The following is a 72,089-nucleotide window of genomic DNA, read 5'->3' as shown; positions in this document are numbered from 1 at the left end:
CTTATACCACTTCAGGAACCGGTGAAACGGGAGCTTGATAAGATGGAACAAATGGGCGTAATTCGGCCAGTCAAAGAGCGACCCGAATGGTGTGCTGGCATTGTTCACGTTCAAAAGCCCTCGGGAGACGTAAGGATCTGTGTAGACCTTACGCAGTTGAACAAGTTCGTCTTAAGAGAAAGGTATACGTTGCCCATTGTAGACCAAACACTAGGCTCACTTGCCGGGGCAAAATGGTTTTCCAAACTAGACGCAAATTTCGGCTTTCACCAGGTCGACTTAGCAAGGCCTCAGACCACGTTCATTACGCCGTTCGGGCGGTACTGTTTCACTCGGTTGCCGTTTGGAATTGCTTCATCCCCAGAGTATTTTCAGAGGAGAATGTCGGAAATCCTGGCAGACCTTCCTGGCGTCGTTAACCTGATGGACGATATCCTCATATTTGGCGACAGCAAAGAGCAACATGACTCGAGGCTATCGAATGTCTTAGCTAGGTTGACCTAGTCTAACGTAACGCTAAACAAGGCAAAATGTGTATTTGGGGCACGAAGCATGAGCTTTTTGGGGCACTTTCTAAATGAGGCAGGCATACAGCCGGATCCGACCAAACTCAGAGCCATTAAAGAGCTGAAGCCACCCGCGGATATTTCACAGTTGCGCAGTGTTCTGGGCATGCCCAATCACCTAGGCCGTTTTCTGTCGACCTTAGCGCAAACCACTGCCCCGCTACGGGTGCTTTTGCAGAAAGAGACTGATTGGGTTTGGGGTCCAGCTCAGAACACGGCTTTCAATAGCTTGAAAGCTCTTATATGCTCGGCAAAGAGTATGGCCACGTACGATCCGCTACTTCCCACGATTCTTTCGGTTTAGGTGCCGTCCTTTTTCAAATACAACGTAATGGCGAGCGCCGCCCGATAGCGTTCGCTTCAAGGTCATTGACCAAAACCGAGCAGCGCTATGCGCAAGTCGAAAAGGAGGCGCTAGCGTTAACATGGGCTGCTAAAAGATTCGACGAATACATACGAGGTATCGACGTGCCGTTCGAAACAGACCACAAACCTCTTGTTTCGTTGCTCGGTAAATGCCTATCGATTTGTTGACGCCAAGGGTGCAGCGCTTCAGAATCCGGATGATGCGATATCAGTTCCAAATTGTGTACCTTCCGGGCAAAAGGTTGATAACGGCGGACGCTCTTTCACGAGCGCCGATGGAAGCAGATAAACTCGCCGGTGAACTGACTGTCTTAGAAGTGTCGTCGTTTGTTAAATATTGTGTTCAAGGGATTCAAACGGGCGACAATTTTGTTAACAGAGTACGTGATGCTCAAAACACTGACATTTGTCAAGACTTGCTGAGGTTGTGTCGCCAAGGCTGGCCAGAAAAACCAAAACTTGCTTGCTACCTACTTCCGTACTGGCAGGAACGGGCACTACTTTCCGAATGCAATGGCATGTTGCTAAAGAGGTCTAGATTGGTAGTACCTCAAAGCCTGCGAAAAGAAGTACTATCAAAGCTACATGATGGGCATCAGGGCAAATGAAAGACAAGAGCATTGGCGAAAGAATTAGTCTGGTGGCCAGGCCTCGGCGAACAACTCGCACGGCAAGTAAAATAATGTGTTACGTGTGCGCGCTTCGTCACCCAGAGCTGTCAGCCTCTGATCTCAACCTTAACGCCAAGTTTCGCGTGGGAACGAGTTGGCGTCGACTTCTGTTTCATTAACAACTGTCATTATCTTGTCGTGGTCGACTACCTGTCACGGTATCCGGAAGTAGCCCTCCTTCAAACAACAAAAACTGGAGCGGTAATAGAAAGGCTAAAAAGAGGTCGCGGGTTCGATTCCCGGACGCGACGGCCGCTTTTCTGGTGGAGGCGAAAAGCAAAAACGCCCATGTGTACCAGATTTCGGCTCACGTTAAAGATCCCCAGGTGGTCAAAATTAATCCGGAGCCCTCCACTACGGCGCGCCTCATCACCTGCGTTGCGTCGGCGCGTTAAACTCTACAACCAATCAATCAAGAAAGGCTAAAAAGCATTTTTGCACGTCATGGCATTCCGGAGACCATGGTGACGGATAACGGACCACAGTTTTCTTGTACAGAGTTTGAGAAGTTTGCCCATGATTATGGCTTTGGTCACGTCACTGCAAGCCCTAGGTACCCTCAGGCTAATGCGGAAGTAGAACGCATGGTGCAAACGATTAAGCGCCTGATACTCAAATCCGAGGACCCATACCTGGCTCTGCTTGCCTGCAGGGCAACTCCAGGTATCGTCGGCTCTAGCCCAGCGGAAATTCTCATCGGCCTGACCTCGGCGTGATCCGAACCTGCGGCGTTAGTGCCTCAGACCACAATACAACCCGTGTCACACCCATATCAGGACTTGCAACGCTCGGCACTAGCAGCAATCTCTGGTGCCCTCGATGGACTGTGAGGGCTCCTTCCAAAAATACACGGCGGCTTTATCTTGCAGTTCAGCCTCGTAGGTCGTGGGTCAGGGAATGTCGGGACCTGGATGGGTTTCGGTGAGGAGCCCCTGCTCCAGCTGATCATGGAGCCCTGAGCCCAGGTAGTTACTGATCAGGCTCGCGGATTCCGAAGAGAAGCATGCTTGCATGGTGGCAGTTGCGTCGCACAATGAGGCTGCTACCGTGGACCCAAGTGGGTCGGAGCCTGCCATAGCTCACAACTCGACCCCGGTGTGATCCGAACCTGTGGCGTTGTTGCTGCCTCAGCCCACAACCCGACCCCAGTGTGATCCGAACCTGTGTATCCGAACCTGTTCAGGTTACACTAGGATTAGGGCCTGCCCAAGGGCAGTGGGCGATGCTCCCCAGCAGCAGCAACCTCTGCTGCCCTCGGTGGATTTTGAGGGCTCCTTCTAAATGCACGACGGCTTGATCCTGCAGTTCAGCCTCGTGTGTCGTGGGTCGGAATACTGGGGACCTGGATGGGCTTCGGTGAGGGGCCCTTGCTCTAGGTGGCCATGGAGCCCTGGGCCCAAGCAGTTCCTGATCAGGCTCGCCGAATCCGAAGAGAGGAGGCATCCTTGTGTGACGGTCGGACATCGCCACTGACTGCCGCGTACAACCCATGCGCACGCAGAAACATGTTCCCATGTAGAAGCGGGCGGCAGATACTTCGCGTGGCACGAAGAAAGGCCAAGCACGCGCGGAATGTGCGGAAGCACGCGCGGAAGAATGTTAATCTGCAGAAGAATGTTAATCCCCGAGGGCGTGCGGGGTGACGCGCCCACGCGCAGAGCGATGACCGGCCGGTTCTCCAAGGAGCTCGTCCTTACCCCCCCTGTGCGTAACCCAAGGAGGGTATAAGAAGGGAGCGAACGAGGCCCGAGGGCTCTTTTCCCGACTGGACATCATCTGGCCGGGCCGAACGAGGAAGCCGCCCGTAGGAGTAATCCGATCGCGCGCTCCCATCCCTTCAACCCGGGACCAGCCAGCCAGCGGTCACATCTCGGGTCCGCGTCCAGGATCTGCCAGGAGCACGGACCGCCTACGCCGACCGGCACGAGAATTCCGGCACCCCCCCCGAACGGCCCTGCTCGAGCACGTGCACACTGCAGCGCCGCACCCGAACGACGTCTCGGCTCCACGACCCAGCGCCAGCCGCCCTACAGGGTCCCAGCCTCTCAACGGGTGAGCGCACCGGCACCAGCGCTAACTATTGTTAATTAAATTGTACCTTTGAGCCTGCGTTGTCTCTTTTCCCCTCAACTCTGCGTGGACCCACCTAGTTGGTAGAGTGACGCCATCTCCCCTCCGGGGAGCGTCACACGTGGTGGCAGCGGTGGGATTCACTTAACTTAAATCGCAGAGTATAGGCGTGGGACTCCACCCCCACGCCTGAGGGGAAAAGAGGCACCATGAACGAGGCCACTATGACCCAAGCGAATGTGTTAGGCGCGAGTTTCATGGCGTTAGGGGGGATGGTTCCATCATTTACAGGGGATGGTAACGGGATAACCTTCCAGGACTTCCTACGTGTTCTCGAACAGGTGGGGGGTCTTGGTGGCTGGACAGAGGCGCAGATGACAGGTATTGCACGCTGCAAAATGGTCGGTGCGGCCTATGACTTTGCGTGGCACGAGGAGGCTGTTGCTGCAGCGGCGACTTTCGCCGAGTTTAAAGCTCTAGCCACGAAAAGGTTCGATACAGAGCCAGAGTACGTGAAGCTCCAAAGGTTTTTGTCCGCCGGACAAAAGGACGGGGAAGACGTCCAGTCGTTCGCGACTAGGCTCCGCGCGTTGGGCAACGCGGCCGTTGGGACGCAGGACGGCACCGAGACTGAAGTAAAGCGCGAGCTCCGCAAAGAGCTTCTGAATGAGCAGCTTCGCACTCAGTTCTTGAATGGGCTGCGAGACCCGGTCCGCAGGTTCACACTTTCTCGTGACCCCAAGAATTTCCAAGAGGCCATCGACGCGGCTGTGAGGGAGGAGAGAAATGAGCGAACAGTAAATGGCGGTCGCACGCCGGTCAGAAGCGTGCAGGAAGGCGAGAGGGAAGCTGAAGAGCTCCACGCACGGCTCGAAAGGGTCGAACGCTTGTTGGAATCTAGCATCGCGCTACAAAATGAACAAATGCAGCAAAAAGACAGGCGTCGCGGCAACAAGACGGGACGGCCGACTTGCTCTTTGTGCGGCGATCGTGGACACTTTGCTAGGAACTGTAGGCAGCGCGCGCCCCCCAGGGCCAACCGCGAGGGGACAACCAGGTAAGCGTGGATAATCCCACGGGAAATTCCGCTTCTCGGTCGAACCAGGGAAACTAGTCGAGCCCCCTTTGGGCGCACGCGCGCTGGAGGGAAGCAAAGGGGGCATTCAAGAGTTCACAGTGAACATTTGCGGAGAGGCTAGCCCGATAATAGAGTGTGAAATAGGGGGAGCAGCTATGAAATGCCTGATTGACACGGGATCAAAGGTAAGCCTCCTCAAAGAGAGCGCTCTAAACGACGTTTTGCCCGACTGGCGAACGAGATTCCGGTCGGTAGAGCAGAGAACAAGCCTAGTGGGCATCACGGGCGACCGTTTGGAAATCGTAACATGCTGTGAAGTGCCCTTGAAATTAGGGGAACGCATTGTTACGGCGACGTTCTTCGTCTGCACAGAGAGAGCCAGGCTGCCGGTGGCTGGTCTAATCGGACAGAACATCCTTTCGGAAGAAAAGGTAGACTTGCTCCTAAGCAGAGGCGCCATCAACCTAGGAGGCATCGACATTCCCATTCTAAACTGGGCGGGGGGAAACAAGAAGGCAGGCGGACGCGACGACTGGCATTCTTGCGACGGCGCACCTATCCGCCTCACCAAGGAAAGCTTACTGCCCCCATTGAGCGAGTGCGTGCTGGTGGGGGAGGTAACTTGCGAGCTGGCTAGGGGACAGTTGGGTGTAGCGGAGAGCAGCCCCTTTGAGGTGTCTGGAGTTGCCGGCGCTTACGGTTTAGTTAGAGCTACCGAGACTGGCAAGGTCCCAGTGCGCGTCGTGAACACCACCCTTCAGGAGATTAAGTTGCATCGCAACAAACTCATCGGTGTCCTCAGGCCAGCGGTGGTAGCCGAGAGGCCAGCAGAAGAGACTGTTTGCCGGCATGTAGACGAGGTCGACCTCTTTAGCCGTTTTGATCTCTCACACGTGGCCGAACCAGATAAATCTAGACTTCGGGAATTAATCTCCGAGTTCGGCCCCGCTTTTTCTACCAGCGGCACAGATATCGGCCACTGTGAGGTGATCAAACACAGAGTTTCGACTGGCGATGCGGCTCCGGTCTACCGCCGTGCGTATCGGATCCCCTACTCCAAAAGAGACGAGATGGAACGGCAGGTTAACGAGCTGCTCGACGCAGAGATAATCGAACTTCTCCATGGGGTGCCCCGGCGCTATTGGTCGAAAAGCCAGATGGATCTTACCGCTTCGTCGTTCATTACCGCGACTTGAACCGTGTGACTCGCATCGACCCTTACCCACTCCCGAACATTTTGGAGACATTGTCAGAGCTCGGTTCTGCGAGATTTTTCACGGTAGTGGACATGGCCTCCGGGTATTGGCAGATTGAGATCCATGAGCACGACAAAGAAAAGACGGCGTTCAACACGCCTTCAGGGCATTACCAGTGGCGACGCATGCCTATGGGCCTCGTAAACAGCGCGGCGGTATGGCAGCGTACGGCAGACGTAATCCTCGCCGGTCTTTTGGGGAAAGTGTGTCATGTATATCTGGACGACATAATCGTGTACAGCAGCTCATTCGAGGACCATCTAAACGACCTGCGTAACGTTTTCCAGAGAGTGCGTGCAGCCGGTCTCAAACTGAAACCATCCAAATGTCAATTCCTGCGCCCCGAAGTTAGGTACCTAGGACACGTCGTATCAGCGGAGGGAGTACGACCTGACCCGTCCAAAATACAATGCGTTCAGGAGTTTCCAGAGCCCAGAACAAAGACACAAGTCAGGCAATTTCTGGGCCTTCTGTCCTATTACCGGCGACACATTCCCCAGTTTGCTGAACAGGCGCGCCCTTTAACTCAGCTCACAACCAAGAAACCATTCAGCTGGGGTGAGGAGGAGCAAGCAGCTTTCTCGGCCATGAAGCGCAAACTGACCGAGGCTCCCTTGCTGAAGTTTCCGGATTTCAGCAGGCCGTTCACACTTGCGACAGATGCCTCCAAGGTGGCGGTAGGGGCGGTGTTATCACAGGAGTTCGATGGGAAGGAACACCCCGTGGCGTACGCGAGTCGGCAGCTGAACCCCGCGGAGCAGAAATATGGTGCTACCGAGCAGGAGTGCCTTGCCGTAGTTTGATCTGTGCGCCACTTCCGGTGTTTCCTATACGGACGGCACTTTAAGATTGTCACCGACTGCCAGCCGCTCAAGTGGCTCATGAACGCTCGTGACCCCAGCTCGAGGCTGGCAAGGTGGAACCTCCTTCTACAGGAGTACGACTATGAAGTCATCCACAGGGCGGGGAAAACGAATCAGAACGCTGACGCTCTGAGCAGGATGCCAGTCCGGGCACTCGACATTTTCGTGCCATCGGTGGAGGAGGCCCGCATTAAACGGGAGCAGTTCGACGACCCCGGCGTTCAGAAAATTGTCAAATCACTTAAAGCAGGCGACGGTGAGGGACAATATTATGTGGACGACGGGGGTCTGCTGAGGTTCAGGGAAAAGGCGGGGGGAGGTACGGGGCGTTTAGTAGTGCCTGCCTCAATGAAAGGCGAACTCCTACGTGCACATCACGATGCTCCGTACGCTGGCCACTCAGGGGCACGTAAAACCCGCCAGAGGATAGGCATGACGTACTTCTGGCCGGGGATGCGGAGGGACGTGCTGGATTATTGTCGGAAGTGCCCCTCTTGCGCTCTCCATAAAACGCCTAAGAACCGAAAGCGTGCTCCTTTGCAGGTGTTCGAGGAACTTAGCGCGCCTTTCCAGCGCACCGCGATGGATATAGTAGGGCCCCTACCAACTACGACTGCCGGAAACAAGTACATACTTGTTTTTGTAGACCATCTGAGCCGTTACGCCGAAGCCTTCCCGCTGGCTGACCAGAAGGCGGAAACCGTAGCACGCGTTTTCGTCGAAGGGGTGGTACTGAGACACGGCGTACCCGAGCAACTTCTAACCGATCAGGGCACCAACTTCGTCTCTCGGGTGATGAAAGAGGTGTACGACCTCTTGGGGATAAAGAAATTACAAACGACCGCGTATCACCCGGAGTGTAACGGTGCAGTAGAAAGGCTGAATCAAACCCTGGTGACCATGTTATCCCATTACGTAGCACACGACCAACGAGATTGGGATAGGTGGCTACCTTTCGCTGTGCATGCCTACAACACCGCTGTCCACGAGGGCACAAATGAAACCCCTTTCTTCCTCCTTCACGGACGCGATGCGGCAATCCCAAGCATTGTCGGTGAGACCCCCAGAATGCACTATAACACCATGGAGGACTACCGCGCGGAGCTGGCTCAACGCCTTTCAGTCTCGCACAAGCTAGCGTATGAAGCACTGAACAAAGCGGCGGAGAAGAGAAAGTCGCGTCTTGATAAAAGGAGCCAGGACGCCGGCTTTCAGATAGGCGACAGGGTCTACGTCAAAGTCGAAAGCCAGGCCCGCGGCCTGGCTAAAAAGCTCGCGCCGAAGTGGAAAGGTCCTTTCCGAGTTGTCGAAAAACTGTCCGACGTCACGTGCCGAATCAGAGGGATTCGAATGAAAGACGAGAAAATTGTAAACGTCAACAAGCTGAAAATTGCTTTGGGTGAGGTAGAGGACGAGCTGAGACTCCCCAGGGTGAGTGTTGGTACAGGCAGGCCCCGTCCTTCGTCCCCGGAACGTAGTAGCCCAGCTACGAGCCCATTCACGGACGCTTTACATGGAGCCATGCTCAATGAAATCATTCAGAATTCCCAACCCCCCGCGGTGAACAGCCTCCCTCAGCCGACACACAGCTATGCACTGCGAAGTCGTGGGGCAGCACCGTATCATATTTGACGGGCGTTCGTCCTGTGTATCTGAGGGGCAAAATTCCCAATTTCAGTGTTCATGTTTTGCACCCGTAAACCTGTATGTTGACATTCGCTTGGCTCATGTATATAGAAATTGATAGGATGTTTATGACTAATGTTTACTGGTGCCGACGCGTCTCGCCGTGTGACCTTGCTGGCTGCATTCAGTGTGGTGTCGTGATAAGACGGTGCGGTGTGTTTTGCATCGAGCCTTGTGGCCCCACCATAAACCTTTTGTGCTTTTGTGAACAAGACTTTTGCAGTGACAAAAGTCTCCTCTGTGGACGGGCGGGTGTGACGGTCGGACATCGCCACTGACTGCCGCGTACAACCCATGCGCACGCAGAAACATGTTCCCATGTAGAAGCGGGCGGCAGATACTTCGCGTGGCACGAAGAAAGGCCAAGCACGCGCGGAATGTGCGGAAGCACGCGCGGAAGAATGTTAATCTGCAGAAGAATGTTAATCCCCGAGGGCTTGCGGGGTGACGCGCCCACGCGCAGAGCGATGACCGGCCGGTTCTCCAAGGAGCTCGTCCTTACCCCCCTGTGCGTAACCCAAGGAGGGTATAAGAAGGGAGCGAACGAGGCCCGAGGGCTCTTTTCCCGACTGGACATCATCTGGCCGGGCCGAACGAGGAAGCCGCCCGTAGGAGTAATCCGATCGCGCGCTCCCCCCCCTTCAACCCGGGACCAGCCAGCCAGCGGTCACATCTCGGGTCCGCGTCCACGATCTGCCAGGAGCACGGACCGCCTACGCCGACCGGCACGAGAATTCCGGCACCCCCCCGAACGGCCCTGCTCGAGCACGTGCACACTGCAGCGCCGCACCCGAACGACGTCTCGGCTCCACGACCCAGCGCCAGCCGCCCTACAGGGTCCCAGCCTCTCAACGGGTGAGCGCACCGGCACCAGCGCTAACTATTGTTAATTAAATTGTACCTTTGAGCCTGCGTTGTCTCTTTTCCCCTCAACTCTGCGTGGACCCACCTAGTTGGTAGAGTGACGCCATCTCCCCTCCGGGGAGCGTCACACTTGCATGCTGGCAGTGGTGTGGGAAAATAAGGATGCTACGATGGTCCCAAGTGGGTCGGAGCCTGCCATAGCCCACAACCCGACCCCGTTGTGATCCGTACCTGTGGCGTTGTTAGTGCCTCAGACCACAACCCGACCCCAGTGTGATCCGAACCTGTGGGGTTGTTCGGGTTACACCGGGATTAGGGCTTGCTCAAGGGCAGTGGGCGACGCTCCGCAGCAGCAGCAACCTCTGGTGCCCTCGGTGGACTTCGAGGGGTCGTTCAAAATGGACGACTGCTTTATTCTGCAGTTCAGCCTCCCGTGTCGCGGTTCAGGGAATACTGGGCACCTGCCAGGGCTTCGGTGAGAGGCCCTTGCTCCAGCTGCCCATGGAGCCCTTAGCCCATGCCGTTCCTGATCAGACTCGCGGAATCCGAAGAGGAGGCTTCCTTGCATGGTGGCAGATGCGTGGCACAATGAGGCTGCTACCTTGGGCCCAAGTGGGTCGGAGCCTGCCATAGCCCACAACCCGTCCCTGGTGTGATTCGAACCTGTGGCGTTGGTACTGCCTTCGCCCACAACCCGACCCCAGTGTGAACCGAACCTGTGGAGTTGTTGGGGTAACACCAGGATCAGGGCTTGCCCAAGGGCATTGGCCGACGCTCGGCAGCTGCAGCAACCTCTACTGCCCTCGGTGGACTACGAGGGCTCCTTCCAAATGCACGACGGATTTATCCTGCAGTTCAGTCTCGTGTGTCATGGGTCAGGGAATACTGGGGATCTGGATGGGCTTCGGTGAGAGGCCCTTGACTCCAGCTCGCCATGGAGCCCTGAGCCCAGGCAGTTCCTGATCAGGCTCCCGGAATCCGAAGAGAGGAGGTATCCTTGCATGGTGGTAGTTTCGTCACACAATAAGGCTCCTTCCCGGCCCCAAGTTCGTCGAAGCCTGCCATAGCTGACAACCCGACCCCGGTGTGATCAGAACCTGTGGCATTGTACTGCCTCAGCCCAAAACCCGACCCCTGCGTGATCTGAACATATGGGTTTGTTCGAGTAACACCGGGATCAGAGCTTGCCCAAGGGCAGTGGGCGACGCTCGGGAGCAGCAGCAACCTCTGGTGCCCTGGGTGGACTTCGAGGGCTCCTTACAAATGGACGACGACTTTATCCTGCAGTTCAGCCTCGTGTATCGTGGTTAAGGCAATATGGGGATCTCGATGGGCTTCGGTGAGGGGCCCTTGTTCCAGCTGGCAATGGAGCCCTGATCGCACCCCGTTCCTGATCAGGCTTGCGGAATCCGGAGAAAAGGCATCCTTGCATGGTGGCAGTTACGTCGCACAATGAGGCTCCTACCGTGGCCCCAAGTGGGTCGGACCCTGCCATAGCCCACAGCCCGACCCCAGTGTGATCCGCACCTGTAGCGTTGTTACTGCCTCAGCCCACAACCAGACCCCGGTGTGACCCGAACAACCCCTTCGGGTCCCACCAGGGCCAGGGCTTGCCCAGGGGTAGGGAGGATCAGTGGGCAACGCTCGGCAGCACCAGGAACCTCTGGTGCCCTCGGCAGACTTCGAGGGCTCCTTCCAAATACACGACGGCTGCATCCTGCAGTTCAGCCTCGTGTGTCGTGGGCCAGGGAATATTGGGGACCTTGATGGGCTTCGGTGAGGGGCCGTTGCTCCGCCTGCTATTGAGCCCTGGCAGTTCTGGTCAGTCTTGGCGAATCTGGAGAGGAGGCGACCTAGCATGCTGAAAGTTACGTCGTGAATGAGGCCCCAAGTGGGTCCGAGCTTGCCTTAGCTTCCAACCCGACCCTGGTGTGACTCGAACCTGTGGGGTTGTTCGGGTCACATCGGGAACAAGGCTTCCCCAGGGCACGGAGGGGCAGTGGGTGACGCCCGGCAGCATCCGCAAAGTCTGGTGCCCTCGGTGGGCTTGGGGGGCCCCTTCCAAATGCACTACGGCCTTTCCCTGCAGTTCAGCTTCGTGTATGCAAAGGCTTTTGATGAAATGTGTATCGGAAGCAGGTGTTGACGCACCACCCGCCCACGGCGGCAACACCGATGTAAAGAGCAAGAAAAAAACGGAAGAACAGACTCCCGACTCCCTTAAATGACCAGAAGACCACCTTCGTGATCTTTGACGGTTGCTACGGCATTGAATTGCCGCCAAACCTTCTTTGCGACAAAGACAGCCTCATCAGCAGTACCTACAGTATATGTTGTATAAAGGTTCATTCAAACAAATGGACTAAGGGAGCTCACGAAAACGAGTGTGATGGCCTTTATGTCCGGCGGCGACTTTAGTCCGGTACTCCATGGCCTGGCCAGAAACATAGACTAGTTCTCAAGGTCCCAGTGGTCCTCGACGACGGTGCTGGTTAACTAAACAAACTACGAACAGTATTTTTGGGCAAATCTCGTACATCCTCAAGATACTTTAGAGAGAAGTATCTTAAAGGACCACAATAGTGTAATAATGCTACCATTCAACCGACCAGAGATAACTGCAACCACTTTCTCTGCATTTTAATTGCAAACGTGATACAATGCATAATAAATATGAACGCTTCTATATATCATATGCCAAAGCCATCACGTTGGGATAAAATTTGTTTGAAGTAACTACATCAACCACACAAGGGTTTGGATCCAGCTGTTACGGGTGCCTGTAGTTAAGATGTGCAACTAGGAGAAACAATGCTAATATTCACACTTATTTACAGCTTTCGATGCTCTGAATTCGAGCAGTGCTGTTGCCAGAGGTTTGAAGGCTCCACAGCCACAGTCCATATTTTCCGATCAAAGGAGTACCATAGAGGGTGCTGCGCGATAGTTCATGAGCCAGTGCTCGAGTCGAAGGATCCCCTGGTCCAGAGTGGCCGGCACATGTGCCATAGCACTGGCGTGTTACTGAAGAGCGTGACCCAATTGGCTAATATGGGCTTTGATGCGGAGCTGTGTAGGTGAGCACGATCGTTCGTTGAAGTATGAAAACAAAAAAGACACACATGTATATATTTTTTACTAGAAGTTGGTGCGAATTCGTCTTCAAAGTTCATACATATGATAGGTATGAATGCACCACAAATTTGTACCTTCCCCTGAAACTCAGAAGCACACCTCACCCCAACTTTTACCCCCCGGTAATACGTAAATCAGGAAACCTGTACAGATAGCTGTGCATCTGTATTTCCAAGCACCATTCTGTTGCAAGGTGGCCACGAGTCCGTGGTACATTAAATGAGCCAAAGCATTAAGCTAGCAAGGGAACGGTAATTTCACCTGTGGTTTTCTTATTCATGATGTGTTGAGATTTCAGTTAGCTACGCTATAATGCCGCCAAATCGACAACCTCTCACATAAAGGCTGTAAAGAAGGCAACTAACAGGCTTACAGAAACTAATTATACCTATAAATGTTGTAAGTTGGGCCGTATATCCTGATGATGATCAACCTCGTCTCTGCTTGCTTACGCTTCAATGCAGTGACAATTTTTTCTCTTTCATGCAGGTACAGTGCGCGTCAGGCTTGTCTAGTGCAAGCGAGCGCGCGCCTTCGGAGCATGCTGGCGACGTCTGCTGATAGCCGCTGGGTTAGAGGTTGCTTGCCTTTGCGCGTGCGTGCATCTCGGACAGGCTCGGGCAGGTCGTCATTTAGCTTGAGCATCTCAAATTTGCAGACGCCCTCACCGGCAAGGTGCGCTTCTGTGCAGCAGTGCCAGGCGTAAGCGGTGGCACCGGACATAAGCGCGTAACTTTAATCGCAGAAAAGGTTCGACCGAAAGCACTGCAGTGCATTCTTGTTGCGTGATTTTCGTTTGGTACGCGTGCGATTCAGGAGATACGTGACTGGCCGCGGTGACATAGCACCGCGTCAAACGATGCGTCCATCTGGCCTGTGCCCGTTTACGGCTGGCACTTTGGAAGATCAGCGCCCCTCGTGGGTGGTGGCTTCTGAAAATTAGAGTGCCCTATGCGAAACAACGACCAGCCCAACCCTGCCCGAGATCCGCGCACGCGCAATGGCAAGCTATCTCTAACCCAGCGGCTATTAGCAGATGTCGCCAGCACGCTCGGAGCCGTGCAGTCGTTTGCCCTAGAGACGCCTGACGCGCACTGTGCATCTGCGCCAGCAACCTAAACAAAGACCGTCTTCAGAATATTTTGGCTGCATAAAACAAAGCGGAGGCTGGAACAGCAATTCTTTGGCAACCCAATTCTGGCATGCCTCCCGTCGAACACTTTTACATGTTGCCGTAGTTACTCTAGGAATATTAACGTCACTGTTCAACTCGACAGCATATCATATCTAAGGAAACAGTAGCACTACACCACAAGCAGCTGTACAAGAAGTGCAAACGAGCATTTTTGTATGACAAGAGGACCACGACTACTTTCGGGCGGACCGAATAGACCAGGAAAGGGAAAAACTACATCGGCGTCTACACTGTGCGGAGTACGCACACCTTCTGGTTCCTGACAATGTTCTCAGATGGACAACGAAGGACGTACTGAGCCGCCGGAGTAGGTGAAAGCGGCAATCCACGATGCTGAGCGTATCGTACCACAAAGCAGCGTCCGAACGTGGTGAAGTACACCTGCTGGCTGTGAGTAGTCATTAGTGTCCCGCTGGACATACCACATTACAGGCAGATCACATCGGAACCTGACAAAGATGCTGCTTAACAAGAATGTTGTGCTACGGGTTCACTGCTATACACATTACTTCAAAAATAGCAAGGGAGCCGTTGAGTATGTGCTGACGAAGCAAGTTCACCTTAAAAAAACAGACACCCTAATGATCGCGACACAAACTGGACTATAGGTGTTTGTCTTTTTACTTCATATTGTATACTGCAGACCACGGATGCGACACACGGATGCTTGCAATGACCCACTCAGCTAAGTTACGGCAATACGTGCCTGTTAACGTGCGTGTTAGCGCTCGGAAGTACACCGAGGCTGTTACGCTCAGCTCGTGACAAACAGAAAAACGAAATGTGCTGAAAGAATATTAGTGGCGTTCAATCTGACGCCTGGCGATTCGTCAATTCGTTCGACATCTGCAAGCGCACACTCGCCACAGCGACGTTTTCGAGGCCGACGCCGTGCCAGTCACCTTATGCATCAAAAGGCGACGCTCTCCGTTGTCCCAAAGATTGGAACCTTGGCCATTTGAGCTATGTGAATACCACTGTGTTAGGGAGTTGGTCTCGAGTGCGTGCATGTACAATGTGAATATATGTTGCTTGAATTATTGTCGCTTGAAGCGTGCGGGTGATGTGGCACCAGTGTAACTATTTCTCTTGTGCCCTCTGCGTTCATGTCCCACCAGGTTGCTTGTCCCGAAACTTCTTCGGCGGGGTGATAAATCAGTGGCGGGCACTCCGTCGCCATCCTCATCATCATTACCAACAGCAGGATCGGTGTGTGCGCTACCAGCAAGCCAACATCATTTGACTGTTGAAGAGGGTGCGGAGCATTGGCGAGGAGGAAGAGGGGATGCAGACATGTTGCCGCTCGCGAACCGCAAGGGCGTCATGCGCAGACAGTACCCTGAGTGCGCCAGAGCCACTACCAGCGAGTACCAGCACTACCAGGCGCTGGAACTCCGCAGGGAGCTGGACGGCCTTAGGGACCATGGTCGGCGGTCCGGGGTGGGGCATGGAGGAGTAATTCTGCTTCCATATGCGGACGTGTGCGCGCCGCCTGCTGCAGCAGCGGGGGCTGCGCCGGTCTTCCTGCTCTGTCTCGCACGGCGTAGTCTGTGGTGGATGGTCGTCCGGAGCACATCTTGCATCTTCGCTTGACAGCTCCATCTGCATCACCGGCAAGTGACATCGCGACGCTAATTAAGTCGACCTTTAACTCCAACGACATCGGGGTCGGCCCGGTTGCATTCCAGCCCTCTCCAAGGTGGAAGGTTACCTACACAATTTGGAGCGGACTATTAAACAACGCCTGTCACCCGTTCTGCACTAAAAGTCAGGAAGACTATTAGGCGACTACCTCAGATTAAGATTTCGGGTGTGGATTCGGCTATTATTCCGGCCATTCAACTAAGCCACATTAATGCTCAAAACGACCTAAACATCCCATCGGAGGAATTTCACCACCGCACGTTGTTTACCGAAAGGTTTGGGACAAAAGCACATATTGTGGAAATGTCGCCGCGAGTGTTCTCCATCCTTAAAAAAAAAGCGGAAGCTGCACATTGGCTGGACCTCATGTGTGCTCACCGAGAACCTCTACGTGCCAATGTGTTTTAAGTGTTCAACACTTGGGCATGCCACTGTGCGGTGTGAGGCTAGCCATGCCACCTGCAAGAACTGCGCGGGGGAGCACGACACATCGATACGAACGCGCGCGGAGCACGCAAATTATGTATGCCACGACTGTCGAAGGTGGCGAAGACCACACAACTACTACTTGGGTGCGAGCACGTGCACCTCCGTCTCCGCATGGGTGACCCGACTAAGGGCACGTACGGATTACGGGGAGGATACGGGGAACAACCGCATGTCCCCTTGACCTAGTTGTAGTGCTGTAATTGCCACCGATGTCACTTGAAGGTTTCAAATTTATACAAGCTAATCTGGACCATACAAGGGCAGCCAGTTCTAACTTAATTGACTTTCTACAGAATCAGGCTATCGGTATCGTTGGAGATCCCTATGTCCGCTCCGGCAAATTACCGGGTCTGCCCCATACAATTTCGCAGTTTGCCCACCCAACCGATCCAAAGGTCCTGCTCCTCACTCAGTCTATTCCTTTTGACCCTTTCCTCGTACTGGTTTCGCAGTACGTTGTTGCCACAAAATTTTCTTCGCGGTCGTTATCGTTTTTGCTATTCGCCGTCTATTCCGCTCCTTCGATACGGTTTGCAGAAGTTATAGGACCGTGTGACCAGCTGTTATTGAGGAATATTTCCCCATTCGTGATAATAGCTGCGGATTTCAACGCCAAAAGTCCACGATGGGGGGCGTGAGGGCAGATGATCGCGGAGGTCAGTTAATGCAGTTTCTTATGGCCCACGACTTAGACTTGCTTAACGACCCCGCCTCCAACCCAACTTTCTCGACGGACTACTCCGAAGCATGGATAGACGTGACAATTTTCTCCGCTTGGAGAAATTTCTCCACGGCCTGGAAAGTGTGTGACACTCCTACCCTATCAGATCACCGATATATACTGTTTTCAGTCCGTTCTAGCAGGTTACCAACCTGTAGGCGGTTGACACGGGCCGGGCATTCTCGGGTGTCGGCTTTGTTGCCCGCCACCCGATGGTTTCGACAGGTGTCCAATTGTCACTTGGAAGACCCGCAATCTTTGGATTTTGTGGTAGACCACTTTTACGATACTTTAGAGAATGCGAGGGTGGCGACCATGGCGACAGTCCGAGTGTATCCGCAGGCTAAGCCGTGGGGGTCGGACGAGATAGCTCGGCAAAGGTCCTGGCTGAGGGCCTTGCGCCGTGGCTTCCAGCCCACGAGTTACCCGGCGGAACGATTGACTTGTCGTGACATCTATTATTCGGCCCTCCAGAAATACAAATTCGCTATAGCGAAAGCAAAGGATGCTTAACTGGTCCGGCATAACTGGTCCGTCACTAACATTCTTGAAAAGCTATTTGCTTGATAGGGAATATGTCGTATATATAGCAGATACATTTTCTCAAATTAAAGTTAGTAACACAGATGTGCCCCAAGGGTCAATTTTGGGTCCCCTGCTCTTTCTGATTTATATAAATGACCTTCCTGACACTCTGCGGTCATCTCATTGTGTCTTATATGGGGATGACACCACTATCTCAACATCGGACAAGTGTATATTCTCTTTAACATATAAACTTAACATCGCTCCCTGTAAGTCGTAGATTGGTGTAAGAAGAACCAATTGGTAATAATCCTATCAAATCTAAATTCATGATTTTTAGTTCAAGTCAGAAGGCCGTAACCCAGCTTCCCTCGTTAACACTAGGTGAAAATTCTATTCCTGCTTGTGATTCTGCAACATTTCTAGATATACGTCTTGACCCTCACCTTAGGTTTCATCTTCATATCAACAACCTTAAAAAACCACTGCATTTGGCATTCGTGCGCTCAATAAAGCCCGGCATTTCTTTTCCTCTTCCGGACTGCTAGCACTCTATTTCTCCTTTTTACAGAGTAACATTAACTATGGCATCATCGCGTGGGGAAACACTTATCAATGTCACTTAAAATCGGTGCAGCACATTCAGAACCAAGCGATACGTATTATTACCACCAGCCATTTTAGTGCTGATGTTTCATTACTACGTAACCAGTGAGGTATCTTATTCATTGATCACTTATTTACGTACAATCTTGCAATCATGTTATTTAGGCTTTTGAACAATCAACTTCCTTTTCAGTTCATAGACGTTCATTCTCTACGTAATGTAAACCCCACAAGGTTTGCCTCCCGTAATAATTTTTTACTCCCGATTGTTCATACATATTACGGGAAAAAAAGTACCCACTTCACTGCTATTCAACTCTGGAACAGCCTGCCTCTTACTGTAAAATCATCAATGTCATTACTTGTATTTAAAACAGCACTCAAGGTATTTCTTTTAGGGTGCAATTAGAGGTATTCATTTTATTTTCACTGGTGTTTCTGCTCAAACTTTTTCCCGTGGTGTATAATAAAAAGAAGTGTACACATTCAATGTCCTTTACTGAATGGAGAGGATGTTTTGTAGTAGTTATTGGTTTGGTAATATGTATTGCAAATCCACTTGACAGACTTGTCAAATTAACTTGTTGAAATCGCTAATGTTTCAAGTGCTGCATTTATTTCCGAAATTATCTAAAAATAGCCATTTCTGTTCGCTGAGTTTACATGCTTCCTTAGTAATGAACTACGGAGGGTCCCGTTTCAGCCTTACGGCTTTGGAACCCTCGTCTGTATATACGCATGTATGCACATTTTTGTGAATTGAATAAACCTTTGAATTGAATTCAACTTAATTGAATTGAATTCCGATGGTGTCACAGCAGCATGTGGAGGTCCTTTGAATCATAACCTGCCACCAGGACGTGGGACACCTACCACCATTTCCACGCAATCTTCTGCGCCGCTTCAAGGACTTTGAACGGCTGTTCACGCCGGGACTGCACTACGTAAAGAACTACATACACTCAAGGTACACGCGTCAGTCACGCCCAAGCCACTGAAGTTGTGCAAATTTGCACTTGCATTAGATAAACCAGCACGCCCAAGCCACTGAAATTGTGACAAATTTCCACTTGCATTACAGAAAGCACTAGCTAAAGAAATTGAAAAACGTCTCCAAACTGATGTGATTGAGCGCATATCCTTGGGCGCAGATTTAATAGAAACTGCTATTATTTCTCTGCATTTGTAGAATCAACAACCTCCATTGCACACACCTGTCACATGGGGATCCAGTCGCAACTGAGTAGCTCTTGTCAGCAGGCCAGAATATCGTCGCACCACATCTACGACAAACCAATCCTGCACCGCCGGAGCCTGAATCCGTCGGAGCATGGTGACGCTGAGTATTCGCTCTTTCCAGCGACGCTAGTGACGCCGCGCGGAATTTGTTCGAAGCCGGGAGATGGTGATCGGCGGACCGGTCGCTCCGGCGGAGGCGGCCGGCGGCATCCGTACGGGCTCCCAGAAACGACAGGAAAATTGTAATTGCATATATAGTACTCGACAATGCCGTATAAATAATCGGAAAATATAGACTGAACGAGCGTTCATATTCTCTCAACTTTGTTAAAGCTATATAAGCTGCATGTAAACGAAAGAGGTTTGAGACTCATCTGTGTCTGCTGCGGAGAAAAATGAAAGTCCTTCGGACCCACGCGTGCGTACGTGGGGCCTTAATTATTCTTTACTGAATTACGCCTGCCACATTTAATAGTTATTTGCGGTGAGGACGCCGATTCTGTAGGCTTTTTTGTACAACCTAGTGATCGCCTTTTTCGGGTACTGTTTACATTCACTGCCGCATAATATGTCAACGGATCTTCGCTTATCTGTTATTAAATTGGCTCAATTCCACTGCTTCCAAACATAAGCAGCAGAGGCTGTCCAATCCGCTTGCTTTTATTTCAATAAAGAAACAACTTAAAACTTTTTGCACGCGAAGGCGCGAAGCAAATGTGGGGATGTGTTTATTGATTATTCATTGAATATCGAAATAAGTGTGTCTAAGCGAGATGTTTTAGAAATGACAATACTGTAACTGGGTCTGGTAGTTCAAATGCGAGCTCTGGAATGCATTTGGTAGCCCCCATTTTCGTTTTGGTAATAAGGATCAACGCACTTAAAAATCTTACCGGCAGTTAAATCAACATAACGTAATTTCAGCCGTGAATTAGTTTTTAACGTAAATTAGTTATCACAAGCCAGAAGCACACCTGTAAAGTACTGCCTGTAGTTTAACGGTGTACGCTTCAATATCACACGCCCGTGTATGCTACATATGCACGCGTAAATACGTCAGCTTACAATATATAAATTTTTTCATATAATGCTAACACGTTCGTTTGTACACCACTGGATACGACGTAATGGGAGCCTCTTTTTTGCCGTTTGACTACTCAATTTCGTGACTAGGTTTTACTACAGCCAAGCAAAACACTGCAATACGCACATATCGCCCGCGCATGGTGCGCACGGGCTTCTGCTTAGTGTGTACGCACGGAAACGACCACGCCTAAAGTAAAACGTACACTGAGTGACGTGCACTGAAATAATGTCCCAAAACTTAGCGTTGCACATTCTGTAACAGGTTGTTTTCCCAATAAAGCGGGGTTGTTCTCAAACCACTTCCGTGCGGCCTGGGCCATGCACAGCTGATTGCCTCGCACACAGCGCTTTCTACACCGCAACAAACACCCTGAAACGAATTGAATGTTGTCTCGCGATCAGCAACGTATGCATGCATTTATTTTTCAAGAAAGTAGTTGTTTCAAGCGGAGCAATGGGCTTTCAGGCCGCTACTGATGCTGGCACGCATGTTGCTACGGCGGCCCGATCACCGTCTCGTCCGCCATTGCTGTTTTCCGCAGCGCCACCTGTAGGGGCTGGAAAGAGCGGATAGTCTGCGATTCCCATGCGTACAACGAAGACGCTCTGGTGTGTGGACGTCCGTCAAATTGAATTCCACTTTCCAAGTGTCTCTCTTGGACTTGAGTGCGTCCGCCAGGAACACCATTACTTCTTTTCCCAAGATCACAGAGCCTACTGCCACTTTTCGAATGCTGCTGTTACTGGTCAAAGAGGCGGGAAATATGGACCAGCAGGTAAAGTGTTTTTTCTTGCGAAGAAGACGGTCGCGACTTAACTCTTGCAAACGCAATCCTTGTCCGCAATAAAGTTGAACCGGGGTTTGTTGACATACGATGTCATGATTAGACAGAGATGTTATATGAATGCACGACGACAGCTTAATGTTTAAAGCCCCGTTCGTACAGCAGCAAACATTCGAAAGCGCCTCGGACTTCAGAACATCGGAGGAGGTGACGTGCACCTGATTCGAGAGGGAATCAAGGTGCTCCATGCAAATTTCCCTTCCCGAATAACTTCAGCCAAATGATATTTAGAAGGAAAGTCACTATTGACTTCCACGGTGCTACCGTTTAAAGACAACGCCACTTAAAATGCGCTCCACGTGTGGTATTTTTGTGTTTGTCCGCTTTGAAAACGTGCGTTTTCTGTCCTCTTCGTCATGAAGTACTTCCGGTTAAGCAGTGGGCCTTGATAACACCGTAACTGTTCTTGAAACGGATGTTAAACGACTAAAACTTTGTCAAACAATCTTTTATTTTTGTGTTTATTTGAATGTATTTTGAAAATGTAAGCGCGAAGAGTTTTTTTCTGTGTCGAAGTTATGCTTTTCGTAGGGGGACGAATATCCAAAAATGGCAGCTTGAGCTAGCTGTTTCATGTGACAATAAGTGGCAACGCTACGGCTAACCAAATTTTTTGCGCATGGCGCCGGTTTTGAGGTCGGTGAAAATGACCGTTCATTGCTCCTATATGACAAAACTGAGCAAACCCGTTAGTTAGCTCGCAGACGATCCTTCAAGTCATTGCTTAGGAAAGATAGCGCAACGAAAGTACGAACCAGAGCTCTCGGCCCAGGGCAGATACTGATTAATTTTATGGAAGCTTATCCCTACATGGCGAAAGCGTCAGGGTCGCTGACGCATACTCTCACACCGGCTAAGAAGAGAAAGTTGTGGGCAGAACTCGCAGGGGTTCTAAACGAAGAAGCGCCGGCAATATAAACCTTGTCAGGCTGGCGAAGCCATTGGAGGCACTTTACCAGCCGAGTGCGGAACGACGCCGTAGGCGCAGTTTTTCGGTTAATGTTAACACGAGTTGAAATGTGGGAGCAATGCACGATAACTCCGTATTTTATTTTCAGGGACAGCGGCAATGGTGCCCTCCCTGACGTCCGAGGAAGGATCTGCGCCTTGTTGAGGAAGGCTTCTGTCAACGGCTGCACTCACCCATTCAACACCGGCGAAGCTGTCTAGTGTTTGATGATGCGTGGTCTTCAACGCTTGTGCCTAACAATGCGTGTGTTACATAAAATGTATAAACCTTCTACACAGTCACCATAAAGACTACACACATTGGTACCTACGGGATGACACACACGCACATGATACAAACGTATGCAGAAAGAAACACATTAAGCGTGAACCGCATGGAGCGTTTTTTCACGCGATTCGCGCGCGTCGGCGTTGCGCGTGCGTTTTTTCGACGCCCGCGTCGACGATTCCGCGCCCGCGGCAGCATCTGGCCAAGCTAGAAATTGACGCGCCGCGTCGCGATGGAGCGTCTGGTTCAACCAATGAGGATGCGGGAAAATAGTCACATGGTTGCTTTTCTTCTCTCGGTGCGTGCAACTTCAACCTCCGTCTTCGTTGAGCGAGCACTCACCAACGTTGAAAATGGACAAGTTTGCTTTTAACGAAGCACTGATCGCCGAAGTGTCCAAGCACACCTGCTTGTGGGAAGTTCGTTCTCGCACACATAATGCCCGCACGCTTTGCGGGAATCGGCGCGCTGCTATTGCTCAGTGCACTTTGAATGCTGCCTCATGCTGCTGCTCTTTAGATGGTGCCTTGTGTATCGAAAGAGTATTCTCGTGAGGAGCGCAATAACAAGTGTGGTAGGAAATGCAGTGCGGCCGCGATGCTCTAGTGTTATTAACCCAGTCCCACTGAATTGGCCGTGAAATATTTCACCGGAATTCGTGGGTACACTCGGTAGGATTCCTGCCTGCCTGTCACTGTGAAAACGTAGTGCGATCGATTCGTTCCTATTTTTTTCCCTTTTTTGCAAACGTGCAGTGACCACAGCACAAAAGCGGTGGAAGTCACTTCGGGATACCTTCGTGAAGAAACGAAAGGAGGCCCCACCGGCACCGAGCGGGTCCAGCCCTTCTAAAGTGGTCGAAGTGCGCTGGCCACATTATAAACAAATGGCGTTCTTGGAGGAAACCCTGGACTACCCCGAGTACGTGACCATTCATTTATTTCATTTTTTTATTGCTACAAGCAGCGATCACTGCAATGTTGGTTTTATTATTTTTTTTGTAACGAAACTTCTAACTTCCTGTGCCAGGGAAGCACAGCCAGAGAACTGAGCACTTTGTGCTCAGCGGAACGAATCAGTGGATGTAAACACTGGAGCCATTAAATTTGCTTGCAAATTTGAATGCGCAAATATAATGCACGGTTCAAACGAATCAGTGGATGTAAACACTGGAGCCATTAAATTTGCTTGCAAATTTGAATGCACAAATATAATGCATGGTTCACACTGACATAGTCCGTCAAAATCTTTAAAATGAACCAGTGATTCCTGCATCAAAATCTGTGTTGATAACTTCCTTTTCTTTTTGACAAAAAAAAATCAGCAGGGTATTTAGATATCTCTATATTGAAATAAATAGGTGCAATTCATCATTGGACTGCTGTGCGATGACAGGCCACTGTGCAAAAACAGTGAATCAGTTATTGAAACCTCTGCACTGTTGGCCCCCAAAATACTGTGCAGATTATTTTCATGCATTGTTCTCACAGCAGCAACTTTTGGAAATGCAAGAAAAAATATTGCGCACATAAAACGATTGAACATATCCAAAGCATTGACCAAATACCTCATGTTGTACAAAATTTGTGCAGGACCAGCGGTAACCTGCATGGGACACCACGCACATCCCAACCACACTCCCATCCACGACAGGATGCCAGCCACGACCTCTCAGATGCAGAGAGCATCCTGTACAGCCTCTACGATGAGGGCACACCCGACAGTAGCCCTTTGGCTACCCCAGTGCCACATAACGTGCCGGAAGAAGGCATCAGTGGGCCGGGACGTAGCATGACTGCGCCAGGGCCAAGTGTCGCTGCACCAGCACCCAGCACCAGACGTGCGAAGCAAACAAAGAGGCGGCTGGAGAAGCCATTCGAAAGAGAAATTAACTTGCTAGGCCAAATGGCCACCAAAGAAATTGACGCTTCTGAGCATTTCGGGATGCTAGTTGCGAGCAAGCATCGCCAGTGCGCCGCACATCTGCGATGCGAGATGGAAATTGAAATGCTGCAGGTGGCAGCTCGGTACCTGAACATTCAATAAAGACCTTCAGACAAGACTGATTGTTGAATTGATTGGATTAACATTGAAATAAGGGAGGCCACAGTTGGGAAAGGGCAACAGAAGGGAGGAGGCAGTGATTAGTAGGAACGTTCATTTTATTGCAATATTTCATTAACTCTCGTTGCTGGTTTTTTTTTTTGTATAGCAGGCTACTTTAAAGTATCAGACATCACATAAACATGGGCCCTGAAAACCACAATGATAGCTGGTAAAGTTTACTGTATGGGTCATCGAACAGAGCTGGGTGGCCTTTTTGAAAATATCTAGTTTCATGACCAACTTCCCAAATGACACTCCTGTTTCTGTATTTTGTATTTAAAGAACAATCACAAAATGACACAAACAATGGTTGGGTTATATACATCTTGGAACCATTGTAAGATAAAAAAAACTTGCAACGCATTTAGCTACCACTTTGATACAGCAAAGTCTGCCAGAACTGATTGCCTAAACAGCCACTGCAATATAAAATAGGTACTCAACTGTTACTGAAACGAAGGACTAATTACTGCTCTTACCAAATCAATGACTGCATTGTGTTCATATTACAGTACTTCTATTTATAGAAGCAAAGCTCTATTTAACTTCGGGTTTCTTTCAGCAATTTTAGCCCACAGGGCTAACATTTGGCTCGGCTTAAGCTTGGGTACCATGACTGCTAGTGGTTCGGCTCTGGGATGTTCAACATATCCCACTGCCAAGGGACCTTTCCTTCCTTTGTGAAGTACTGAGCGTACTGGTTGCGCACCCATTGTGCTGAGTGGCTGCTGTTTCTGGAATGCGACGCCCGCAGGTCAAACGTCGATGTCACCCCAGAGACGTCGTTACGCCATGTGCCGTCGATGACGTTCCCGAAAGCATCTTCGTGGTCAGCAAAACCCACAGGGCAGTAGGTCGACCTCGCTCCCGACTCTTCGCACAAAAAATTGTGTAGAACGCAAGCACCTTTGACAACACCCTCTGCGTTTTCTGGCTGCAGTTTGATGATTGTTCGGAATATGCGGTACCGTGCTGCCATAATGCCAAAGGCATTCTCCACGCACCTCCTGCAACAAGCAAAAAAAAAATTCAGGGAAGCTTTTACTGACGTGGTGAAGCTGTTGTAGGTGAGCATTGCCGGACACGCAATTAAATTTCAGTAGCACTGTTTATTTGCATAGTTGCAGTTCTAGAAACCGTCATATGCATCAAAGAGGTCATTGTATTAGCGGCAAGTGGTGCATTCAGTCATCGTCAGCATAGTAGACTTCCACCAGCTCCTCGTAAACTCGGGGCACTGGTGATGGGATCTGCAAGTTGTCTCGGGAAGGAGTGGTACACTCATAGCTGTCTCAGATTACCCATAATGGCTTCCAGAGAATCCGGCAGCTGTGGTGACCTTAGCCAAGCAGGGTGCACACATGTTGCTCTTTTGGTATGCCGCACCTCCACTATGTAAGCACGCTACAGGTTTCCATGGTGCCGCACAGATTTCCATGTGCCGCATCCAGAGGGGTTTACGTATCACTTCCAGCCCTCAAAAACTGCACCTCTGGAAAAATTCAGGCCATTTGTGGACAATACAGAGTTGTACGGCATCATTTACGGTACAATTTATTAAGTTCTGTGTTCTCCAGTTAAAGCGTTGCCTTATACTTAGAAGCTAATGAAGCGTAGAGAACAACGCGTACGGAAAGAACAGCGTCCAGAAACTTGAATGCATTGAGCATGTACAAAAGTGTGTTGGCTGCTGCCTGGGAGAACTCAAGAAGACAGCGCGTGGGCTTGGAGGTAAAGGGAAGCTCACAAACCACCTGCAAAACTATTACGGCAACACCATTAGAGCTAATGTGGGGAACCCTTTTGCAGTGAAACAAGCTACCCTAGCCAGTATGTTTCACTGCATCTCTACAGACAAGCATCCAAGAGACAGCCTGTGCCCACTTGGGCCACAAAGCAGGTGTGGGTACAGGAGGACAGAAGCACTCGGCCAAGGGAGGGCGCTTTCAAGCGATGTGCCCAACAAAGTGAAAACAGTGTACAATGATTTGTGTTAGGATTGACTTCTAATGAAATGTCTGCATGGAAAGACACAAAATGCAAATGAGTACTAGCAATACTGTAATACATTTTTTTCGCCGCTGTACACAACGTAGAGCCAAGTCTCAGCTTGATGTACACGGCATTCGGGTAAGCCGCATTGCCCCACTGTGGCCGAGAAGTCTAAAGCAACAGAAACAGCGTCCCACTCAGATGTAATGCCTTGAATACTGGTAAAAATTTTTTCATGATGTCATTTTTCATTTTGTCCTTGCATAGACACAGAAATTGCATTATTTTTGCGCTTTAATGTCCAGTATGGGGAATGTTTTGATCCAAATGATGCGGACTAGCAATCTGTGCCCTGTACTGCTTCTCTTCCGCTCGTCGTTTTTGTGTTGTCTTAACCCTTTAGCCGCCAACCCCGAGCTGTACTCGTCACCCAAGTTTGTACCAATATCGCCAACGACGAGTCACGCTCGTCCGGCCCGATTTTCCGCTCCTTCTGCCACCGAAGACGTATCACGGTCGTCAATTGCTTTGCTTGCCATTTTCAACCCCAGATGGTGGTAGTTGTTTACGGAAAACTGAATTTCGTGCCTTTCGCGCGCGAAAGGCGCGAAATAGCCATTTCACAATGCCACCAAAGACGTATCACGGTCGTCAATTGCTTTGCTTGCCATTTTCAGCCCCAGATGGCGGTAGTTGTCTATGGAAAACTGAATTTCGTGCCTTTCGCGCGCGAAAGGCGCGAAATAGCCATTTCACAATGGCGCTTCGCAAAAGTAATGCCGGTGACGGCGACGCGTCAAGAAAAGGAAGTGCTTCTTGGTGCAGTGAAGAAAGAGGCGTTGGTGAAGAAATAGATTTTGTGTCCGACAGTGACATAGATGACTTTATCCTGGATATTGCTTCAGATGACGACGAGAGCGACGGCGATGATGACGACAACGAGAGTGACGCACTGACCAGTGCACGTGTGTGGCAGCGCGTGGACACCGATAACCCGCCACCTGCACCTCCACGGTTTCCCTTCTCTTCAGTGCCCGGAATCTTGCGGAAGCCCACTGACGAAAATGACATTCTCGGCTGGTTTCATGTATTTTTTGACTGGGATCGACGTCTTGACCTAACCGTCACGGAAAAAAACCAATTTGCGGTAGCGTACTTTGCTGCCCGGGGTTCTACATGGAAACCGGTAGACCGCGATGAGATTATGGTCTTCCTTGCACTGATAATGTTGCAGGGTGTTGTCGGCAAACCTCAAGTTGAGATGTACTGGTCAACAAAGCAAGTTTTGGAGACACCAGTGTTCAGCAAAGCCATGAGCAGGAACCGCTTCAACGCGTTGATGCGCTGCCTTCATTTCACCAACTTCAAAACCATGGATGAAGTTACTCATCCACACCCCTGGCTATGGAAGCTGTGGCCCGTTATCACAAGGCTGAACGAGGCATTCCTTGATGCCTATGTGCCAGAACAGGATGTGTTTCTTGATGAGAGCCTCCTGCTTTTCAAGGGAAGATTAGCACGCAAAGAAACGCGATTCTGGTGCGAGGACTGCCAAGTCGGGCTTTGTGTGACACCATGCTTCGAAATCTACCACACAAAGAGCGACTATTAGTCATGAAAGCTTTTGTTACGACGAAGGAACATCTGTGCAATTTTCTGTGTGTTACCGTGATTATACCAAATAAATACTTGGACTTTCAGTACGATTTTTTACTCATTACCACGGCATGCATTGAGGCAAAGCCGCCCCCGCAGCAGGTTTTTTCTTTTGTAATTTCTGTGCTAATTCTAAACAGAAATTATTCATGCAATATATTTTCAGAATCAGAATTGCATGGGGAAAAATATGACTGCTTAAAAAAAATTGGCGATTTTGGCGAAAGAAAATTGCGTTGTGCGTTGGCACTTCGCAAAGCCAGGGTACTGCTTTGGCGATTTTGGTACATTTTTTGTAGTTGAATTGGTGGTTAAAGGGTTAATGGAACGTACTGATACCAAATTTCCGCACTGACATCTTGTAGAGAAGAAAAAGCAATCATGCAACTAACGTGAACAAGTGCGGTTACGAATAAAGGTGTACTATAAAAAGCAATTTTCTGACAAAAGTCAAGGCTTTGGTCGGATTGCACCTAAAAGCAATCTGCACATGCACATATGCTCGTTATGGTAACAGAGAGAGAGGGACAAAAACTACAGTGGGATTGAACTAATATGTAGCCAGGTAGTCTCTGTATCTGTATTGCTGAAATCAGCATACCAGCCTCAAGCTAGAGTTTTTGTGAAAGTTACGTTGAGTGGTTGCGTGTATGCTACTGCCTGACAGTGCGCTTTTATGGTGCCCCCTCCCTTTTGTGAATTACACAAGAAAATTAGAATTGGGGTATGAACACTGCTTCCTAAACCTGAGATAGCCACACTCCGGTACTGACACTTTGAGATCCACTGCAAAACAAAACAAGCAAAAAATAACGTCACACACTTGTTCAGATTTTTTAAATATTGAAAACATAAGTCTTCAAGCATAGCTATTCCTTCCTTCTGCAGCAGTAGGTTGCACAGTTCATGTGAAATAATAATAATAATAAAAAAAAGACTAGCAACTCGGCGCCGATTCCCATTTCGCTGCAGTGGCGGCCCTTTTTTCACCCCTGCCCTATCTCAGCTTACCGTGCTCGGCTTAGCCGGTAGTTGAACACCCGTTCAGCCGGGTCATCTCGAAATCCCGGGTATGGTCTCAAGAAGTCTTTGCGAAGCTGGAAAGCCTCGTCTCCAACAAACGTGCACGGCAGTACAGCGTTAGTGCCTGGAAGCTTCCCAAAACGAGGAAGCTCGAGCTGACCTTCCTCTAAGCGCTTGCCAATGGGTGACCGCTTGAAAACGCCACCGTCGCTGATACGGCCCGGTGCTCCGACGTCGATCAGGCGAAACACGTACGCACTGTCGACGACAGCCATCAGTACGATGGAGAATGTGCCCTGCAGAAAACAACGCAGAGCGGATATGCTTTCAGACAACTAGTGACTGAATAAACGCAACATTGACTTGTGTGTGACAAGGAAGTAACTTCAAAATCAAAGAATTATATTACACACCTTGTAGTTGTAGTAGAGACTACCGGAGTTAGCTGGGGCCTCTATTTGCACATGTTTCCCGTCAACGGCCCCTAGACAGTTGGGGAACTGCCACCTCTTGGAAAATCCATCAGCTATGGCTGCCCACTCTTCCTTATTTGGTGCCTGAAATTGCACAAACCACACATTTTGAATGACAAAAGGATGCCTGCATTGGCAGTTTCTTCAGCGAAGATGCATTTTTCAAAAATGTGCCCATACCAGCCTTGCATTCGAATTTACTGTCAATTACATTGAAAACTGCCATATTTACTCGAATATAGGCTGATACTATACTCGGTTACAACTTAAGAACGGCACCACCTCATGTAGTGTATCACTCCGCCGAAGCGCCAGACCCGTGACTTCAGTGCGCGCGCGTTTTGAAAGGGCTTTCACAGCAACAAGTTCGACAGTGTCTTTCACTTCCAAGCACCGGCCCATGACCGGTTATCGGTTTATGCGTGCATGGGTAGGGAGTGGAGAGAGAGAGAAAAACATTTTATTGAGCATCTCCTTAGGTCAGAGGATACTCGTGGCCGCAGGCATGAGCCGAGCGGCGACGTCGGTAGCTCGGGTGACCAGGGTGGTTTGCACACCTGGGTCTGGGCTACGCAGTGCCTCCTCCCACTGCTCCTTGGATGCTATTATGGGAAAGCTAACGCGAAGGCAAGCCCACATTATGTGAGTTAGATTAGGTGAGTCCTCGGGCCATTTCGTGAGCTGCCTCGTTTCTATCGAAGCCAGAGTGTGCTGGTGTCCAGCCCAGTTCTACTGGGGACAAGGGGGATTACGGATCAAAATTTTGAGTGCTGCTTTGGAGATTGCGCCAGTAGCAAAATTTTGAATTGCAGTTTTAGAATCAGAGATTACAGTGGTTGGGGTGGGTTGCAGTGAAAGTGCTATGGCTATCATTTGGGTCCACGAAAACACACGATTTAGCGGGAAAATCAAAACTTTTACTTAAATTGATTAATTTCTCAATGAATAAAGCATCATTTGCATTCGGACAAGCGCTGGGGGCACTATAATACACGAAATCTTTCGAATAACACAAACTTGCATTTTGTTTTCATGGCTCCTTTAAATATTGCAGGTCTGTTTGCAAGGAAGTTCCTGATGTAGTTGTATGTGCAGGTACCTGGGTTAGTTGGTTCTAGCCCTTCCACGATGGCAGCGTGGGTGACATTGCCAAAAGCGGATGTAAACCCAAATTGAAGCAAGCAAATGTGCTGTCATGCTCAAAGGACCGAAGGGTTAGGGAAGTGATTGAGGCCTTCAATATGCTGTCTGTGGAACCTGACAAATGTATCAGTGTGCCTACAATAGCGCTCTAGAAAAAGAGATAAAAAAGAAAGTTCAATTGCACATGAGCACATGCGCACGAAGATATCATGTCTACCCTATTAATGTACACTCAGCATCGCATGCTTATAAATAATGATAAAGCTTTCAATAAACAATTTGCTAGTTTGCGCACCATCGTATGGTTTTTTTCCTTTTCCCTGTCTCTCGTCCAAATATGCGGCGCACGTTATTATTGAATTCATTGTGTGGACGCTGCTGTGTATCTTGTTTGTGCCGTGTCAGTCTTGCTAGGAAGATATGTTCCATTAGTTTTCCCAAGCATGAAGTTAGAGATTGGTTTTAGGTTTTCGAGAGTTAAGGGTTTTTCGGTTAAGGAATAAATACAACTTCTGCGTGCCTCCATGCCTGTGGGATGACGGCCCTCTTTCCAAAACTGATTAAAAAACTTCGTGATGTTAGTAATCGACTCGTCATCGAGATTCTTCAACATCTTGTTGGCTATTTGGAGTGGGCCAGGGGCCCAACCTGAGCGAAGTTTGAGTATTGCCGCACGCACCTCTGCCTCCGTTATTTCCCTGCCCATCACCAGATTTGATCGCCCGCTATACTGGGGGAGGGATTTTGGAGTTCCAAAGGAGAGATAGGTTTTTCCGACTTGTTCTGTCAAGCCTCCATCAGTGCCTGGGAAAGCTTCAATTATTATAGTCAGTCTGTGTTCACGGTCAGTTTTGCTGTGATCTTGGTCCAGCAGGGAGCAGGGGCCTGCACACAAAGGTATAGGATATGTTTCGTGCTCTTACTGGTGATGTGTCCGTTGTGTTGGCCCGAGGTTTAAACGTGGTCATCAAACTGCTCAATGCGAGCGGTGCAGTGTCCTCAGTGGTAGAGTGGATTGGGTTGGTGTGTCACAAAAACAGTATACGATGCCTACGAAGCGGGAGGGAAAGAGACACCTCTACGTTTCTCCACTAGGATAAAGCTCGGGTTTTTCAAAATGTAATTCAGCTAATTGGCTGGGAATTATGCTCAGTCGTAAATTACAAACAAACCTGTTTTGTATCATGCACTCCGTGGAGGGCGTGCAGCTTAGCAGGTCATTCATTTTTGCAAAGTGGAAGGGCACTAATTTTTTTACATCCGGCTCATATTCTGTCGCGAAATTCGGGTCCCTCTATGGGTGTCTTTTTTTTTGCTCGCCATATTGGGACCCAGCGGGAGGAGGCCGGCGGAGTAGGAATGTTTTCGCCGCCTTTGTCGCACCCGGGTCGGCTGGTCGTGTGTTTCGGGGAGAGAGGCAGGCGAGAGTGCCGTGGCCTATGGGAGGCTGCAGCCCGGGAATTCTCAGGAGACGCGCCCGAGTGGCTGTGTGCACGGTGCAGCGCCGTGTCTGCAGGGAGAATGGGCTGAGAACTGGTGGTAGCCGGACGTACGGCCGGGACGCGGCGTCGGCCTTGAGGGCTGTGCTGGGGAGGTTGAGCGACGACGGCGGTGAACTTCGGGCCCCCGAAGATTCCTCAAGGAGGTGAAAGTGCGCGGCCCGAGTTCACCCAAATTGCGTCGCTGATGAGCGGCGCCCCACCACAGACGACCGACAGCCTGTCACCCCGGCGAGACCATCAGCCGGACTGCAGCTAAGATGTTCTCCCCTTCTCCACCCTTCTTCGGACTCTTCCTATTCATCTTCTCTGTTGCATTTCTTTATTGGACTGCACGGGCTTCTGTATTCGCCTCCTTCAATGCACCACGCTATATGTTCATCGCGGGCCTTTGTTAGTAGTTGGGGAAGCCTCCAACCCCGCCTATTGTACACTCTACTGTCCCCTTCATTTACTGTCGCCTCCTCCTCGGGCTCGTAACGGCGTGTACCATTTCTTTTATTGTGATTAATGTACTTCGTGTCGGTTTCTTCTGTCTGTTTTGAATTTCCTGTGAATGTGAAGCAAATGCCCGTTGTTTTGAAACTGTTTTCCTGTGCCCCGTCTCGTGCCTCACGTCAGCGGCCAATCGGGCGTGGACCTATCGCTGGTTACCAGGTCCGAACCACATCCTATATTCGTATCCAGGGGGGAGTTGTTTGTTGCTCCTACCGTCCAAGGCATCGGCCACTAAATTACCTCGCGCAATTCTGTGACACATTCGAGGTAAGTTTTTTTTTTCTGACCTTCTGAATTTCGGAGGTCGGCCTAGAATCGACGCCAGCCTAGATTCGAGTAAATACGAGAATCAGTGAATTTTGTTTTAAAGTGACAAAAACAGAAACTGTGTGGGCACGTAACTTCGAGCCAGAAATTTCCTTTCCAGCACACACACCTTCATGTATCGGGGCTCCAGTTCCTCCCACAGCACACGTAGTGTCAGATGGATGGCCTCTCGTGCAGTCTCAAGGCCCACCCGGAAGTCTTTAGCGATGTCCATGATCGCATTGCCAGAGCTTATGTACCTGCACAATGCACAACAGTTGCACAAAACCACACACACACACAAGAAATCGTCGACACGCTGGAAGAGAGATGCAATTATTAAACTTTGATCATGCAAAAAGTTAACAAGACCACTGCAAAAAGCAAAGTAAGCGCTGAAGAAACTTCCTTGCGGCCACTCCCTGTGCTAAAACCTTGTTTTTGCCTAGCCCGATACCTTTAATGACAAATGAGTCCACTGCAGAGAATTAGTTCCCGGTGCTGCCGTGCAATTTATTAACTTCTGGCTCGCTGTTTCTGTGCCCTCACCGTGTGCGCAATCACAACCACTTTCGTAACACTTTTTTTGTACTGCAGCATTATAAGAGTTGTAGTCGCACCCTCTTTAGCATTGACGTCGGGCTCTGTTCATTCTTGTTAATGTCACTTCACGACACTTTTACATTTTTTTTATCTCATGGCAAGGTAAAATTTTGCTGATGCCATTACCAGGTAAAATGAACCAACACCTCAAAGTGGTCAAAGCCCTGCATACTCGTTATTTTCTGTATTGTTATGTTTGTTGCGGCTGTACCTCAAAAAGTAGGCCTGCAAAGGCTCTTTCGCCACAACAGCATCTACAAGACTGCCTGGTGCCCATCTTGATTAGCACGTAGCATGCGAGCTCATGCAGCTGGGTCTGTCTCTGGCTTTTGAGCACCTACTACACCTTTCCCTGTTGAGTTGCATAGAACGGAAGGCCCTCCATGTTCCATACGTTCATGGAGCTCGTCATTCAAGCAAAACCGAACCCAATGTGCTATGTATAGGGTGCAACATCTGAAAGCACGGCCATCTTCGCATGCATACCCCAAGGAAGCATACTTGGGCCAGCACTCTTCACTGTGTATATTGATACTGTCACTCATAATTATTGCTGCGTGCCAATCCTTTATTCTGATGACATGCTGCTTCAGCCCATCCACTACCCTGCTGAACTGTACGACACTGACCACCTGCTAACGCTGCCAAATAGTAGTCTGACATTCACTGGACGGTGTCATTCCCGTGATGCACCTGTGCTTACTCTAGGAGGTCGTGAACTTCCACGAGTGAGATCAACTGTTCTTGGTGTTAAACCAGACTCATGTCTGTTCTTTTGATTGCATGGTTCAACGCGCCCACAGCGCGCAGGCGATAAAGTGCGCAGTACTGGAACGCTCCGGATTAATTTTGACCACCTGGGGATCTTTACCGTGCGGCGAAATCCCACACACACGGGCATTTTTGCTTTTCGCCTCCATGTCTGTTCTTTACTACTCAGGTACACCGCACTGTTGCCAAATTTCAGCGTATGCTAGCGTATGCAACACCACTGGAATGCCACCAGTGGTGTTGCAACAGCTGTGCACTGCCCTTGTATGAGTACTCTCTGCCATCTGGTTGCTCCCCTCAGCCGCCCGTCAGGTTAGCCTCACTTAGTGTGCAATGTCAAGCTGCTTACACGCGTTACTCGCACAGCACGCTGAAAAGCCAGTGACACAAATACAAAGCCCAATACCGTGCTGCAATTTGCCTCCAAGTAATCCCTGTCGAGACTTCAGATCGCCACCACTCACCTGTTCCTGCCCACCAAACACTGGAATGCGAGCTGTGCCGTAATCACAACACACAGAACACTTTCAGCTCTTTTTGACTTCGATGGAGAGATAGAGTTCCTCGTGGCTCCCCTATGCACTGGGCAATAGCTTCCAGCAGACCTCACAACATTTCCCCTTGAAAACCACGACATGAAACCTGTTTCAAAGGCTGCACAGCACTTGAAGCAGTCACCTGATGCTTACTCGCTCACCAGTCAATTTATTTCTTTATTTATTTATTTATTGAATCTTCCTCACTACCTCAATCTTCACTGTGCAGCATTCTCTGCTATGCCTTCCACCTTCTCATCCTTTGTCTTTTCACTTTTCCCTTCTTTCTCTCTCTGTCTCACTCTTTCCTGGTTCTCCCAACTCGTGTGCACACTTCATGAGCAGGTAGGGTACGAAAGCCTCAATACTTTGTGCGCTTCTGCCTGCTTTGCCTCAAACACCCCTGAGAGCAAACTTCCTTCTGTGCAAATCAGCAACACAACTTATGCAGAGTACAACCAGCCGTAAAAAATAATGGTTACCAGCAATATATGTGAACCATATTTCCACTCGCTTCAAACGACTTATAAAACCTGCAATGCACGTGAAAACTGGTCAAATACAGGCGTGAAATACCGGCGACCCGGAGAGGGCGGCTGCTACAGCAGAAACAAGTCTATAGCCATATCAGGAAGCAGTCTTCATCACAGCGGTTGTTCCGCTAGAAAACTTACCTCAAGGTCATCGCCAAGCGCTCGCCGGAGGTGATGGGCTCCCGCACAGCATGCTGCTTTTCCAGCCGGCGGCCTACAAGGCCGTGGAGCTTATCAAAAAGCGCGGGTGTCATCCGGTAGAACTTAAAAAAGAGGTCAGTGTCCTGGTTCCTCATGACCTGGAACTGCATATTAAGGAGATTAGCTTAAAACTGCTTTCAACTTTGCACAGAGCGGAAGATGAGTGATGCTTACCAGAGTGTAATACTCGCTCTCCTTCTTTCTGTTCTGCCACGCAGCTCGCACCCACACCGACCTGCTGTTCAGTAGTTGCTCCTGCTTCAATATTAACATTCCCCTCATGTAGAGAAGCCTGCGTCTCCTTTCTTCCATATCGCGCACGATAGGTAGCGACCTACCGTAGCAGTACGTAGCAGACGTAGCAGACAACAAACTGCAGCCAGAAAAGCGCGCGTACTGCGGCTTCACAATTTCCGAGCAAATCACCCCGTTGTTTCGTACGCACAAATGAAAGCCTTCAACGTTTAAGTGCAAAATTACTTCAAACATTATTTTAATGAGCAAAACATATTCTAAAAGCTTTTTTTGTTACTTTGTAAGATATTTTGTTTTATAAATTTCATTTGCAGGTGGCGTAGGCTGGGCTTGTGAGGTCTGGCCACCATGAAAACGCGCCGCCCTGCAAACGCGCCGTGTTTTGCATGCGGGGTCTCGCGCGGCGGCAGGAACGCGAGCGTTTGTCGCGCGCGGCGTTTTCGCGTGGGAAAAACGCTCCATGCGGTTCACACTTTAGGGGAGGCAACGAACGTTTTCGAGAAATGATTATGGTAAAGAGCTTGAGCGAAGACAGCAAACAACATTGGTACTGAAATACAGGACGCGTGACGGCGAAAGGTTGTACAAAACTGTAGTTTCAGAATTTACAAGCCCCGATTTTCGGTTGGATAGCATTCATTGAACTGTAAAAAAATGGAGCCGTGCTACACAATAGAGCTGGCTTTTAGTTATCCTCAGTACGATAGGGCTTGGGCGCAACATGGTACCCAGATTAGTGGAGTGACACAAAAAAGAAAAAAGGCACAGTTGCAATCTTACTAAAAATAAACATGCCATTGTGGCTCAGTGGTGAGATCAGTGCTCTAGTCAGGATGAAGTTTTGTGCTTTGTTTATGCTCATGGCAGTTGCATTTGCCAGCAAAACCGTGTATCAATGGAAGGCATTACGGAGACGCGCGGAAGTGGGGGCTAAGAAGGCGTTGCTGGCCTACAGAGGGACCATGGGGTGAGTCTGAAGTTTTGCATTGATGTCCTAATGTGATGCCTTAAAAGCAATGCTACCTTGCCTATGAATGGGAATGGTAATTTCGGCCTGAATACACAGCTGCGTACGAGCAGGAGCACCATTTTTGTGCGTAAATAAATAAACTGTACCGCGGTGCGTTTTTGCTTTCCACCAAGGTGGAAGTGGCATTTTTTTCAACAATTGTTTTCCGGAAGTTGTACCCAGCCTTCCACTCCTTTTCAGACGCACGGGCGCCGGGCCAGGCAAAGCAGGCCGGATACTAAACCTGCTTGGAGTGGACGGAGGGGATATGGAGGCGCTCACGGAGCATTTTGATGGGGACGGCAGTCAGGTGTGACCGCAGTGCCAACTTCTAACTGCGACATTGATTTGACTGAACCCATTCTAGAGACAGAAACGTACATTCTTCTTAGCCGCAAGTCATACATAGCTGATGTAATTTGTGTATCTTGTGGAGATAATGCTGGCAATGGTGGATGATTTTGTCGCATGCGATCAGGATTCGGTGCGGGCCAGCGCTGCTGGTGCAGGACACCCACGGGTCTTCGTGTGGGACAGGCCAGCGGCATGGCAGGTGTGTAAACATTTCATTTCAATGTCATGCTCATTATTTTCAACATTGCTAGTGTTAAGCAGCCATGCGTAGATATTTGCTGGAAATGTACTTCGAATTTTTTGCAGCTTCAGCAACACCTAGGAGCCCGCCTGGCGTCCGCAGCCCTCCCCAGCAGAGCTCAGCGCTGTCGAGCCCTTCCCCGCAGAGGCCTCCCTTATCCGTTCTTCCCTTCCCTGCCCTCCCCTTCCTACTCCTCCCCCGCAGAGGACTCCCCCGCACACGCCTCCCCTGTCCAGCAGCCCAAGCCAGGCTGAGCCCTCCAGAGCGAGGCCGAGCCCTCCCTCCAGCAGCTGGACTCCTGAACCTCCTCCACCAGGGCTGGCCTCCTGCAGCCGTGCGAGTTGGTAGGGTACTTAGGCAACCCACAACGAGAACATGCACTCTTGGCTGAGATAGACTGGGTGCCATTGTGTAACAGACTCCACTTGCTAACAAAAACAAGTTATGTACATTCTTCGCTAAACACCTCTTGACAACCTGGAGGGACCCTGCAAGCCGTGTATCACGGCAGAACCTGGAGTTCCTCAAACGCATGTCTGCAGGCTACGCCCGCATTGTTAAGCTGGACGAGGAGAAGAAACAGGTTTGTATTCATTGCCTCACGCATGCTTATACAAGCATCTTTTATCATGTGACATTCCTTGTATTTGTGCATGCTTTCAATATGAATCCACAGTAGCCCTTCACAAACGTTTTTTCATCTTGACATCTGCACGCAGGAGGCAAAATAAAACACACAGTCCAACATAACTAGGTGGCCTCTGATTCAAATTAAACACAGCCTCACCGGTGCTGCTGCTGCCACATCACAATTGTTTCTTATAAGCTGTAATACTTGTAGGTTCTATAAAAAAAGTTGACGAATGCTGTGTAACTGAGTATAGGTGAAATGCTTGTTGTGTATGCACTGCTCTGCAGGAGACCGCACGCCACCACAGAGCTCTGGAGGAGGTGCTGGACGGCGACAGAAAAACGCCAGGCAGCTGCGCTGGAGACAATAGCTACCGGGTTGAACCGGCAGCTAGCAGCCATTGAGGCACAATGCACCTTATTGGAGGCCCTCTTAATAGTTGTACAGGAGCTATGTGCTGTATTGCCACTAATCATGTTGATTACTGTGGCCTTCGCTTGCTCCCACCGACCACCTCAGCAACCACCGCAGTAATGAGCGTGGCAACTCACAATACAGCACATGGCTTCCCCACCACCGCTAAACTTTTTTTCCTGTCCTGTTGTGATTTCTTTTACTTATTTTGACTCCAAGCCGAATGGCTTTCGTTGCCCCATTCCATTGCAACCACCTCAGTAATCACCATAACCACTGCTAATACTGCACACAGCTTCCCCACCACCACTGTAATGAACTTTTGTGTTTTACGCTGTGATGTCTTTCACATAATTTTGACTGTAAGCCTAGCGGATTTCGTTGGCCCATTCCATCCCAGTCTCTGTTCGCACTAGTCACGTAGTTAGTCTTTTGTTGGCACTTTCAAGCGCTGACTCCGTCCAAGCCGTGTGGCTTTTGTTGTTGCCTTACATTCCACTGTTCGTGGACACAAGTGAGATAGTGTCTTTCTTGTGATTTACAAGTAAATACTCCAAGCGGCGAGTGTCTTTTATTTCCCCGTTGAATTGCACTGTTTGTTTACGCAAGTGACATTGTGTCTTTTGTTGTCATTTACAAGCGTTGAGTAAATGTACTCTTTGTTTACACTAGTGTGGTAGTTATTGTCTTTTGTTGTCATTTACAAGCACTGACTCCAAGCCGTGCGGCTTTTGTTCTTGCATTCCATTCCACTGTTTGTTGACACCAGTGAGATAGTGTCATTTCTTGTCATTTACTAGTAATTACTCCAATCCGAGAGTGCCTTTTGTTGTGCCATGTCATTTCACTGTTTGTTTACACTCGTGACGTAGTCACTGTGTTTTGCCGTCGTATACCAGTGCTCACTCCAGCCTGGGAATGGCTTTTGTTTGTTTCGCCTCAATGCTACAATACTCAGTGCGGTTTTTGTAAATCTAGTCACTTACATTGATTTGCAGTGAAGCGGGTACATTTTTTATGGGTTCTTTATTGCTGGGACATTAAGGAATAATGCAGTAACTTTAGGACAACCAATGAAAATCCCATATAAGACCACATGGCAATTGTGAAAACGATTTAGAACAAGTGGACTTTATGCTAAGGGTAAACATGAACAGGAAATTTAGAGGAGAAAAATTTACCAAACGTGTGTCCTGCATACATGTCACTGAATGAGTCAATCTGTGAGCAACAGAACATCTTCAACTCCTACCCAGCTAGGCTTTCTGGTCAAGTGCGGTGAGGGGGGAAGACTGGCAAGTTACAGTCGGCACACCAAAAAAAACTGAAGCGCAATTAGCAGGGTGGTACTGCCTTGTACGACTGCGAGACATAAGATGCATATGCAGTAGCACATCGAGAAAACGTTTTGCGATTGCAAATTTGGCAAACAAACGTTAGCCTTAATTTTGTGCATTTCTGGACTGCCGTTACCTTTTTCATTCAGGACCTTGGGTACAGCATTGAGCCTGTCAGTCATCCTCTTATTGTGTTCAAGATTTTCCAAATCCATATTTGTAGAAATGCTGAGCACATTCTAAGCAACAGATTCACCATGATACAGTGATGTGCACAACTAATGTCTTGACATCGCAGTGCTGCACGGATCGTGTCACCGTGCTGTCGATGTCAATAGCACGCAGACATACCCGCATACAAGGCATTGTAAACTGCATTGATCCACAGTAACTACACCAAACAAGCTCACTGTGCAATGGTGGTGCTAGGGCATAATTTCACTCTTTGGACTGACAGTTTTCATGATTTTTGTGCAATCTACTATACACGTTTTTGTGATGCTAGCAGGAACGTTTTTTGGTGCTTTTTAAATACACATCTTGTGCCTCGCTGACTTCCCATAAAACGAAAGCAATGAACAGGATCAAACGAAAACGAAGTCTGCATTCATAAGGCGTCGGAGTACAAGAGGTCAGAGCCTATTTCAGGCCACACAAGCCATCAACAAACCTTCACAAACACAACGGAAATTTCTCGGTACTCTTCAGGAAACCACAGCACGCACACAAGACCAGAGGACCTCTCTACACAAAATGCTGTAGTGTCCGGCCTTCACCAAAACTGGACAAACCAAGAGAACGAATTTCTCGGCACCCTTCAGGTAACCACAGCACGCACACAACACCAGAGGACCTCTCTACACAAAATGCTGCACTGTAGGGCCTCCTGCTTTTTATTTCTTGAATCAAGACGCCACCACCAGTTCCGACATGGGCAACGGGATCTTATAAAGTGCTGCGCACTGACGCCTGCGCAAAACAATTGCAACAGCACAGGCCAAGAATCTACCACCACCGACTATAGCGGCAACGCCCCTGTCGACGGTATAAGAAGCAGACCAACGCTCCCGGGTCCATTTTGGCAGCACTTGCAGCCTGTCGGCAACAACTGAATTTATGGAATGTGTTTCGCAGGAGCTCAGGCTGCAGAACCAACCGTAGACCTATTGCTTTTTTATTTGTTCAATCAAGACGCCACAACCACTTCCGACGTGAGCAACGGGATCTTTCGAAATGCTGCGCATTGTCGCCTGCCCAAGACAATAAACCTGTTCGACTTTCCACTTCTGGCTGCCCGCTGGCAGCCAGAAGCAAGATCAGCTCATTCTTTTTTCTCGGGCGGCCCAAATCGTCACTTGCGGCAGCGCCAGTACGTCTTCGATTTTTTTCCGGCCGGCTACGTCTGGCTCCCTGCAAGCTAGCAGAGCCACCGGGCGTTTGTGGTGTTGCGGCGAGTGGGCACCAATCTGGCAGTTAGCAGACGACGCTGCTAGCAGACGACAAAAGCAGATCGGCACAGGCCAGTTTCAAAATAAAATTGCAACAAACATCTTTCGTTCGTTTGGATTTCACGATTGAAATTTGATTTACTAGATGGGAAACATAACTTGTGCGCACATTTCTATTCATATTTATCATCGCAACACCCCTCTTGTTTTTGTTTTGTACGGAAAGTGAGATGACCGATGATTCGCGCCTAAGCGGTCATTTGCAGTTCTTTTCCTTATAGACATGGAGGGCCTATCCAGCTCGTGGGTGAGGACGGCGCCGCAATTCTAGATGGAGGCGTGCCTGTGTTTATTACTTCAGGTAAGTGATTCTAAGTGAGAACATTTCTAGTCCTCGTAAAGGAATGAAAGTTTTCGTTTATTTTGTAGATGTTGTGCGCGTCCAAGCCGTGCCGGCTGCTCCTAAGAGGACGGTGTTACAGGCTGCGAATGAAGAACTTTGGAATGAGGCCCGCCTAAATGAATGCTCACGAAACGTCAGCTATGGGAGGCCCTTGCGGAAGAAGTTAACGACATTTTCCCAGATTGTATGACGCCTTCCCAAGTGGAAAATAAACGGCGCAACTTGCAGAGGCGATACAAAAAGCTCGCCAGTTGGAGCAATACGACGGGCAAGGAGGCGGAGGAGTGGACGTTCAAAGAGTGAGCACGATTTCCAAAACAGGTCAGTAGCAACTAGGTCAAGAATGTGTACATACATGCAGACGTATCAATTAGTGAAAATGCAATGCCTGTAATTACGCGCTTTGTGTCGGAAAGAAAACCGGTGCTATTGAACCTTGATTTCAAAATTAAATAGGCAACTGCTGACGAACATGGTAGTTCTCGCTTTCCTAAAAATCGTAGCATGCCCGCACAAGAGACGAAAGGGAATTAGTTTTTTTATAGGTTTGCTTTCACTTTTGTGAATTGATTTTGTTGTTTTTTTTTTGTATGCGTAACATTTCTAGGCTTACGTCTTGACCCTCAACTTCAGTTTCATCTTCATATCAACAACCTTAAAAAAACCACTGCATTTGGCATTCGTGCGCTCATTAAAGCCCGGCATTTCTTTTCCTCTTCCGCACTGCTAGCACTTTATTTCTCCTTAGTACAGTCACATTAACTATGGCATCATCGCGTGGGGAAGCACTTATCAATGTCACTTAAAATCGGTACAGCACATTCAGAACCAAGCGATACGTATTATTACCGCCAGCCATTTTAGTGCTGATGTTTCATTACTACGTAACCGGTAAGGTATCTTATTCATTGATCACTTATTTAAGTACAATCTTGCAATCATGTTATTTAACCTTTTGAACAATCAACTTCCTTTTCAGTTCATAGACGTTCATTCTCTACGTAATGTAAACCCCACAAGGTTTGCCTCCCGTAATAATTTTTTACTCCCGATTGTTCATACAAATTACGGGAAAAAAGTACCCACTTCCCTGCTATTCAATTCTGGAACAGCCTGCCTCTTACTGTAAAATGAATGTCATTACTTGTATTTAAAACAGCACTCAAGGTATTTCTTTTAGGGTGCAATTAGATGTATTCATTTTATTTTCACTGGTGTTTTTGCTCAAAATTTTTCCCGTGGTGTATAATAAAAAGAAGTGTACACATTCAATGTCCTTTACTGAATGGAGAGGATGTTTTGTAGTAGTTATTGGTTTGGTAATAGGTATTGCAAATCCACTTGATAGACTAGCCAAATTAACTTGTTGAAATCGCTAATGTTTCAAGTGTTGCATTTATTTCCGTAATTATTTAAAAATAACCATTTCTGTTCGCTGCGTTTACATGCTTCCTTAGTAATGAACTACCAAGGGTCCCGTTTCCGCATGATGGCTTTGGGACCGTCGTCTGTATATACGCATGTATGTATATTTTTTGTGAATTGAAAAAACCTTTGAATTGAATTGAATTGAATTCCGATGGTGTCACAGCAGCATGTGGAGGTCCTTTGAATCATAACCTGCCACCAGGACGTGTGACACCTACCACCATTTCCACGCAATCTTCTGCGCCGCTTCAAGGACTTTGAACGGCTGTTCACGCCGGGACTGCACTACTTCAAGCACTACATACAGTCAAGGTACACGCGTCAGTCACGCCCAAGCCACTGAAGTTGTGCAAATTTGCACTTGCATTAGATAAACCAGCACGCCAAAGCCACTGAAGTTGTTACATAAAGCAGTAGCTAAACAAATTGAAAAACGTCTCCAAGCTGATGCGATTGAGCGCATATCCTTGGGCGCCGATTTAATAGAAACTGCTATTATTTCGCTGCATTTGTAGAATCAACAACCACCATTGCACACACCTGTCACATGGGGATCCAGTCGCAACTGAGTAGCTCTTGTCAGCAGGCCAGAATATCGTCGCAACGCATCATCTACGACAAACCAATCCTGCACAGCCGGAGCCTGAATCCGTCGGAGCATGGTGACGCTGAGTATAGTCTGCGATTCCCATGCGTACAACGAAGACGCTCTGATGTGTGGATGTCCGTCAAATTGAATTCCACTTTCCAAGTGTCTCTCTTGGACGTGAGTGCGTCCGCCAGGAGCACCATTACTTCTTTTCCCAAGCTCACAGAGTCTACTACCACTTTTCGAATGCTGCTGTTACGGGTCAAAGAGGCGGTGAATATGGTCCAGCAGGCAAATTGTTTTTTTCTTGCGAAGAACACGGTCGCAACTTAACTCTTGCAAACGCAATTCTTTGATTGTTGTCGTCAACTCTACGTGGTCCGCAATAAAGTTGAACCGGGGTTTGTTGACATGCGATGTCATGATTAGACAGAGAGATGTTATATGGATGCACGACGACAGCTTAATGTTTAAAGCCCCGTTTGTACAGCAGCAAACATTCGAAAGCGCATCGGACTTCAAATCATCGGAGGAGGTGACATGCACCTGATTCGAGAGGGAATCAAGGTGCTCCATGCAATATTCCTTCCCGAATAATTTCACCCAAATGATATTTAGAAGGAAACTCACTATTGACTTCCACGATGCTTCCGTTTGAAGACAACGCCACGAAAAATGCGCTCCACGCGTGGTTTTTTTGTGTTTGTCCGTCTTGAAAACGTACGTTTTCTGACCGTTTCGTAGTGAAGTACTTCCGGTTAAGCAGTGGGCCTTTGATAACACCGTAACTGTTCTTGCAAAGGGATGTTAACCGACTAAAACTTTGTCAAACAATCTTTTATTTTTGTATTTAATTTAATGTATTTTGAAAATGTAAGCGCGAAGAGTTTTTTCTGTGACGAAGTTATGTTTTTCGTAGGGGGACGAATATCCAAAAATGGCAGCTGCAGCTAGCTGTTTCTTGTGACAATAAGTGGCAACGCTACGGCAAACCAAATGTTTTGCGCATGGAGCCGGTTTTGAGGTCGGTGAAAATGACCGTTCATTAATCCTATATGAAAAAACTAAGCAAACCCGTTAGTTAGCTCGAACCAATCCTTCAAGTCATTGATTGGGAAAGATAGCGCAACGAAAGTACGAACCAGAGATCTCGGCCCAGGAGAGACACTGATTAATTTTATGGAAGCTTATCCCTACATGGCAAAAGCGTCAGTGTCGCTGACGAATAATCTCACACCGGCTAAGAAGAGAAAGTTGTGGGCAGAACTCGCAGGGGTTCTAAACGAAGAAGCGCCGGCGATATAAACCTTTTCAGCCTGGCGAAGCCATTGGAGGCACTTTACCATCCGAGTGCGGAACGACGCCGTAGGCGCAGCTTTTTCTGCTAAAGTTAACACGGGTTGAAATGTGGGAGCAATGCACGATAACTCCGTATTTTATTTTCAGGGACAGCGGCAATGGTGCCCTCCCCGACGTCCGAGGAAGGATCTGCGCCTTGTTGAGGAAGGCTTCTGTCAACGGCTGCACTCACCCATTCAACACCGGCGAAGCTGTCTAGTGTTTGATGATGCGTGGTCTTCAACGCTTGTGCCTAACAATGCGTGTGTTACATAAAATGTATAAACCTTCTACACAGTCACCATAAAGACTACACACATTGGTACCTACGGGATGACACACACGCACATGATACAAACGTATGCAGAAACACATTAGGGGAGTCAACGAACGTTTTAGTGAAATAATTATGGTAAAGAGCTTCAGCGAAGACAGAAAACAACATTGGTGCTGAAATACAGGACGCGTGACGGCTGAAGGTTGTATAAAACTACTTTCAGAATTTACAACCCCCGATTTTCAGTTGGATAGCATTCATGGAACTGTAAAAAATGGAGCCGTGCTACACAATAGAGCTGGCTTTTTGTTATCCTCAGTACGATAGGGCTTGGGCGCAAAATGGAACCCAGATTAGTGGAGTGACAGAAAAAAGAAAAAAGGCACAGTTGCAATCTTACTAAAAATAAACATGCCATTGTGGCTCACTGGTGAGATCGGTGCTCTAGTCAGGATGAAGTTTCTGTGCTTTGTTTATGCTCATGGCAGTTGCATTTGCCAGCAAAACCGTGTACCAATGGAAGGCAGTACGGAGACGCGAGGAAGTGGAGGCTAAGAAGGCGTTGCTGGCCTACAGAGGGACCTTGGGGTGAGTCTGAAGTTTTGCATTGATGTCCTAATGTGATGCCTTAAAAGCAATGCTACCTTGCCTATGAATAGAAAGGGTATTTTCTTCCTGAATACACAGCTGCGTACGAGCAGCAACACCATTTTTGTGCGTAAATAAGTAAACTGTACCGCGGTCCGTTTTTGCTTTCCACCTAGGTGGAAGTGGCATTGTTTCCAACAATTGTTTTCCGGAAGTTGTACCCAGCCTTCCACTCCTTTTCAGACGCACGGGCGCCGGGCCGGGCAAAGCATGCCGGATAGTAACCCTGCTTGGAGTGGACGGAGAGGATATGGAGGCGCTCACCGAGCATTTTAATGGGGACGGCAGTAAGGTGTGACCGCAGTGCCAACTTCTAACTGCGATATTGATTTGACTGAACCCCTTCTAAAGACAGAAACGTACATTGTTCGTAGCCGCAAGTCATACATAGCTGGTGTAATTTGTGTATCTTGTGGAGATAATGTTGCTAATGGTGGATGATTTTGTCGCATGCGATCAGGATCCGGTGGGGGCCAGCGCTGCTGCTGCAGGACACCCACAGGTCCCTGTGTGGGACAGGCCAGGCACCAGTGGCATAGCAGGTGTGTAAACATTTCATTTCAATGTCATGCTCATTATTTTCAACATTGCTAGTGTTAAGGAGCCATGCGTAGATATTTGCTGGAAATGTACTTCGAATTTTGTGCAGCTTCAGCAACACCTAGGAGCCCGCCTGGCGTCCGCAGCCCTCCCGAGCAGAGCTCAGCGCTGTCGGGCCCTTCCCCACAGAGGCGTCCCCTTATCCGTCCTCCCCTGCACACGCCTCCCCTTTCTAGTTCTCCCCCGCAGAGGACTCCCCCTCACACGCCACCCTGCCCAGCAGCCCAAGCCAGGCTGAGCCCTCCCCAGCCAGGCCGAGCCCTCCAGCAGCTGGACTCCTGAACCTCCTCCACCAGGGCTGGCCTCCTGCAGCCGTGCGAGTGGGTACGGTACTTAGGCAACCCACAACGAGAACATGCACTCTTGGCTGAGATAGACTGGGTGCCATTGTGTAACAGACTTCACTTGCTAACAAAAACAAGTTATGTACATTCTACGCTAAGCACCTGTTGACAACCTGGAGGGACCCTGCAATCAGTGTTTCACGGCAGAACCTGGAGTTCCTAAAGCGCATGTCTGCAGGCTAAGCCCGCATTGTTAAGCTGGAGGAGGAGAAGAAACAGGTTTGTATTCAGTGCCTCACGCATGCCTATACAAGCATCTTTTATCATGTCACATTTCTTGTATTTGTGCATGCTTTCAATATGAATGCACAGTAGCCCTTCACAAACATTTTGTCATCTTGGCATCTGCACGCAGGAGGCAAAATAAAACAAACAGTCCAACATAACTAGGTGGCCTCTGATTGAAATTAAACACAGCCTCACCGGTGCTGCTGCTGCCACATCACAATTGTTTCTTGTAAGCTGTAATACTTGTAGGTTCTATAAAAAAGTTGAGGAATGCTGTGTAACAGAGCATAGGTGAAATGCTTGTTGTGTATGCACTGCTCTGCAGGAGACCGCACGCCACCACAGAGCTCTGGAGGAGGTGCTGGCCAGGCTTACGGCGACAGAAAAACGCCAGGCAGCTGCGCTGGAGACAATAGCTACCGGGTTGAACCGGCAGCTAGCAGCCATTGAGGCACAATGCACCTTATTGGAGGCCCTCTTAATAGTTGTACAGGAGCTATGTGCTGTATTGCCACTAATCATGTTGATTACTGTGGCCTTCGCTTGCTCCCACCGACCACCTTAGCAACCACCGCAGTAACGAGCGTGGCAACTCCCAATACAGCACATGGCTTCCCCACCACCGCTAAACTTTTTTTCCTGTTGTGATTTCTTTTACTTAATCTTGAATACAAGCCGAATGGCTTTCGTTGCCCCATTCCATTGCAACCACCTCAGTAATCACCATGACCACTGCTAATACTGCACACCGCTTCCCCACCACCACTGTAATGAACTTTTGTGTTTTACGCTGTGATGTCTTTCACATTAGCCTAGCGGATTTCATTGGCCCATTCCATCCCAGTCTCTGTTCGCACTAGTCAGGTAGTTAGTCTTTTGTTGGCACTTTCAAGCGCTGGCTCCAAGCCGTGTGGCTTTTCTTGTTGCCTTACATTCCACTGTTTGTGGACACAAGTGAGATAGTGTCTTTTTTGTGCTTTACAAGTAAATACTCCAAGCGGCGAGTGTCTTTTATTTCCCCGTTCCATTGCACTGTTTGTTTACGCAAGTGACATTGTGTCTTTTGTTGTCATTTACAAGCGTTGAGTAATTGCACTCTTTGTTTACACTAGTGTGGTAGTTATTGTCTTTTGTTGTCATTTACAAGCACTGACTCGAAGTCGTGTGGCTTTTGTTCTTACATTCCATTCCACTGTTTGTTGACACCAGTGAGATAGTCATTTCTTGTCATTTACTAGTAATTAGTCCAAGCCGAGAGTGCCTTTCGTTGCGCCATGTCATTTCACTGTTTGTTTACACTCGTGAGGTAGTCACTGTGTTTTGCCGTCGTATACAAGTGTTCACTCCAGCCTGGGAATGGCTTTTGTTTGTTTCGCCTCAATGCTACAATACTCAGTGCGGTTTTTGTGAATCTAGTCACTTACATTGATTTGCAGTGAAGCGGGTACATTTTTTATGGGTTCTTTATTGCTGGGACATTAAGGAATAATGCAGTAACTTTAGGACAACCAATGAAAATCCCATATAAGACCACATGCCAATTGTGAAAACGATTTAGAACAAGTGGAGTTTATGCAAAGGGTAAACATGAACAGGAAATTTAAAGGAGAAAAATTTACCCAACGTGTGTCCAGCATACATGTCACTGAATGAGTCAATCTGTGAGCAACAGAACATCTTCAACTCCTACCCAGCGATGCTTTTTGGTCAAGTGCGGTGAAGGGGGAAGACTGGCAAGTTAGAGTCGGCACACCAAAAAAAACTGAAGCGCATTTAGCAGGGTGGTACTGCCTTGTACGGCTGCGAGACATAAGATGCACATGCAGTAGCATATCGAGAAAACGTTTTGCGCTTGCAAATTTGGCAAACAAACGCTAGCCTTAATTTTGTGCATTTCTGGACTGCCGCTACCTTTTTCATTCAGGCCCTTGGGTACAGCATTGAGCCTGTCAGTCATCCTGTTATTGTGTTCAAGATTTGCCGAATCCATATTCGTAGAAATGCTGAGCACATTCTAAGCAACAGATTCACCATGATACAGTAATGTGCACAACTAATGTCTTGACACCGCAGTGCTGCACAGATCCTGTCACCGTGCTGTAGATGTCAATAGCACGCAGACATACCCGCATACAAGGCATTGTGAACTGCATTGATCCACAGTAACTACACCAAACAAGCTCACTGTGCAATGGTGGTGCTAGGGCATAATTTCACTCTTTGGACTGACAGTTTTCATGCATTCTGTGCATCTACTATACACGTTTTTATGATGCTAGCAGGAACTTTTTGTGGTGCTTTTTAAATACATATCTTGTGCCTCGCTGACTTCCCATCAAACAAAAGCAATACACAGGATCAAACGAAAACGATGTCTGCATTCATAAGGCGTCGGAGTACAAGAGGTCAGAGCCTATTTCAGACCACAAAAGCCGTCACCAAACCTTCACAAACACAAAGGAAATTTCTCGGTACTCTTCAGGAAACCACACCACGCACACAACACCAGAGGACCTCTCTACACAAAATGCTGCAGTGTCCGGCCTTCACAAAAACTGGACAAACCAAGAGAACGAATTTCTCGGCACCCTTAAGGTAACCACAGCACGCACACAACACCAGAGGACCTCTCTACACAAAATGCTGCAGTGTAGGGCCTCCTGCTTTTTAGACCTCCCGCTTTTTATTTCTTGAATCAAGACGCCACCACCAGTTCCGACATGGGCAACGGGATCTTATAAAATGCTGCGCACTGACGCCTGCGCAAAACAATTGCAGCAGCACAGGCCAACAATCTACCACCACCGACTATAGCGGCAACGCCCCCGTCGACGGTATAAGCAGACCGACGCTCCCGTGTCCATTTTGGCAGCACTGGCAGCCTGTCGGCAACAACTGAATTTCTGGACTGTGTTTCGCAGGAGCTGAGGCTGCAGAACCAACCGTAGACCTACTGCTTTTTTATTTGTTCAATCAAGACGCCACAACCACTTCCGACGTGAGCAACAGGATCTTGCGAAAAGCTGCGCATTGTTACCTGCGATGGACAATAAACCTGTTCGACTTTCCACTTCTGGCTGCCCGCGGGCTGCCAGAAGCAAGATCCGCTCCTTCTTTTTTTCTCGGGCGGCCCAAAACGTCACTTCCGGCGGCGCCAGTACGTCTTCGATTTTTTTCCGGCGGGCTACGTCTGGCTCCCTGCAAGCTAGCAGAGCCACCGCGCGTTTGTGGTGTGGCGGCGAGTGGGCACCAATCCGTCAGTTAGCAGACGCCGCTGCTAGCAGACGACAAAAGCAGATCGGCACAGGCCAGTTTCAAAATAAAATTGCAAACATCTTTCGTTCGTTGGGATTTGACGATTTTAATTTGATTTATTAGATGGGAAACATAACTTGTGCGCACATTTCTATTCATATTTATCATCGCAACACCCCTCTTGTTTTTGTTTTGTACGGAAAGTGAGATGACCGATGATTCGCGCCTAAGCGGTCATTTGCAGTTCTTTTCCTTATAGACATGGAGGGCCTATCCAGCTCGTGGGTGAGGACGGCGCCGCAATTCTAGATGGCGGCGTGCCTGTGTTTATTACTTGAGGTAAGTGATTCTTAGCGAGAACATTTGTAGTCCTCGTAAAGGAATGAAAGTTTTCGTTTATGGTGTAGATGGTGTGCGCGTCCAACCTGTGCCGGCTGCCCCTAAGAGGACGGTGTTAGAGTCCGCGAATGAAAAACTTTGGAATAAGGCCCGCCTAAATTAATGTTCACGAAACGTCAGCTATGGGAGGCCCTTGCGGAAGAAGTTAACGACGTTTTCCCAGGTTGTATGACGCCTTCCCAAGTGGAAAATAAACGGCGCAACTTGCAGAGGCGATACAAAAAGCTCGCCAGTTGGAGCAATACGACGGGCAAGGAGGCGGAGGAGTGGACGTTCAAAGAGTGCGCACGATTTCCAAAACCAGTCAATAGCAACTAGGTCAAGAATGTGTGCATACATGCAGACGTATCAATTAGTGAAAATGCAATGCCTGTAATTACGCCCTTTGTGTTGGAAAGAAAACCGGTGCTATTGAACCTTGATTTCAAATTAAATAGGCAACTGCTGGCGAACATGGTAGTTCCCGCTTTCCTCAAAATCGTAGCATGCCCGCACAAGACACGAAAGGGAATTAGTTTTAAATGCGAATGCATTTCTTATTCGGGTGTTGTCGTGCTCCGTCGGCGTGCGCCCGCAGGTGTTATCTCTCCGCGCTCCTCCTCGCCCCTAGCAACAGCTGTGGCGCGCCTAGCAACCGGAGCAGGTGGTAGCTCGGGCGGGAGTAGCGGAGGGCAAGGGGAGAGGAGGAGCGCGCTCGAGCGTGTGAGGGCGCTCGCATCGCGGAGCTCGGCGTTCCTGGCGTGGCTCAAGCACATGGAACACACCCCGCTGTATCGCGCCATCAACGTTCGGTTTGAGTGGAGTCGCCTCGACGACTTTGATGACGGCGAAACGGACGAAGGCGGAGAAGGAGAACCGAAGGACGATGACGGTGATATCGAAACGATTCCCGACGACTTTGATGTGAATGATCCTCTGCAGTTGGCGATTGCGCTCAACGCGGTCTCAAATACGATGTTCTTTAAAGAAAAGGGATTGAGGGGTGTGCAAAAAGAAGACGAAGGTGCGAGTACTCCTGTCAAAACGCGTGTGGTTCTGGCGGGTGCCACCGGAAGCGATGCCGTTTGTGACGAGGCCGAGACCGTTCGCAAGCTGGTGGATCAGTCGCACAGTCTTCACGTTGCTCCGGGTGAGAATCGCACTCCGATCGCGCTCTTCCTGGACGAGTACGCTCTCTCCGCTCGGAATCTATATAATGCACTGGAGCGCGCGCCTGGCGCCTTCATAGCGATGGAAGTCGGTGAAGTCGAATCCCTCGGGGCAACGATACCGCAAGCACGAAGTGTAACACAATGTAACCTGAGCATTACACCTCCCGCTGGCGGTGACGTCACTGCAGTTGCTTCAACGTCATCATCGCTTGGAGGAGAAGACAAGTCTGCGAAGCGAAGAGCGCGTAATGCCGAACGCATGCGCTTGAAGCGAGCTGCCGATGCGGAACTCCGTGCTCGGGAAGCCGCTGCGAAACGCCAACGACGAGCCGAAGATCCTGAAGTTCGTGCCAAGGACGCTGCCTTTCAACGTCAACGGCGAGCCGAGAATGCTGAAGTTCGTGCTCGAGAAGCACGGCGAGCCGCCAACCCTCGCGTGAAGCGGCGCGAGGCCGAGACCAAGCGCCAACGACGAGCGGCCGATCTCGCCGGCGCTCGCGAGCGGGGGCGCGCTGCTCGCGCGGCGACTCGCTCTCGGGAGTTTGCTCGGCCGGACGCCCGTTTCAGGCGTGACTTCGAGGCCCACAGCTTTGGACACAGCTGCAAGGTGTGATCGGTTGTGGTTCGACAACAATCTGAGCGTGATCGGGAATACCAGGAAGGAGTCGAGTCGTTTGAACGCGCTTCGGGTTCTTTGGAACGAGTTTGGAAGAGGAGGTGCCGGTGGTGACGCCATCATCGCGGTCTCTGATGATAATCCTCGTCTGGCGCCGTTCAAGTCGTACCTGGTTTGTGCCTCGTGCCGCGAGTCTCTGGTCAGCGGGCGTGTTCCCTGGGTGAGCGTGAGTTTAGGCTACCGTTACCCTCCTCGTCCGGCGCACCTTCACGATCTGAACGCGGTCGAAGAGCGGCTCATCTCGCCTCGACTCCCCTTCATGAGCACCAGGCGCCTGACTCGAGGGAACGGCCAGTTTGGAATCAAGGGACAGGTGGTGAACGTGCCCATCGACGTTCCGAGCGTTGTGGAGTGTCTTCCTCGCATGGTACCCGAGGACCTTGCGTTCGAAGTTCACATCAAGCGGAGGCTGCTGAGTCCGGCAACGTACAAGCGTGGGTTGGTCAAGCGCGGCAACATCCTGGCTTGGCTCAAGCACCTGGAACACACCCCGCTGTATCGCGCCATCAACGTTCGGTTTGAGTGGAGTCGCCTCGAACACTTTGATGACGGCGAAACGGACGAAGGCGGAGAAGGAGAACCGAAGGACGATGACGGTGATATCGAAACGATTCCCGACGACTTTGATGTGAATGATCCTCTGCAGTTGGCGATTGCGCTCAACGCGGTCTCAAAGACGATGTTCTTTAACGAAGAGGGATTGAGGGGTGTGCAAAGAGAAGAAGAAGATGCGAGTACTCCTGTCAAAACGCGTGTGGTTCTGGCGGGTGCCACCGGAAGCGATGCCGTTTGTGAAGAGGCCGAGACCGTTCGCAAGCTGGTAGATCAGTCGCACAGTCTTCACGTTGCTCCGGGTGAGAATCGCACTCCGATCGCGCTCTTCCTGGACGAGTACGCCGAAGAGTTCGCGTTTCCCACCATCTACCTCGGGATGCCACGCTACATCACCGGTCTTCGACCCACGCCGTTTCTCAAGGCTAGCAGCGAGATCAGGCGGACCGAACGGCGCGGCGCGACTCCGGAACACGTTCTGTACATGGCCGCGAAGGTGATGCGTTACAACGTTGCCGAAACGGCCATGACGTTCCGTACCAACGCGGCCACCGACTCGATCACGCGCGAACAGCTCGAGAAGGGCGGTAAGCGGTTCCTCGACGAGATGCTGGACAGAGACCTCGGGTTCCTGCGCGGCGTTCCCAACACGGTGCAGTACTGGCAGGATCGCCGCAAGGACCTCTTCGCCATGATCAGACAGCTGGGCAAGCCGCACGCGTTCCTGACTATGTCCGCGTCCGAAGTGCACTGGGAGCGCCTGCTCGAGACTCTGGAGCGGCTGCGAGTCGGACCCGCAGGGAGGGCGCGTGTGATTGCCGAGATGATGGCCTGGGAACGGGTGGAGCTCGTCAACAACGATCCCGTGACGTGTGCCATCTACACCAACCGCATCTTCGATGTGATCATGAACGTGCTCAATGACAAGCGCTGCTCTCCGTTCAAGCCGTACGTTGTGCGAGACTACTTCAAGCGCGTCGAGTTTCAGCAGCGCGCACGTGCACGTCATCCTGGGGCTGGAAAACGCGCCCAACGACGAGGAGCTCAGCGGAGTCGAAGCGGCCATGCCCAAGACGCTGGAGATGGTGGATGCGCTCCTGACGCTCGACACCTCTGTGCTCAAACGCCCGCGCACGCAGACGCACCAGCACACGCACACGTGTTACAAGCGCGGGCGAACAAAGTGTCGGTTCGGCGCCCCATTCATGCCGAGCGCGTCCACCGAGATTCTGGTGCCGTTTCCTCCGATCGCGGACGCTGCTGCGGGTGAAGACGCCACGACCATTCGAGAACGGTAACGCCGAAAAGACCTCAAGGCAAAGTACGAAGAGATGCACGAGGCGCTGGAGCGCGGCGGAGACTTTGAGAGCCTGGATGACTTCCTGCGTACCTTCGACGTTCGCTCCGAGGAACAGTGCATGGACGTACTGCGTGCGGGCGTCTCTCGGCCGTGCGTACTGCATCGGAGGACGCCGGCCGAAAAGTTCGTCAACGCCTTCAACCCCTGGATAGGCCGAGTACTCGATTCCAACATGGACTTGCAGATCATACTGGATCACTACGCGTGTGCCTCGTACGTTGTGGACTACGTCAACAAGGCCGATCGCGGCATGTCCAATCTCAAACGCGCCGTGTCGGACATCCTCAAGGAGAATCCCAACGACGACTACGAGGCCGTGATTCGCAAGCTCCGAGTGGACATGCTCAAGGGAGTGGAGATGTCCGCGCAGGAAGCTGCCTGGTTCCTGCTCACACAGGAAATGTCTCACAAGAGCAGGGATGTCATGTACATTCCCACGTGCTTCCCCAAAGATAGGGTGCGCGTGCGCAAGACGCGGGAAGAGATGGACAAGATTCCCGCCGCGTCCACCGACGTGCGGAAGCTCAACATCGTGCAAAAGTACGAGGCCAGGCAGCAGCCCGATGAGCTTGACGATGTGTGTCTCGCCGACTTCGCCAGCAGGTGCAGGATGGGCCAGGGCGGTCTGTACGTGCTCCGAGAGAGGCCGGTGGTGATACGTTACCGCAACTACAGTCCCAGTGACCATGTCGCCTCGTACATGCGCGAGCAGGTCTTGCTGTATGTGCCCTTTTGGAGCGAGGCGATTGACGTTCTGGACGGCAACAAGTACGTGAAGCTGTACGAAGATAACGGGGAACTGATCGAGCGCAAGCGCAAAGAGTACAACCCGGCAAACGATGACGTTGTGGTTGGGGAGCTGGTCGGGCAGTACTATGCCAAAATGCTGCGCATGCGGCAGGAACAAGACGACCAATCGGAGAACGGTGACGTAAATGGGGCGGTGACGGCCGTCTCAAAGCAACAACAACAACTGGATGAGCAGCTGGGGGTTGACGCCGATGTTCTGCCGAGCGACCGCTTGCTCCGCTTGATAAAGGAGACTGTCACGCCGTGTGCCGCAGTGCGCAAGCGACAGGGCGTCATGGACTGAGACGAGTACGTCTCCATGATGCGCAGTACAAACGGGGAGCAGTACGAGTTGCTGCGCGAGATTCTCCATCGCCAGACCACTCCCGGGCAGCCTCCCCTTCGAGTCTTCTTCACTGGCCCCGCCGGATGTGGCAAGACGTTCGTCCTCAAACTCGCCATGGACGTGTACAACAGGTGCAGTAGTGGCGGTGACTCGGTCATGGAAGTGGACGCGCCGTCATCATCGGCACTGGCATCTGTAACGTCATCGTACAACGCGTACGTCATCTGTGCCAGCACGGGCAAGGCAGCGGTTGCGGTTGGGAGAACTACCGTTCACGCCGCCTTCATTCTCGAGCAGAGTGCCGGCAACAGGCAGATGGCTCGCATCGGCATGATGGGAGACGGAGGTCTCGGGCCCAGCAATCTCAACACGTTTCGAGTCGCGTTCCGCCGAGTCAAGTGTGTCATCATCGACGAGGTCAGCATGATGTCTGCCGATCAACTGAGAGCCGTTGATTGCCGTCTGCGCCAGATCACGCAGCGTTTGAACGAACCCTTCGGAGGTTTGGACGTCATCCTCTGCGGAGACTTGCGCCAGCTCCCCCCCCCCGTGCGTGCCAGTGAAATCTACAAGCGGTGTCGGAGTGCAGATGGACTCATCGGACTTACTGTCGTCACGTGGCATCATCTCGAATACTTTCCCCTCGTACGAGTCGTCCGGCAGTCTGACGCCACTTTCTCCAACGTCCTAACGAAGATTGGAGATGGGCGCGCGTTGGAACCGGACGAAGTGCGACTGCTGGAAGCGCGCTTCGTCACCGCCGCCGAAGCCATGGAACGCGCGCCCTCTGCCGTGCGCATCTTCTACTCGAACAACGAGGTGACGCGCTTCAACGAGGCCGTTGCGCAGGCGCAGGGAGATGGCGGGTACCGAACGCTGCGAGCTCGGGACGAATTTCTCGGGTGCAAGACGCCGCACCTGCTGGAGAACGCCAAGCGCAGGATGGAGCGGATGGTCACCAGCGAGTTTGGAAACCCCCCGCGAGAAGTGTTGGTCGTGATCGGCAAGCCCTACATGATCACCTCCAACATTGACGTTGTGGACGGTTTGGTCAACGGCGCCATTGGAGTCTTGCGCATGTGCGAGTTTGAACAAGGAGGAGAAGAAGAAGGAGAAGAAAGACGCGCGAGGCGTCTCTGGCTAGAGTTTGACGTGCCCGGCACCGGCAGGTTGACTCGCGCGCGCGCGAATCGCGCCGTGCACGAGGCCAAGGCCAACGGCTACGTCATCGCGAGCGTCACCTGGGTACCCGTCGAAATGCAGTCCCTCACGCTCACCATAGACCGCAAGGCCGGCATTGCCTGCAAGCGAACGCAGTTTCCCCTCGCCCAGGCCAGCGCCATCACGGTGCACAAGTCTCAGGGGGGAAACGTACGCCTCGGTCGTGTACGGGTATGCCAGGACGCATCCGCAAAAGCTGGTCTACGTTGCACTCTCGCGCTGCACCAACCTCAACGGACTTCACCTGACAAACTGCGATGGAGACCACACGTTCTACCATCGAGAGGCCAACCCGGACAAAGCCATGGTGGACGAGTTTCGGCGGCTCGAGGGTCATCGGCTGCAGACCGTCACGCAACGCTACCTCGCCGCGCTCAAAGACCAGCAATATTTTCGAGTGTGCGAAGGCGGCTCGAGAGAGTTTACGCTCGCGCTCTTCAACGCTCGCTCTCTGTCTGCGCACTCGCTGGACGTTGCTCGAGATCCCGTGCTCGGCAGAGTCGATCTGCTGTGTCTCACCGAGACTTGGAACAACAAAAACGGTGGTGATGTACAAGTGCGAGGGTATGATGTTGCTGCGTCTGCGCGTGCCATCGCCACTCGCCGAGCCGGTGGTGTGGACGTGTTCGTCAAGCGCTACTTGCCCTTCAGCGAAGAACTGCGACAACAACGACAGGCGTCACTCCTCGTCCTCGATCGCAGTGTCTGCCAGAGTGCTAGTTCTGTGGCTGATGACGCCGTCAACGAGTACTACTTTGCTCGAAGTGGCAAGGACGGCGAGTACTGCAGTGTTAGTCTCGTGTCTAACGTGTATGGGAACTTGATATCGCACGCCGATGCCACGTCTCCCGTTCGAGACACGTCTCCGTACAAGGACTTGTACACCCTTGCGTACACCGGAGACGGAGTCTTGGTGGTGATCGTGTACCTCGCGCCCAACCTCGCTCGAGGCGGCGTTGCCGCGCAGCTGGACACGGCTATGGAAAGTGTGTGTGTGCGCTCCAAACCCTCTGACCCCTTCGTCTTGGTTGGGGACTTTAACGTTGACGTGCGCAAGAAGAGTGGCGAGTGGCTGGTGGAGTACATGCAGACCAAGTACTCTATGCAGTGTGTCTCTGCCGGCTCCGACACGTGACCCACTACCATTCACGGGAGTTGCATTGATCTGGTCTTTACGCGAAACTGTGACGCGCGTATGCTTCTCAAAGACCCTTTGACCGTGCACTTCAGCGACCACAAGGCGGTGATTGTGGCCGTCAGGTACAACGATAACACAAACAGGTGCTGATGAATGAATAAATGGTTACGTCACACTCTCGTCTCTCTTCATTAAGTACGCCATTAATAATAATTACTCGCACCACACTCATCGGTGCAACCAATGCATTCGCATTTCCGCACGATCCCTCCGGGGAGGTGGGGGGATTTTTTTTATTGGTTTGCTTTCACTGTTGTGAATTGATTTTGTTTTTTTGTATGCGTAACATTCCTAGGTATACGTCTTGACCATCACATTAAGTTTCATCTTCATATCAACAACCTTAAAAAAACCACTGCATTTGGCATTCGTGCGTTCATTAAAGCCCGGCATTTCTTTTCCTCTTCCGCACTGCTAGCACTCTATTTCTCCTTTGTACAGAGTCACATTAACTATGGCATCATCGCGTGGGGAAACACTTATCCATTGCACTTAAAATCGGTGCAGCACATTCAGAACCAAGCGATACGTATTATTACCGCCAGCCATTTTAGTGCTAATGTTTCGTTACTACGTAACCGGTTAAGTATCTTATCCATTGATCACTTATTTAAGTACAATCTTGCAATCATGTTATTTAGGCTTTTGAACAATCAACTTCCTTTTCAGTTCATAGACGTTCATTCTCTACGTAATGTAAACCCCACAAGGTTTGCCTCCCCTAATAATTTTTTACTCCAGATTGTTCATACAAATTACGGGGAAAAAAGTACCCACTTCACTGCTATTCAACTCTGGAACAGCATGCCTCTTACTATAAAATCATCAATGTCATTACTTGTATTTAAAACAGCACTCAAGGTATTTCTTTTAGGGTGCAATTAGATGTTTTCATTTTATTTTCACTGGTGTTTTTGCTCAAACTTTTTCCCGTGGTGTATAATAAACAGAAGTCTACACATTCAATGTCCTTTACTGAATGGAGAGGATGTTTTGTAGTAGTTATTGGTTTGGTAATAGGTATTGCAAATCCAAATTTGATAGACTTGTCAAATTAAGTTGTTGAAACCGCTAATGTTTCAAGTGCTGCATTTATTTCCGTGATTGTGTAAAAATAACCATTTCTGTTCGCTGCGTTTACATGCTTCCTTAGTAATGAACTACCGAGGGTCCCGTTTCCGCCTGATGGCTTTGAGACCGTCGTCTGCATATACGCATGTATGCATATTTTTTGTGAATTGAATAAACCTTTGAATTGAACTGAACTTAATTGAATTGAATTCCGATGGTGTCACACCAGCATGTGGAGGTCCTTTGAATCATAACCTTCCACCAGGACGTGGGACACCTACCACCATTTCCACGCAATCTTCTGCGCCGCTTCAAGGACTTTGAACGGCTGTTCACGCCGGGACTGCACTACGTAAAGAACTACATACAGTCAAGCTATACGCGTCAGTCACGCCCAAGCCACTGAAGTTGTGCAAATTTGCACTTGCATTAGATAACCAGCACGCCCAAGCCACTGAAGTTGTGACAAATTTCCACTTGCATTACATAAAGCAGTGGCTAAAGAAATTGAAATACGTCTCCAAGCTGATGTGATTGAGCGCATATCCTTGGGCGCAGATTTAATGGAAACTGCTATTATTTCTCTGCATTTGTAGAATCAACAACCACCATTGCACACACCTGTCACATCGGGATCCAGTCGCAACTGAGTAGCTCTTGTCAGCAGGCCAGAATATCGTCACACCGCATCATCTACGACAAACCAATCCTGCACCGCCGGAGCCTGAATCCGTCGGAGCATGGTGACGCTGAGTATAGTCTGCGATTCCCATGCGTACAACGAAGACGCTCTGATGTGTGGACGTCCGTCAAACTGAATTCCACTTTCCAAGTGTCTCTCTTGGACTTGAGTGCATCCGCCAGGAGCACCATTACTTCTTTTCCCGAGCTCACAGAGGCTACTGCCACTTTTCAAATGCTGCTGTTACGGGTCAAAGAGGTGGTAAATATGGACCAGCAGGGAAAGTGTTTTTTCTTGCGAAGAAGACGCTCGCAACTTAACTCTTGCAAACGCAATTCTTTGATTGTTGTCGTCAACTCTACGTGGTCCGCAATAAAGTTGAACCGGGGTTTGTTGACATGCGATGTCATGATTAGACAGAGAGATGTTATATGAATGCACGAAGACAGCTTAATGTTTAAAGCCCCGTTCGTATAGCAGCAAACATTCGAAAGCGCCTCGGACTTCAGAACATCGGAGGAGGTGACGTGCACCTGATTCGAGAGGGAATCAAGGTGCTCCATGCAATATTCCTTCCCGAATAACTTCACCCAAATAATATTTGGAAGGAAAGCCACTATTGACTTCCACGGTGCTACCGTTTGAAGACAACGCCACGAAAAATGCGCTCCACGTGTGGTATTTTTGTGTTTGTCCGCTTTGAAAACGTACCTTTGCTGTCCGCTTCGTCATGAAGTACTTCCGGTTAAGCAGTGGGCCTTGGTAACACCGTAACTGTTCTTGCAAACGGATGTTAAACGACTAAAACATTGTCAAACAATCTTTTAGTTTTGTGTTTATTTGAATGTATTTTGAAAATGCAAGCGCGAAGAGAGTTTTTTCTGTGACGAAGTTATGTTTTTCGTAGGGGGACGAATATCCAAAAATGGCAGCTGCAGCTAGCTGTTTCTTGTGACAATAAGTGGCAACGCTACGGCTAACAAAATTTTTTGCGCATGGAGCCGGTTTTGAGGTCGGTGAAAATGACCGTTCATTAATCCTATATGAAAAAACTAAGCAAACCCGTTAGTTAGCTCGAAGCGATCCTTCAAGTCATTGCTTAGGAAAGATAGCGCAACGAAAGTACGAACCAGAGCTCTCGGCCCAGGAGAGATACTGATTAATTTTATGGAAGCTTATCCCTACATGGCAAAAGCGTCAGGGTCGCTGACGAATAATCTCACACCGGCTAAGAAGAGAAAGTTGTGGGCAGAACTCGCAGGGGTTCTAAACGAGGAAGCGCCGTCGATATAAACCTTTTCAGCCTGGCGAAGCCATTGGAGGCGCTTTACCAGCCGAGTGCGGAACGACGCCGTAGGCGCAGCTTTTTCGGTTAAAGTTAACACGAGTTGAAATGTGGGAGCAATGCACGATAACTCCGTATTTTATTTTCAGGGACAGTGGCAATGGTGCCCTCCCTGACGTCCGAGGAAGGATCTGCGCCTTGTTGAGGAAGGCTTCTGTCAACGGCTGCACTCACCCATTCAACACCGGCGAAGCTTTCTAGTGTTTGATGATGCGTGGTCTTCAACGCTTGTGCCTAACAATGCGTGTGTTACATAAAATGTATAAACCTTCTACACAGTCACCATAAAGACTACACACATTGGTACCAACGGGATGACACACACGCACATCATACAAACGTATGCAGAAAGAAACACATTAGGGGAGGCCATGAACGTTTTAGTGAAATGATTATGGTAAAGAGCTTGAGCGAAGACAGCAAACAACATTGGTGCTGAAATACAGGACGCGTGACGGCTAAAGGTACAAAACTGTACTTTCAGAATTTACAAGCCCCGATTTTCAATTGGATAGCATTCATGGAACTGTAAAAAAATTGAGCCGTGCTACACAATAGAGCTGGCTTTTAGTTATCCTCAGTACGATAGGGCTTGGCCGCAACATGGTACCCAGATTAGTGGAGTGACAGAAAAAAGAAAAAAGGCACAAAGAAAAAACACACCTGTCACAAGCCCACCATCCAAACGAGCGCGGGAGGACGTGCTGCCGCAGACGCTGGTTGGGGACTAATGCGGGTATGCTGCAGCAGTCGAAGCGCGGCAAGCCATTTCGGCTGTAATGTTGGCCAACAGCGTGTAGGTGCGTGTTTTTGACGGCGATTTTCTTGTCCCGACGGATACGAAGCAAGAATACATTTTCAGCAGTTTTTTTTACTTGAAGGGAACTATGCACAAAGGCGAAACCATATCGTTGCTAAATTGGCTGTTGAAAACTCAAGTGAGGCTGTGCCGCGTCAGCACGAGGTATCGGCATTGTGCAAAAACTCCACACAGTGTTGCCGTTCAATAAACCTTGAAAGTTTGCATGGCGTGCAGCAGCGTCAACCTCTATGGGTCGATCACTAAGCAGTTTTTAGTACTCGAAATATTACCGGTTTAACTCTTCCGAGTCAAACTATTGTTGGTCACAGTTTGAAAGCTTAGCGCAGTTCCAGCAAGCATGATTGCTCGTGGCGTTACCTACGTGAAAAGGTGTCGTAGTAACTATAAATACGGTGGTGCTGTTTCCTAGATCTCCATTTCTGAATTAATGCTACAGTCATGCAAATTGAATGGCACAGGTCCTTTTAGCCCATGTATGAAGCCGTTTTCCTACTATATTGATGCCCTTTCAGCCCATGCATGAAGCCGTTTTCCTTCTAGATTGATGCGTGAAACCGCCGTTTGTATACAGCGTTTGAGTGTGTATGCCGAGTACATAAACAGGTTTTCTGTCAGTGGTTGACACACGAGGGCGCGTTCGATGATATAAATTAACTGCGTTCATTTACGATGATCACAGATTACATGGTAAGACATTTTCGCAGCTCCGATGGGCGCCTTCCTTATGGCCGCCATGGGTCATGTCACGCGTGAAGCTTCCACCACTTGCTGATAGAGGTCGCTAGTCTGTCAGCTAATAGTTTACAATGTCAGCGACTGTATTTGCTTTCAGCCGCACATTCTGTGTATTTCAGTCTTTGAGGTGTGCCTTAGAGTTACCTGTCACTTATTATGGAGCCCAATCAGATCAATAACGTAATAGTTCTTAGCCAGAGCTATGCATAAGTAATGAAATAGTTACCTCAGTCTACGTCATCTGCTTTTGAAAACCGTGATAGCAGAACTGAAGGTGCTGCTGCCTACGGAAATCGAACTTATTTGTGGCTCTTGTACGCCTCGAGCGCTGCGTGTATAGGCGCAACTGAAATCCGCCTAGCGGCCCGTTGCGAAAGCAGCCGCAGGAGGCTTCGGGCGGCTCCCCATTGTCGCCGCTGCTTTTGTGGCACGTTCATGCTGAGATTTTTTCTATGCATTGGAAATACATTTATGTGCAGAAGTCACTCTGCTCGCAAATGTGGTGTTTACGACAGTGTAAATGATATTTCTGACGCCGTCTTACTACGTAACATTCGGTCAATATAAGCACACAGTATGTGTCACACGCCGTCGTCGCCAAACCGGCATATATGCTTGAACCTGATTGTAGTTCGACTGCACTGAAATTTACTAACAGCGTCTCCGTAAGCAGCCTTTCCTCGGATGGTCACGCTGCGGCTATACACTACGATGTAAATTGCTTTTTTGCGCTTACATAATCTAGCGGAGCACTCATACCTCACGGGACGCAAGTTACGCTTGTCAATATTCGTTCAGATATCACCTCAGACAAGCCGGTGCGGCATACATTTCACGAAATTCCCAGAAAAGAGCTACGTTGGATATGCAAACCTGTACTCGGGGATTAATTAGCACACGACAAATAAAGTAATGCTCGGTCGCCTTGTCGCGACGTGAGCGCACACAAAAGTTCATCTGCCACATATCTCCAGGCCGACCTACAAGACGAAGACGGAAGTGGTGACTCTGGTGACGCAGCAGATTTTGTGAGATTTGAGGGACAGCGAAGAAGCCGAGAAAGCGAAAAGCGACTCGAGCCCGGACAAAGGGGGCAGCAGAAAGATGGTGGTGCGAACAAGAAGCCAAAGAAGCTAGCAAAGGCCGAGACAGTGAGCGTTGCCCAGTGAGCCCCCGCTAACAGCCGCCACAAGGCGGCGCAAGCGGCTCCTGCGGCGAGGGAGGGACAGGGAGGACAGGGCACGACAAGCGGGGAGAAAAAGACGAAGTCCAGCGCGCTTGCACTCGCGAAGATGGCGCGGACAGCTTTTCTTTGTGCGAAAGCAAGCTGCCTGAGGGGTGTGGGGCCAGGAATGATACTGTGCCATCCTTAAAGCGGCTTCAATTATTCGTCAGTGGGGCTGCGATTTAGAATGAGCCCTCGGGCCCTGTGTTCCGCGCTCCAATGCTGCGGATTTTCAAACGGGGGTGGCCCAGGTGAAGTTCCACCAGGTGATATACCAGGAAGGCATGCCCAAAGCGCGGGAGTATGGCGTAGGTAGGGAATAACGTGGAACTGGCTGGGCTTCGCTAAGCGGCTGTTGCTCCTGCTGGCCATCAAGCTCTCATCCCTGGCAGTTTCTAATCGAGACCAGGAAATCCGAAGGCAGGAGGCCTCCTTGCCTAGTGGCAGATGCGTCGCACAATGATGCCGCTGCCGTGGTCCAACTGGCCCGGAGTCTGCCCCAGCCCGCAAATCGACCAAGGTGTAATCCCAACAACCCGCGGGTTTCGTGTCACAACGGGGCCAGGGCTTGTCCATGGGCAGTGGGCGACGATCAGCAGCAGCAGCAACCTCTGGTGCCCTTTGTGGGCCCCTTCAAAGTGCCCACCCTGCAGTTCAGGCTCATATGTCGTGGGACGTGGAATACCGCGGACCTGGCTGGGCTTCGCTGAGGTGCCCGTGCTCCAGCTGGCCATAGAGCTCTCACAACTGGCAGTTCCTGATCAGGCTCAGGGTGCTAGAGCTTGATCCAGAGTCAGGAAGGGGCAGCGGGCGATGCCCGGCAGAAGTACAAACCTCTGGTGCCCTTGGTGTGCCCCTTCCAAGTGCACATCGGAGTCACCCTGCAGTTCAGCGTCGTATGTCGTGTGACAGCGAATACCGGGGACCTGGCTGGGCTTTGCTGAGGTGGATTGCTCCAGCTGGCCATGGAGCCTTGATAGAGGCAGTTCCTGATCAGTTTCGCGGAACACCAAGGGAGGAGGCGTCCTTGCATGGTGGCGGTTGCGTCGCACAATGAGGTTGCTGATCTGGACCCAAGTGGGTCGGAGCCTGCTTCAGGCCACCACACGACCACGGTGGGACCGAGGTTGTTCGGGTGACACCGGGCCCAGGGCTTCGCCAGGGGCAGTGGGCGACGCCCTACAGCAGCAGCAACCTCTGGTGCCGTTGGTGGACTTGGGAGGGCCCCTTCCATATGCGCGACGGCGTTACCCTGGCGTTCACCCTCGTATGTCCTAGGACAGCGAATACCGGGGACATAGCTGGGCTTCGCTGAGGGGCCTGTAAATAAATAAAACGATGCGCGCCACGAGCGCTGCCAGCAGGAGCTCGCTCCACGAGCGCGGCTCACGCGGCAGTCGGTTCTTTGGCATCCTTGACCGCCAGACGTCTTGTCTTCGCGTTCCCTTTCGCCACACAAATTGCTGATGCCGAAAGCCGCAGCTGTCCGGTCCCGCCGACTTGCGCCATGGAATCGCTTCGTCGCCGCCGTGGAGTTCTCCGCACCACCGTCACGAAGATGACGGCACTCGACGCGCTGCTGCTGAACCCGGCGGCAGCGACTTTCGACTTGAAGACGCATCTGGACATTATTCCTGACAAACAGCGGGCTTTGCCCGAGCTGGACAACCAGATTCAGGCGAGACTCACGGAAGAGGAATTTGAGGCCGAGGTTTTCGATGCGACTGACTACGACGAGCGCATCTGCGCCCTTCGCACGCGCGTGGGCTCACTCACGAGCCCGGCCCCTTTAGCCAGCGCAGCTACAGCCGAATCTGGTTAGCCTTGCGCGAGCGCACCTTCGCAGCCTCGACCATCGCTCAGGTAACGCAAGGAACACGCTTCGCCGTACTCCCGAAGCTCCAAATACCGACGTTCTAGGGCGACCGACGCGACTGGCAAGGGTTCCGGGACCAATACGATTCTAGCATCCACTCGAACACTACCTTACCACGCATCGAGAAGTTCAAGTACCTGCTGTCGTACTTGACCGCTCCCGCCAAGGATGTGATCAATGGCATAGGCTGGCCGACAACTACGACTTTGCCATCAAGGTCACCACCAACCGATTTGGGCGGAAGAATCTTCTCAAGGACGACCGCCTTGACAAATGGCTCGCCTTGGAGCCGGTGCAGTCTTCGGCCGAAACTAACAAATTGCGGGTCCTCTACCACAGTCACATTTCGCATAAACGCGTTGGAGGGCCTGGGGATATCCCCGGAGCGGTACTCCGTGGTGGTCCACCGCGTTCTGCTTGCCGCATGACCTGGGTTTCCCGTACCTACAAAGTCTGAAGAAGGCGCAGCAGGACGCATCCGAGGTAAGTGATGCTGGACTTCCTCCGCGTCCAGGTGGGAATTCGAGAGGAGAGCGCGTCCGATCGTTCGGTTCCATCAACGCGCCGCGTCTAGGGGAGGCAGCAGTCATCGCCTCCGCGCATCAATCCTCCAACGGCGATGACTCTCGGCGCCCAGTGTCCGTCTGCAGGGCGGCCCAGGTGTTATCTTTGCAGCGTTCAGGACCACGTCCTCGCCCAATACACAGCAGCAATCCCGCCTGAGGAGAAGCGAAAGCGTTTGCAGACAGACAAGTGCTGTTGTAGGTGTGGCGAATTAAACCATCTCGCGCGACAGTGCAGAACAGCCAAACGTCTTGTCTGCGGCCACTGTTCACGTCGGCACCTCACGACGCTGTGCGACATCCAGCGCCCTGCGGGAAGGTTCGACCCTGGCAGCAGAAGACCAGATCACAGTAGAAGCGACAAGGCGACACTTGAAACAGCCAACGCAGTCACGTCCGCTTCGACCAGTGCTGCACGATACACGCCAGTACTTCTACAGGAAGCCGTGCATGGGGCATCGGCACAAGCCGCCAGCTGCTGCTCGTTCGGTTTTTGGATTCTGGCAGGCAGACGACCTTCATACGACGCGATGTGCCCCGAGCACTCGCTTGTCCCATCACCAGCGTCGAGTGTCTAACGCTGTAACTTCGGAGACACTCGCCCGAGACACCTATTACGTGCAACAATCTGACGCTTAAAAGCCAGCATCATACGCCCACGTTTCAGGAGCATCACGTTAGCGTGTTGATCGGGTCGGACGCCTATTGGAAGGTGGGAACAGGAAACGTTTCCAGAATCTACCCCACTCTGATGGCTCTCGATACATTTCTGGGCTGGACTGTTCAAGGTGCTCAGTTCGACAACACAGGGGTCCCTCAATGGTCAATTATTGGCCCCTTATTGTTTATAATTTATATTAATGACATCGTGGATCATCTTCAATCAGATCATTGCGTTCTTTACGCCGACGACACCACATTATCTTGTGCCCACAAATCGCTACCACCCCTTGTTTCATTGCTCAATGGTGTTTTAAAAATGCCATGGATTGGTGTCACAAGAATCACCTAATTATAAACCCCTCAAAAACTAAATATATGTTATTTAGATCGGAACAGAAGCACGTCCCCTTTAATGCCGGCGATAAATCTGGGTACCGACACAATTCATGTCTCTGACCATGTCATTTTTCTTGGCGTTCACCTTAATTCTCATCTCAAATTTCGCAATCACTTCAATTACTTAAGACGAAAAACTGCATGTGGAATTAGAGCCCGCATTAAGGCTCGTCAGTTTTCTCCACGTCACGCGCTTCTATTTTTGTATTATTTATTTATTCATTCATTCACAATACTGTAAGCCCTGTCGGGCTGTTACATTTTGCCTTTATTCACAGTCATTTGACATATGGAAATGGTTGGGTAATACCTACAATTCTCACATTTTATACGTGCAATACGTCCAGAATCAAGCCCTCCGCATAATCACAAATAGCTATTTCAGCGCTAGCGCACTTTTTGGCCAAAATAACGTGTAGTCAGTTCGCAAACTATTGCAATAGAGCATTATAACTTTATTATTCAAACTGCTGACTAATCAACTTCTTTTCCACTTTATTGAGTTAAGTTGTCTCACTAATTACCAACCTAACCAGATTCGCTGCAAACTAGAATTAGTTTCTTCCTTCAGTGTCAACAAATTATGGCAAAATGACTTCGCATTTTTCCGCTATTTCAAGCTAGAATAGTCTGCCGGATGCAATTAAGTCACTTTCTTCTTTATCGCCATTTAAAAAGCATCTTAAAAAGTTTATTTTGTAGTTTTAATTTGTTCACAATAGTTGTAAGAATGTCTAATTTAGCGTGTGTTTATTTTTTGTTGTTGCATGGTTGTTTGTTGTCGGTTTTATTGAATGTGTGTTTGTGGTTTTTTACGGCTAGTGGGATAGTTTTTTTTTCTTCAGTGTCAGCTACATTCCAATTCACTTTGCTCGTTTTATTTTCCACTTGTTTTTTCAACGTGCGCAATACTGGCCCCTTGAACTGCGTTAGTTTTTGTGCTCTCTTGGCATGCGTTAGTTTTTGTGCTCTCTTGGCATAAATTCTTTAGAGATTTCGTTTAAATGCACTCTTTCGTCTATTCGTTTTTATTGCACATTCTGAATTGTTTTGCTTAAAATTGTGATTCGACATACAATACAGTGTAGTGTGTCCAGTTTTTCCTATTTTCCTTTCTTCCATTTTTCTTCGTTACATCCTTTTTTTTCGTTTATTCTCGTTCTTTTCTTTTAATTTAGTCTGTCTGGTAATGTTACGACATGAGTTCTTGGTTTGCTTTGCTGTTACTTTGGCTCTGTTAGTGTAACTCTGAGACTTGTGACTATTTAAATTGTCTTTAGCTGCTTTAATTGTATTTTTTCTGTGTAATTATATATCGAGGGTCCTGGTGCAGTATCAACTATGGGACCCTCGTCTGGATATATCTAACCTTGCTCTTTTAAAGAGTCAATGAACTTTCTTCTTCTACGACCGCTCATTCGGGCGCGCTCTTTTTGTCTCGGCGAATCGCCCCCCGAATACGCTGCCACAAACGTTGATCCATCGTCCATCCGCCCCCCGGAAGCGATTGGAAATCGGGGCACTACGGCAAACTACATGTTCAACGACGCCGCCGTCCACCCGTTCAAACTTGGCGATCGCAAAGCAAACGACCGGGATCAAGCGCCCATTAACAATGAAGAGCCACGACGTGACGTCTCCAACCTTTCGTCATATCGAGACTATTCTAAGCCTGCTTTCGGTGTGCTAGAAATGTAGTTGAAACAGTCAGACAACAGCCTTCACCTGAGCGCGGACGTCACCACCTTCATATCTGAAAAGCTTGGGACGGATAGCGCAGCCGTACTAGCTCGAACCAGTCCATTTATGGCTAAGCAAAGGCAACACGTGCCTCCAACAGGTACTCGGCCTTGGAGAATCCTTGTTGACTGGCAGCGATCTGCGCATACGGGCACAGCATCGTCAAGCCGTCGGGGAGTGCCCTCTTTGGTACCTTCGGAAACGGGAACGGGCTTCGATTCGCTCGCAAAGCGACAGCGCAGCCACCGGCCAAGCTCCGATTAGGAGACTGTTTTTGAAAGACAATTCATTGCCGACCTAGCAGCTTGCCCGCCGTCACCTGTTTGCCGGACGCGATGTAGTTGTATAACATTGTACCCTCTGCCATTAAATTTCTCTCCGCCATCCATGCGGACTTCATATCAGGCGACCAGTGCAGCGGGTGTTATTTTTAAGCAAGCCCCTGTTCAGCTTGGGGGCAGCGGGAGTGTGTAAAATAAAGCAAATGAAGCGCACCACGAGCGCTGTCAGCGGAAGCTCGCTCCATGAGGGCGCATCACGCGGCAGTGGCTTCTTTGGCATCCTTGACAGCCGGACGCCAGGTGTTCTCCTTCCCTTTCGCCACAGGGCCCTCGCTCCAGCTAGCCATGGAGCCCTGGCAGTTCCTGATCAGGCTCGGGGAATCTGAATGTGCACGTCCTTGCATGATGGCAGTTGCAACGTGTGGGTAGGAGGGAGTTGGTAATCCATTATAACTTTGTTGAGCGCAGCACCGAGAACACCAGACGAGGGACGAAGCACTCGTCCATGTATCCCTCGTCCGGTGTTCTCTTTGCTGCGCTCAACAGTTATAATGGCAGTAGCGTCGCACAATGAGGCCGCTCACGTGTCCCAACTGGGTCGGAGCCTGCCTTAGCCCACAACCCGGCCCCAGCTTGATCCGAACAATCTGTGCGGTTGCTCGGGTCACACTGGGCTTTCCCAGAGGCAGGAACAGGCAGTGGGGGACGCCCAGCAGCATCAAATGCACGACGGATTTACCTTGTACTTCAGTTTCGTATGTCGTGGGACAGCGAATACTAGGAACCAGGGCGCACTTTGCTCAGGGGCCTATGCTGCAGCTGGGCATGGAGGCCTAGACCTGGCAGTCCCTGATCCGGCTCGGGAAATCCGGAGAGGAGACGACCTGGCATGGTGGCGGTTGTGTCGCAATGTGGCCGCTTGTCATGAGTGAAAGAAGAAAACAAAGAAGACGCAAGGCACGCGGCTCGAAGGTCATCGAAACCGGCTACGGCGCCGAAGGCTCGCTACCCGGGCACGAGCTCGCGCCGGCGACCAACCAATGGGACGCGGCCAGCGACGGCAGAAGCGGCGGAAGAACACGGAGGGAGACTGAAGAGTGGAGCGTGACCGGGCTGCGCGGCGGTCGGGCGACGGGACCCGTGCCGTGCCGCAGGAGGTCCTCCACCAGAACAACCTCCAAGACATCTCCACAAGCGAGTCGCGTTGCCGGGAAACAGTGAAAAAACAGCGGCCCCAAGACAGCTGCGTTCGCCACAACGGGGACGGGAGCTCGGAGCGCGCTGCACTGCCACGGCATCGACCCACTGCGTGAACATTTCAACGCTGCCACAAACCTGTGCCGGTAGTATCCACGTACTGCGTCGTTTACCTTTATTCCCGGACCGTGACTTTTTCTTGCTTCTTCAAACCCGCTTTGGTTACCACTTTGGTAATAGTCTATATTGTTCCCCATTTGTTGTTAATTCCGCTTTGCTCTTTGTTACATTGTTTGTATGTTTTTTGGGTCTCGAGTATTATAAAAACTAGTCTCGTTCATAACGCTCATTCTTCTATTTAATATTGTTGTCACCGAACCTGACAATAATTGGCGTCCGCGACAGGACGAGGCTAGTTCGCCTGGCATACCCCTAAAAAACAAACTCATAATGGACACGGCAGAGTTACATGAACTAGGGAAGAGGTTAGGCTTGAGCGGCGACGAGCTTAAGCAGTGGGTGCTCGAGGAGCAAAATAGCTGGCTCGAGGAAACAGTTCTAGAGCTTGAGGCGGCCAAAGAGCTAGCCGAGATAAAAAAAGATTGCCGCAAAACAGAAAGAAACTTTTCAGCTGCGGCTACGGCTCGCGGAACTGGAAGCGACGCGAAAGGCAGCATCTCAATCAGATGGTATTCAAGAAGAAACTGATCAAATCCAACCTGTCGTACTTTCTAGCTTTAGCTCAGAGCAATCTCTGCCACTTTTTGAAGAGACACAAGATGCCAAACAACAGTGGGAGCCTGATCTACTAGCGAAACGTCAGATGGTTCTTCAATCAGACCATAACAGCGAAACATATTTTCAACCCCATGCAGCAACATCAAACTTGATTGTTTGCAGGCCCCTGGAAACTAAGTTTGATAATGAAGGCAATCCGGAGACGCAGAACATCCCGCCTCCGAAGCACCGCTCCGTAGTAAAAAAAAATTCCCCGCATTTCCCCGAGGGGAAGAATGTGAAAGTGCGAATGCACGAGTTGAATTTGCGCGGTTCGGTAATGTTCGCGAAAGAGAGATCACACACACACACACAACTCCAAAGAAAGAAAGATGCATTTATTCACAGACACCTATTTGTGTGGTCGTTTTACTTGATTGCTAGAGCGGATCTCAGCTTTGAAATTGATTGATTGATTGTGGGGTTTAACGCGCCGACGCAACGCAGGCGATGAGGCGCGCCGTAGTGGAGGGCTCCGGATTAATTTTGACCACCTGGGGATCTTTATCGTGCGCCGAAATCTCGCACACGGGCGTTTTTGCTTTTCGCCTCCATCAGAAAAGCGGCCGCCGCGGCCGGGAATCGAACCCGCGACATCGTGCTCAGCAGCGCAACGCCTTAGCCACTGAGCCACCGCGGCGGGTAGCTTTGAAATTTCGTGTCAGTACTCCTTTAAGCAGGTGCATTAGCCCTTCTCACGCCCGATTCTTGGCCAATCCCCCACATGGGTATGTGCCATGTC

At 50.1% G+C, this 72,089-nt stretch overlaps 1 protein-coding gene across 1 annotated transcript; it reads left to right on the top strand.

Moving 5' to 3' along the window:
- Window positions 1-36,699: 36,699 nt before the first annotated feature.
- On the top strand, window positions 36,700-54,357 carry LOC144175598 (uncharacterized). Its single transcript, XM_077704660.1, has 8 exons — window positions 36,700-36,704; window positions 36,948-37,056; window positions 37,546-37,677; window positions 37,853-37,924; window positions 46,631-46,774; window positions 52,137-52,248; window positions 52,399-54,074; window positions 54,199-54,357. The coding sequence occupies exons 1-8, from the start codon at window positions 36,700-36,702 to the stop codon at window positions 54,355-54,357; spliced, it is 2,409 nt and encodes an 802-aa protein (XP_077560786.1).
- Window positions 54,358-72,089: the final 17,732 nt, after the last annotated feature.

This window comes from Haemaphysalis longicornis, unplaced genomic scaffold (genome assembly GCF_048455015.1).
Source record: "Haemaphysalis longicornis isolate Haplotype H1 unplaced genomic scaffold, Haemaphysalis longicornis Haplotype H1 scaffold_3, whole genome shotgun sequence".
Taxonomy (NCBI): domain Eukaryota; kingdom Metazoa; phylum Arthropoda; class Arachnida; order Ixodida; family Ixodidae; genus Haemaphysalis; species Haemaphysalis longicornis.
This window is presented reverse-complemented; position numbering and strand designations above follow the sequence as displayed.

What these genes read in the sequence shown, in the direction of transcription:
- LOC144175598 (XM_077704660.1), top strand. An exon ending in TTGATGGGGACGGCAGTCAG is followed by an intron (nt 37,057 to 37,545) that starts GTGTGACCGCAG and finishes CCTCCCCCGCAG; the next exon opens with AGGACTCCCCCGCACACGCC. An exon ending in TGGACGAGGAGAAGAAACAG is followed by an intron (nt 37,925 to 46,630) that starts GTTTGTATTCAT and finishes TCCCCTTTCTAG; the next exon opens with TTCTCCCCCGCAGAGGACTC.